This window comes from Syngnathoides biaculeatus, chromosome 7 (genome assembly GCF_019802595.1).
Source record: "Syngnathoides biaculeatus isolate LvHL_M chromosome 7, ASM1980259v1, whole genome shotgun sequence".
Lineage (NCBI taxonomy): Eukaryota > Metazoa > Chordata > Actinopteri > Syngnathiformes > Syngnathidae > Syngnathoides > Syngnathoides biaculeatus.
In genome coordinates this window covers 3,015,561-3,087,649 of record NC_084646.1, presented here as the reverse complement: position 1 = coordinate 3,087,649, position 72,089 = coordinate 3,015,561, and the positions used below count along the sequence as shown (strand labels likewise).

Genomic DNA, 72,089 nt, shown 5'->3' with positions numbered 1-72,089 from the left:
CATAGCACTGAAATCACTCATTTCGAGGATGAGACGTTAAAAATTGCAGCTCCTTGAATGCCGAATAGAAGTTGTAGATGTACAGACATTTGACGTCACGAAATAAAAGCATGTAGTGTCACATAAACACACTGATGTCCCTTGCGTAATTGCGGCTGTCGGGAACGATCCCGAATAAGCGCACGTCTGTTTTCTCGCTCGAAGAACTCCCATTAATCACAAACGCAGAGCGTCTGAGTCTTCTTCCATCTTTATTTGGGTCACTTACGACACACTCGCTATTGTATCTGAGGCATCCTCCAAGTATCTGCTTTTCCCTGGTGCCAAATACCGCGGATACCAGTTGTTCTTTTTCCATCTGGTGCGAGCAATCAAGAAATCGAACACTGTGGGAATTGAGCAACGGGAAGCTTTGCCCTATAAAACAAAAAAAAACAAAGGGAAAATAAACTGCAGAAGTCAATAAATGCGAGCGTCCAAAAATTGTTGTGTTTTACTATGTCGTCCGGCCGCAGTTGCAAACTCGGCTGTTTAATCAGATGAGGTCAGGACATATTAAATGTGCGTGGGTGTCAAAGCAGACGCTATAAATCAACAGTGGCTTTATAGACAGTCATAACGTGACGTTAGTCACATGAAAATACCGTACGGGTAACATTAATAAAAACTGACCAAAACCAATGTCCACTCAAATTAGTCTTTGCAAACATATTAATATTTAGGTTTGATTGCTGTGATCAAAGTTGAACACGATCTTATTAAAATAATCTTCTTCCTTTACCTTTATTGTCTTTTAAGATGTTCTAATTTCAATCCAGATTTTCCCCACATCCAATTTACACGTATGAATGAATGTTTTCCAGTCTTACAACCATGGAGGCACGGTGACTCTGCTGGAAAGCGTTGGCCTCACAGTTCTGAGGTCCCGGGTTTGATCCCGGGCCCGCCTGTGTGGACTTTGCATGTTCTCCCCGTGTCTGCACTCCGGTTTCCTCACACATCCCAAGAATATGCAACATTAATTGGACACTCTAAATTGCTCCCAGGTGTGATTGTGAGTGTGATTGGTTGTTTGTCTCTATGTGCCCTACGGTTGGCTGCCACCCAGTTCAGGGTGTCCCCCGCCTCCTGCCCGTTGACAGCTGCAATAGGCTCCAGCATGCTCTGCGACCCATGTGAGGATAGGCGGCAAAGAAAATGGATGGATGGATGTTACAACCATCAGGATTCCATTTCAAATCATTTGTGAATTTGAGATTGTTGTGGCACTTTCTGGTGTCACGGTGGGTCAGCTATTGGCTCACAGTTCTGAGGTTCAGGGTTCAATCCCGGCACTCCCTGTGTGGAGCTTGCCTGCGTGGTTTTCTCCGGGCACTCCGGTTTCCTCCCACATCCGAAAAACATGCAACAATAATTGGACACTCTAAATTGCCCCTAGGTGTGATTGTGAGTGCGGGTGTTTGTCTCCATGTGCAATGCGATTGGCTGGCAACTAGGTCAGGGTTTACTCCGCCTCCTGCCCATTGACAGCTGTGATAGGCTCTAGCACTCCCACAACCCTTGTGAGGATAAGTGGCTAAGAAAATGGATGGATGTGGCATTTTCTATATTATAATATCAAAAATTGTATAAAACCAAGATGCCTTTTTAATGTACATGCAAGTATTTATGTGTATTTATATGCAAGATTAAATCACGCAAGGATGCAAAATGCAGTTTCTAAGGTTCTCTGATTGAAATAGTAGCCCTCAAAGAAAGCTGTCAAGCGATCACAAATACAAATTATTTACAGATACCCAGAACAAGGTGTGCATAATAAAGATAAAGGTCCTGCACCGAGTCAAAAGATGTTTGTGTTTGTCATTAATTCCATGAAAGGAAAGGCAGAAATTGCATCCTGCAGATGCATGTAACAGGACAGAACGGGTGACCGATTAGTCAACTAGTTGACTTTATTACGGAAGTAAGTTTCCAGCTTGAAGTCAACTAATTGCTTCTATTGTCTTTAAAATGACCAATTTAAAGTTGACTTAGTCACTCTATACAGCCATATGTTCAATAATTTTCAGGGAGTGTTATTACTTTTTTTAATGTATTACAAATAGCTGGAAAGCGAAGCGTGGGGAGTCTCTGTCACTGAACTGGATGAGTGCAGTCAATGAATGGAGCGATCGTTGCCAACAGCCTCTCCAATATCTACGTTGTCTCCTTTATTTCTCATCAGTTTCCTTTTTGTAATATCATAATGTAGCTATAGCAGCCAGTGCAATCCTCTTCTACCTTGACCATCGCACCACGTCGTATTTCTTTTGCAGGCATTTGGAATGTGTGTGAGGGTCAATCGTCAGCTGTGTGGGAGTGAATATATTATACAGTATATAATATTTGTTCATCCACCTCAGATGCTCAGTGTGTGGCGGGCCGAACGACAGATGCTGTCCCTCTTGTGCTAAACATAAGCTAGTTCCTGATCCCAAACACACAATTGTTTACTGCTACCTGGGACACAGAGTAAAAATGAACTCGGTACAGTAGCCCACGCGTCGCTTCGCCATGACCAAAGACTAAAACGTTAATATCCGATCTCGCGTCGTACTCGGCCCTGTTAAATTTCCATTACAGAGATCATCCAAAATCTCATAAGTCTCGCTTTCGCAGAGCATTCAAAGCTGGAGGAAGATCACTTTGAAAAAATGTTGCGACTTGAGTGCTGAAAAAAAAAAAAAGCACACGCTGATCATTTTGACCTCAGCTGCATTCTCTATATATCTGTCTTTCATACACAGACAATAATTGTAGTGGACTGCTGCGGTTTCCAAGCAAAATCCTCCTTTGTTCAGTGACTTCCTGGGGACCGCGGTGAATATCCTTGGCAATTAGTTGAGCCATCCTTAAAAATCGTACATCTCCAATCTATTTGGAGGTTGTGATCCGGTTACGGACGGATTCAAACGGACCACCGTGCAAGTCTTGTTATTTCGACACTGTATTGTATTCCCTTCTTGAAATGTCTGCTGAAGAGCAGAATCTTCGGTCGCTCGTGTCCCGTTTCACACCAGAAAAAGGATTTTGTCAAGAAAAAAAAAAAAAAACTCTCCCCGATGTGTTATTATGGCAGTTTAAACGTGATACGCCCCCCCCCCCCCCCAAAAAAAAAAAAAAAAAAAAATCCCATGTCTAACGCGGATACACACACATATGTTTTTTGGATTGAGTGGGATAGAAAAACACCGGCGGAGCTAATTTATGTAGTTCAAGGCTCGAATTATTTGTCTAGCTCTGTTTCTTGAGGAAAGCATCCATTTTCTGAATACGATGCTCGCTCTCCAACAGAACATTTTCATTTCGTCGGCGGTGTGCGAGTTGACGAAAAAACAGAACTCTGTTTTATTGGAGAAAAGCATCCATCCATCCATTTTCTTAGCTGCTTATCCTCATGAGGGTCGCGGGGAGTGCTGGAGCCTATCCCAGCTGTCAGCGGGCAGGAGGTGGGGTACACCCTGAACTGGTTGCCAGCCAATCGTAGGGCACGTCGAGACAAACAGCCGCACTCCTGATCACACCTAGGGGCAATTTAGAGTGTCCAATTAATGTTGCATGTTTTGTTTGGGATGTGGGAGGAAACTGGTGTGCCCAGAGAAAACTCACGCAAGCACGGGGAGAACATGCAAACTCCACACAGGCGGGGCCGGGATCGAATCCGGGACCTCAGAACTGTGAGGCCAACACTTTCCAGCTGCTCCACTGTGCCGCCTGAAGGAATGCATCAGTTTTATTATTAAGATGCTCATCTGTCACCGTATTTAGTCAATAGTGTGGTGTACAATTGGCCTTAAAGCAATGATAAAGAATATTTTTTTTCAACCAGGCTAAACTTACGGAAATGTAATAGTACATGTGTAATAACATATCTACAGTAAAACAAGAAGTCCTTCATTTGTTGCTCAAGAAGGGAAAGGACACGGTCTCGGTCCCTTGCCAATGTATGCAATGCAAAATGTGTAGAAGTTCTAGAGGAAAATTTAAAACAAGAGCCCAAATTCTAGCTGGAATTGGTCTATGGCCTTACTTGGACCAGACATGTTTTATTGCAATCACAGGTGCACCTGAGAATGTGTTCACTCGGCGTACACAATTTCTGCAGGCACGGAGAGCCAGCGCGATTCCAGCGGCCTCATTTTTCCAGATGTGAAATTATGGCAAAGGGAACCTTTAAAAAAACAACAACAAAAAAAGAAAATTCAACAAGAAAGGAATGACTTTGTATTTGCAGCATTTTCAAGCGACGTTGCGGAAAATGGCGGTCAGCATCTAAACATGGTTTGTTTCAAACCTCCGGTTCTTGGCAACGATTATGATCCAGGTTTTGCTTTTTTTTTTTTTTTTTTACATGTGACCCGAAAAGAAAGCGCAGATGTGCGCTCGCGCCGTCTCCGCGAATTAAGTTGTCAGCTCTGAGTGCGTCACTTCTTGCGCCTGACCGCCAAAACCCGCGTTGGTCCAAGTCTCCTCGTCGGCGTCGAGATGGTAACAAAGATGCGAGTTTGTTGTGATCCGCGTCGCCGTGCAAATGTGGAAAATGTTTGACGGAATGAATGCCGCGGGCTCCCGGCCAAATCTGTTACATCAAATTCTTGAAAGCGGCTAAAACATATTGGGAAGATTAGCAGTGATTTGTATGATTTGATAGGAGACATGCAGCATTAAGACATTTTTTTTCAATCCAGGTATTTAGTTTCTATGGCGCATGTCACGGGGATTCTGTCCCAGCTCACTGGCAACGTACACTGTGGATATATAGTCGTGTTTTTGTAGAACTACTACAAATATTCATTGTACATATGTGTTATGATCTGTTTTTTATGTTGTGCATGCCCTCATTTGAACCAGGTGAGCTGGAGTCCATCCCAGTTGAGTCACGGGCGATTGGTGGGGTACACCTTGGACCGGAACCCAGCCCACAAAATTTCTAAATTTCAAAAATTTCTCATATTAATCAAGAATCGGTAAAGAAAATAATGCTAGTTTGAACTTTAGTTGGTGGCACGGTGGAGCAGCTGGTAAAGCGTTGGCCTCACAGTTCTGAGGTCCCAGGTTTGATCCCGGCCCCGCCTGTGTGGAGTTAACATGTTCTCCCCATGCCTCCGTAGGTTTTCTCTGGGCACTCCGGTTTCCTCCCACATCCCCCCCCCCAAAAAAAAAAAATCCAACATTAATTGTACTCTCTAAATTGCCCCAAGGTGTGATTGTGAGTGCGGCTGTTTGTCTCAATGTGCCCTGTGATTGGCTAGCAACTAGTTCAGGGTGTACCCCGCCTCCTGCCTGTTGACAGCTGGGATAGGCTCCAGCACTCCCTGTGACCATTGTGAGGATAAGCGGCTATGTAAATGGATGAATGGATGGATATAGTGTATATCATCAACCAAAAATTTGGAGAAAATGATCTTTTTTCCTTAGCAAGATAAAATTCTCAACATTTTTCTCCAACAAGTGAATCTTCTCAACACTTTTACAGTAATTGAAAAGAATATAAGTCGATATTTAATGTAGTCTACTATTTTGACGGCTTTTATGCTCAAATTTTTCCGAATAGCATCACTTATGTCACCCTCCATTTCATTTCTACTTGCATCTTCTACGACAGCAGTGCTACTGCAACTGAATCAGAATCTGAATCTGAATCCTCTTTAATGACCAACTGTGCAGAACACACAAGGAATTTTTCTCCAGCAGTCGGTGCTGCCCTGGTACGACATACAGAACAGAAAACAGAGAACAAGGAACAACATAGCAACAAGAACAAGACATTTCTTCAGCTGGCAAGAGCTGTTCTTGTTGTTGTTGTTGAGTCACTCGAGGTGCCTGAGGATGGTTCCACGGAAGAGCTAGACTAGCACGTGGGAGGCTCCGTAGTTCTCCGAAGAGAAGAAGAACAATAAAAGAAGATGACAAGAGAATGTAGGGAGCAAAGGATGACGGGATTATAGATATAGAGGTGGAGGGGGCGCTGTGACCAGCCTGGGCCACGGGGGCTAGAGCGGAGTGAACCTGAGCAGGAACTGCAAACGAAGCCTTGAAGTCCCTTTGAATATCGGGTCCGGCCAGAGCAGGTCCTGTAGAACCCCCGTCGGCAGATGCTAGAAGCAAAGTCACAGGGAAAAGGACGCCTCCGACGGCGCGAGTCCGAGTGAAGTGACCAGGCTTCATGAGGCTACAGTACCTGGTCTTTGTCCCGTTCTTGCTGTTGTCGATTATTAGTCACTGTGTCACTGTGAAAAAGGTTCAATCTTCTTGATAATTTTGAGGGAATTTTTTTTTTTTTTTTCCGACTGGCTTTTCCTCTCCACTGGGATAACTCTCCTGCATTTTCCTCACAACGCACCAACAACTTTTAGCTAATTGCTACCATCTTCCTGAATCAAGTCATTCAAAAATAATGAGTTGGAATAGTCCATTGCGTGAGAAGGGAAGGGGAAAGTACTTGAAATGGTCATGATACTATTATCTATCTATCAGTAAATAGTGTAATTCTAAGAACTTGGTCAACAATTCTAAGCACTTGGTGATGAAATAAATACCATTGAGACCAACTAAAACCAGGCAGTGTCAGCTACACGGTACCATGGCAGTACCTTCAAATGAGGTCAGGGGTCATTTAACATCAAGCGCAACTGCGATTTAGCCGTGGGTCACGTACGTTTATGTGTGCACGTGTGCTGCCCGCCCACTCGCTGTCTTCAGTCTGGGAAGCGTTCTCCAATTCTTCCAGAAGGCGATGACGTGTGGCCGTCACAGACGCTGAGCCACGGTCTCGGAATCCGGGCTCGCCGTGTCCTCTGTGTGAACAAAAAGCGCTTCTGTTTGGCAGGCCCGGGGGCCCCGGGGGCCCGCTCGGGACGCCCACTGAGTTGAAGTGCTAAGAAAGCGTTTGCATCGCATGCTATCCGTGATTGCCTGTGGAACAATTTGGTGTGTTTGCTGTTGTGTGTGGAGGGAGGGGTTAAAAGTACTTTATTTTACTCTTTTTAGATTGCGCATGTTATCCAACTCATTTGAATTTTCCTCGTCAATCAATCAAACAATAGCTAGGCATAATTTTTCAAATCAACAACATATTTGTTTAAGAATGAAGTAGAAATATTAGGATTCTAAACTTTCTTCAATATGAAAATAAATGTAATGGCAGTTGACTTGAAGAGTTTGCTCTATGGACCGTAATTCCCGGCCTACAGAGCGCACCTGATTATAAGCCTCACCCAGTACATTTGTAAAGGAAATACCATTTGGTACATAAATGCAATGCAGCTGTGTAAAAGCAGCAAGTGCCCACATTGAAACACGAGATATTTACAAAGAAAAACGGTACAGAGAGTTTAATGCTAGCGCCGCCACGCTAATGCTATTGCTAACGCTAACACGTTGCCAGTTTAAAAAAACATACTGTTATAAATCACCGAGACAAGGCAGAAACACGCTAGCGCAGCGCTAACAGGGCCAGACCGGTAAAAGTCACTTCCCCGGCACATATATTCCACCGGTCTCACGCTTACCTTTTCCGCTAGAGTGTCACCTTGCGACCGTTAGAAAAAACGCACAAATTAGCCGCATCACCGCATAAACCGCAGAGTTGAAGGCATGTGAAAAAAGTCATGGCTTTCAGGTCGCAAATTACGGTAATCGGTTAATCGTACGGATCCAGTCAGGCGGTTGAAATTCACCATCAAACTAAACATTCAACAAATGTTGACTATTACGAACCAAACCATAGCATGGTTTTGCTTTATGAACATCTGTTTAGTTTAATACGACCTAAAAAAATGCAAATCCAAGCTTGTGATAAGAACAGGCAACTTTGTCAGCAGACCTCAGTATCAAACTTCCTGTTCCCTGATCAAATCCACCAAAAATTGCGGTAGACCAGGGGTATAATTTGTGTCAAGATTTAGACGTGATCTTACCGGGTTTTAGTTTGGCCCGACTTTGGTCCACTCAATTGTCACTCTGACGGGCTTATTTCAAAGAACACACTCACTATTAGTGCATACTTGTCTTTGTTTAACCTATTCTGGAAGCCTTGCGCTTACGCAAAAATCGGAATCCGCCGGCATTTGTGACCCACCGCAAATATGCTGTCTGAAAATTGTTTGCCTTGGTTTTTTCCCGTATTTAATATTGAAAATATACACAAAAAGGTCAATAAAGTTGCAGTGTCATGTCATGCAGAACATTTTTCATTATTAGGATAGCAATTCCATAAATTTATGCGCAAAAACAAACACTACGGTTAAGATTGTAAATTAATTTGGCATCTGCAAAATATCAATACTTGTAAGATCATATTTTGTTCATTTATGCATCTCAATTACGTACACATTGTTCATAAATTTGTGTATTACCAAATGTGAAATTATAGCAATTTGTACTACTTTTTCTGATGTATTTAACCATTATTTATCCGGGGAAGGCAATAATGGTGAACAATTTCTCATTTGCAATACCACTGTGGATGAATATGAAAAATATCAGCAGAGTAAACCAAATAAAGTGCAAAATAAAACAAACAAAAAGACAACAGTGAAGACTCGGTTCTCAAACGTCCCCGTTCTCGAACAAATCAGTTTTCAAACGAAAATTTTGAGACTTTTTTTTGCTTCTGATTTCGAACAAAAATCAAGTACTCGAACTCCCCGTAAAAACCAGGAAATAACCTAACACACTATACAGTTTATTGTCAGGAAAAACTAAAAAAAAAATGCTTTAAAAAGCCCTTTTTTTAGCCTTGGAACGCATTAATTCTTTTCCCATTAATTTTAAAGGGAAATATTGATTCGGATTTCGAACAAATCACTTCTCGAACCGCCTTCTGGAACGGATTGTGGTCGAGAACCGTGTTTTGGTTGAACTATATAACACAAAACCTTTAATGTGTTTAACTTAGACACCACGCAGTCAAAACAGACATTAGAAATATCCATTTTAATTTGAGGCGGCGCGGTGGATAAACTGGTAAAGCGTTGGCCTCACAGTTCTGAGGTCCCGGGTTCAATCCCGGACCCGCCTGTGTGGAGTTCGCATGTTCTCCCCATGCCTGTGTGGGTTTTCTCCGGGCACTCCGGTTTCCTCCCACATTCCAAAAAGATGCAACATTAATTGGACACTCTAAATTGCCCCATGGTGTGATTGTGAGTGCGGCGGTTTGTCTCAATGTGCCCTGCGATTGGCTGGCAACCAGTTCAGGGTGTACCCCGCCTCCTGCCCGTTGACAGATGGGATAGGCTCCAGCACTCCCCACGATCCTCGTGAGGATAAGCGCAGAAGAAAATTGATGGATGGAATTTAAATGTAGGGCAACACATTACTGTAGTAGTGGGCATCTTAGGCTCACAGTTCCGAGGTTGAGAGTTTGAATCTCAGCTTCAGCCTTTCGGTGCGGTGCTTGCTTATTCCAAACTAGTGAAGACATCAAACTGTCTACAGGTGTGAATATGAGTATGAATGGTTGGATGGCTAAACAGGGCCTGTGATCCGGTTTCTACCACAATCCCGAAAAAAAACCCACAACGTATCCGGAATAGTAAAAAGAAGGACCGCCACGAAACAGCAAAGAGTAGAAAATGAATAAAAAAATGACAAATGTCCACATATTCACTTACGCCAGGGTGGCATTTCTGGCGAAGACCCCCATCCTACCGGGCTCGGTACAACTTCGCCTCGCCCTGTGATTCCCATCACTGCCCTGCACTCCAGGAGCTCACCTCCATTTGCACGCCCCCACCGACTCCTCATCCTCCTTTCCCCTTTCGACGCTTGCAAAGACAGAACCCCGACAAATTGAGCGCCACCTTCCAAAAAGATTCCGTAGTTCATTCGCGAGCAAAGCGGCGTTCGTATTTGTTTTACCGCAACTTAAGCAGCAAATCTTCACGATCAGGCTTCATTCCCTCATTTCTCACCCAAAAGTGTAGTTTTCCTCTATTTCTGCCAAAGTCAAGCCATGACCTGATGTTAATTACACGTGATTCATGTCATAAATACTAAGTACTCCTTAAAAAAAAGAACCTTTTTTAATATTTTAGTGTTACTTTACAAGGGCACACCTGATTCCACCAGTAGGTCAGCATTGAGCTCAAATGAAGCATCTTTACAACGTGATGAAGCCGCTTTTTGAGGAATATTGGATACAAAAAGGAAAAATGTCAATAAAAAAAGATATCAGTTTTATGGCTAATTAGTTAATTGTACAAACTCCACTTTGCGGCCCTTTTCCTGGTGGCGTGACGGAGTCCGAAGGCATCTTGAGAAGCGCGGCTGATCGAATGTGCGACGCAGCTGCTGATGGACTTCAACATGCCGCACCTGCAAGGACGCACAGATGCACACACGCGCATTGGGATGGAGATCAGTGTACTTGCACAGCAGACCTGACATCGGTTTACACCTACGGACAATTTGGAGTGCTTTCGGTCCTCTGAACTGTTAAAATATTTTTTTCACAGTACATTTAGACCGTAATCTCACTGGCCTGGAAACTACTCTGGAGTCTCTTGGAGACTCGCTTGGTCAAGCAGGAAATGGCGGGGAAATCGAACGATCGCATTAGAAACACTTGGGCGACTCGTCTGCACTGTAGCGAAAAAAAGCCTGACATAGATTAGATCACCCCCCCCCCCAAAAAAAAAAATAAATAAAATACTTGGACATATTTCTGTATGCCCACTTCGCCGTCTTAAAATACAGTGGTACCTGCACTTATGAAATTAATTTGTTCCGGAAGTCATTTCATATCGTGATTTTTTTTTTCCCAAGTAGAAGCGCTTTTTACATGTAAATAGTCTATTCCGTTCCAACCCCGCTCAAAAAACATGCATTCAAAGTACCGCAATTCTCAGCCTACAGAGTGCACCTGGTTATAGGCCTCACCCAGTACATTTAAGGAAATACCATTTGGCGCTAACAGAGCCGGTTAAAAACAAAACATACTGGTAAAAATCACTGAAACATGGCTAGCGCAGCACTAACAGGGCCGGGCCGGTAAAAGTGACTTCCTCGGCACACATATTCCACCGGTCTCACTTTTACCTTTTCTGCTCGAGTGCCCCCTTGTGGCCATAATGCACAAATTAGCCGCATCACCGCATAAACTGCAGGGTTGAAAGAGTGTGGAAAAAAGTTGTGGGTTATAGGTCAGAAATTACGGTATGTAATGTAAAGAATAATAATAATAATGTTCATTTACTTTTGGCGTTGGGGGACGATAGGAAGATGGAGATGAAAGATGAATAAACTCTCAAAAAACAAATGAAACACTCGCAAAAAACTTGGACTTTACCAATGTACGCTAGCATGTGAAAGCACTAGCATGTGATTCGGTGACGCCCAAGTTTAGAAGGGAAACGAAGAGCAACATGGGTAAAGACTGACACCCCTCCTAGCCAATGGAATGCGGGGAAAATGCCGGGCGATAGCCAATGGGAGAACAGCTCTATCGCGTCACTTTAAAACCAAGATACAGGATGTTTACGTTTGGTGGAATTTGGGGGGGGATCAGCTGGTAAACCTCAGTTCTGAGGACCCGGGTTCGATCCCGGACCCACCTGTGTGGAGTTTGCATCTTCTCCCCATGCCTGCGTGGGTTTCCTCCAGGCACTCTGGTTTCCTCCCACATCCCCAAAACATTCAACATTAATTGGACACTCTAAATTGACCCTTGGTGTGATTTTGAGTGCGGCTGTTTGTCTGGATGTGCCCTGCGATTGCCTGGCAACTGGTTTAGGGTGCACCCAGCCTCCTGCCCGTTGACAGCTGGGATAAGCTCCAGGACTCCCTGTGACCCTTGTGAGGATAAGCGGAAAAGAAAATGAATGGATGGATGGAATTTGGGGGCTGCGAATAGCAGTACCTGTTTTTGCTTTTCGTAACCTGAATTTTCCTTTGTAACAAGAGACAGTATCTTTCCGGAGGTGTTTTGTAACCTGAGTTTTTCATTACTAGAGACGTTTGTAAGTAGAGGTACCACTGCATCAGAAAGATTGGTCCAAATAGTTGGGATTTTATGGATGTTCAGCGTTCCCTTTTCATACACTCACAATATAAAAATAGGCTGAAAGTCATTTAGTGTCACAAAAATGTCATAAATTGTCACAAAATATATGTACTTCAAGCTCTGAAAGTTAATATTTTGGATGCTATGGACATGAAGCATTTCCGTGCTGACCGTGACCCAGGAAGTTAGTGCAGAGCTTTGGGAAAGGTTCGGGAAAGGACGACCACTGCGTTTGAGAGAAAAGTGGACTTAGTTCACGATTAACTTATTAGTGAAATCAGTATCCTTTATCAAGCCTGTCGAGCAAAGGTTTCAAATGAATATCACAATATTTTCACATTTGGCCTGACTTAACCTCAATAAATGGACCGCATTGGGGGGAAAAAACAAATCTTCACGGCGCATTGAGATTTTTATCTGCGTCCCCGTGACTTTGAGTCCTTGATGAAGTCGACATTCATGTTTTTGGATGACGTTTCTTTTGGCCCGAGGTTTAAAGCCAAAGAACCTCTCGGACGTCCCGAGTCCACCTTCGACTTTTGTTTGCTCTTCAAAACAGAAACAATCGTCGGGAACAAGGAATTAAACAATGACATGACCTGATGAACGCGGGGCAGCTGTTGTTTACGCTTCAGTTTCGGAGGGAATTCGAACAGAATTAGACATTAAATTGACTTAATTCTTCCACGGTTAAACGTCTACGTGGCGTGGAGAGTGCCTAAGCGTCGACTTATTTTAATTATGCGCTTTGAGTCTATTTATGAAGTCTACTTATAAATCTTTGGAGGACACGCAGATGCTGCATACATCAAAATTCTTTCTTTTATATGAAAGAAAAGTAAGTACTTTTCCCTGCCTCACATTTAAAAGGCCAGAACTTATTGTAAATACCTTCACGCCGTTTTTATTTCAGTTTTTACATTTCCCATTTTATTCAAACGTGCTCGCATATTCTTTAGGTTATATATTCACAATAAAAACATCAAACTATCTGCAAATGGTCCAAAAATAAATTCCAATGTTATGCATGATGAAGTGCATTTGTGCACGTGCCTGCATAATAAACATCTGCAAAAGTCATAACGGTGCTGCACTTCAAGATCCTTAACTGTGAGAAAAAGAAAAGCAAAATATGAAGAAAAAATATATTGAAAAATATATTCGCAGGTGGCGGCACGGTGACGCAGATGTAGAGCGTTGGCTTCGCAGTCCCGGTGGCCAGGGTTCAAATCCAAGCCCCGCCTGTGTGGCTTTTGCATGCTCTCTCCGTGCCTGCATGGGTTTTCTCCGGGCACTCCGGTTTCCTCCCCCCTCCCAAAAACATGCAACATTAATTGGACACTCGAAATTGCCCCCCAGGAGTGATTGGGAGTGTGACTGTCTGTCTCCATGTGCCCTGTGATTGGCTGGCAACCAGTTCAGTTTGTCGCCCGCTTCCTGCCCTTTGACAGCGGGGAGAGGCTCCAGCACTCCCCACGACCCTCGTGAGGATAAGCGGCAAAGAAAATGGATGGATGGATATATAGCTACAGTACAGTACCGAGTTCTAGTTTGCCAAATAAAATAATCAGTCACCACAAAGACGACACTGCCATCTAGTGGAAACAACTCATTAATGCTGAAAACTATTATATATTATTATTACTTAAATGTGATGATAGATAGATAGATAGATAGATAGATAGATAGATAGATAGATAGATAGATAGATAGATAGATAGATAGATAGATAGATAGATAGATAGAGCATATTTTTACTTAAACATTCATGTTAAAATAAACAATAATTTTACTGATTAATAATATATTAATTTTACTTTTCAGTTATTGGTCATTCATATTTTGTTTGTGTAGGGTTTTTTTTTTTTTTTTTTGGGAGTGGGGGTGGAAATCTGTTCATATTACGATGTTCGCATTAACCGCCAATCTAAAACAAGGTATAACCGCTCATGACATTTAACTCCAGCTCACCAATCAAACAGCACGAGGTGGTCACATGACCAAACAAACGTCTTCTATTGGGCTTCGCCTGCAAAGGTGCCAGCCCAGTAATCAATGTGCTTACGTAGCAATGGCGCGCCACTGTGTTTAAATTTCAGGCAAAAAGCAGCAGTTTTCATGCATTTTATTCCTCTCACATTCTTCCCAAACCTCGGACAAAACGCCGAACTTCTAAATTGAAAACCCCGCTGCCGGTAAGTTTCAAATGTTTTTTTGGGTGTTTTGGCTGCGCATGTTAGAATCTGAACAAAATGTAGAGTCTTCTTCGTTTAGAGCAGTTAAGAGGGTTTCAGTGTCCCAAATTAAGTGTTACAAAATGCCCATATTAGCTGTATTTTTATTGTCAGAAGTGGCTGTAAACTGGTTTGCCTTACGGTAAATCGTGCATCTTTTACGACATGTTCGAATCTCGCTCACACCCGCACATCCACTTTTCATTTAGTTGTACAGTACTTTCCTTTTATTTGACATTCATTCTCTGACATAGAAGTTACTCACATTACTTCCTCCTACTCAAGTATTATTTAAGAGGACTACCTTGTATTTTTACTGGAGTCGTAGTACTTTCAAGTAACAGTAGTCTTGAGTAATTTATTTGGCTGTGGTACCCAGTTTTATATGTGTATATGGCGGCATGGTGAATCAGCTGGAAAGCGCACAGTTCTGAGGTCCTGGGTTCAAATCCCGGCCCCGCCTGTGTGGCATTTTGCATGTTCTCACAGTGTCTGCGTGGGTTTCGTCTGGGCTCTCCAGTTTCATCCCACATCCCAAAAACAAGCGACATTGATTGGACACTCTAAATTGCCCCAAGGTGTGATTGTGACTGCGACTGGTTGTTTGTCTCGGTGTGTGCCCTGCAATTGGCTGCCAACCAGTTCAGGGTGTACCCCACCTCCCTCCCCTTGACAGCTGGGATAGGCCCCAGCACTCCCCGTGACCCTCGTGAGGATAAAAGGTAAAGAAAATGGATGGATATACACACACACTGGTTTCCTCCTACATCCCAACAACATTCATTAATTGGAGACTCTCTAAATTGCTCATAGGTGTGATTGGAAGGGCAATTGGTTGTTTGGCTCTATGTGCCCTGTGATTGGCTGGCAACCAGTTCAGGGTGTACCCCGCCTTCTCCCCGAAGATAGCTCTCCCGCGACCCTTGTGAGCATAAGGTGCTCAGAAAATGGATGGTTCTATATACAGAACACAGATGTGCATGTGTGTGTGTGTGTGTATACATTTATGGTAGCCTCTGCCACTTGTCTATATGAAGAAATATGTGCATTTTTGTCATGCGCACATTTGCACGATTTAGGATTGTTTTTGCCTTTGGTGGAGTTTTGCAAGAAGCTGTTACCCGAGCGAAGCGACCAGAGAGTTAAGACAAAGGGGGTTTGTTTTAAAAATAGAAGCCCTCACGTGTGAACTGGCCTTCTTTTCTCGACACTTGCGCCGCCCACGCGCCCCCAGCATTTCCTGCGCTGGCGTCGCGGTCGTTTCCATTGTGGTTCCTCGGCCCATTGAGCAGGTGAGAATCTGCACGTGATCCCCTCTCGAAACCATCCCATGTGACAGTATTGTGTCGCAAATGCATCTGCTACAATAACCACATAGGACATCGAACTCAAATCTTTTTGGTTTGGTTGTTTTTAATTCTTTTTTTTTTTTTTTTTTTTTTCCTCCGTTTTCTGCATTGCTGTGGATTGTTGGACACAAGAGGGCGCTGTAAGCAAACAAAGCTTTTACCAGGCAAAGTGGGCTTCTCAGTCAAGTTCATTGACCGCGTGTTTTGTGTGCGTGTGCAGTTGTGATTGTTATTCTGCAGTCGCAGTTTTGCAGAGCCTTGCTGTTGTCATGCACCCCATTGGTCAGAAATATGGACGTGTTATAACTATATGTATAGTAGTTTGATTTATATATGCATCACGTACAGTAAAATCCAATGGACCGATCGCAGTTGTACCATTTCCACAGCACATATAATGGAATGGTTCTTCAGTACTGCAATGCTGTTCTGCTCAAACCCGGCACAGTGTTAACGGAACTTCATGTTTCATCTTTTACTAAAATTATCTTTTTTTTTTTTTTATAAACACATTAAATTGCAGATGGGTGGCTTGGCTAGTAAAGCGTTGGCCTCACAGTTCTGAGGTCCCGCGTTCAATCCCGGCTCCGCCTGTGTGGAGTTTACATGTCCTCCCCGTGCCTACGTTGGTTTCCTCCGGGCACTCCGGTTTCCTCCCACATCCCAAAAACATGCAACATTAATTGGACACTCTAAATCGCCCTGAGGTGTGATTGGGAGTGCAACTGTTTGTGCCCAGCAATTGGCTGCTCGTTGACAGCTGGGATAGGCTCCAGCACTCCCTGTGACCCTTGTGAGGATAAGCGGTGAAGAAAATGGATGAATTGCAGACTTCAAACGTATCTATCTACAAACAGGTTCACACAACCTGTAGACTGGAAGGAGGAAAACCTTTGGTTCTCCTGTCTGCCAATATGACGGAAACATTTACATTCTTTATGAATATTTACATAAAAAAATATTTTAGACTTGATATTTTCAAAGAAAATTAACAAAAATTGTAGTTATTTGGAAGAGCAGAAAAGAAAATTCATTATGTAATGATATATTTACAAGAAAAATAAAATAGATAGGAAATATAACGTCGGGCAAGAGGCGGGGTACACACTAAACTGGTTGTCAGTCAATTGCAGGGACATGGAAACAGACAATAGTCGCACTAACAATCACACCTACAGGCAATTTCCATCCATCCATATTCTTTTTCCGCTTATCCTCACAAGGGTCGCGGGGAGTGCTGGAGCGTGTCTCAGCTGTCAACGGGCAGGAGGCGGGGTAAGTCCTGAACTGGTTGTCAGTTAATTGCAGGGCACATGGAAACAACCAGCCGCACTCCCAATCACACCTTGGGGCAATTTCGCATGTCCAATTAATGTTGCATGTTTTTGGGATGTGGGAGGAAACTGGAGTGCCTGGAAGAAACCCACGCAGGCACGGGGAGAACATGCAAACTCCACATAGGCGGAGCCGGGGGTTTGAACCCCGGTCCTAAGAACTGTGAGGCCGACGGTCTAACCAGTCGCATCACCGTGCCACCAAAATATTGAAATTAGTTTTTAAAATTTAGAGATTTGAACTTTAAAAATGTGTGTTAAATTTTGATGTAACTTCCATTTTATAATTATACACGTTAACCTTTTTAAAATATTTCAATAGGTTGAAGCTGCGGATGTTTATACGTACTTGATAAAAAGTATGTTTTGTAATGATGATGATGAGTTAGTAGCTGTTACCCAAATCTAATAGTAATATAACCATATCTAGAGTGTACAGTACATGCTGACCTACATAATCTGTATTGCTTACAATATTTATTAGTGATGGGGTGAACCATCACGTTACCTCAGGAATACACAGATACAATAAGTGTATTGAAATGTTATGAATGCTATATAAACCGTGCAAGGGTACGTCTTTAAGAGGACCACATTGTTATTCTGCCTTTGTCCACAAGCGGACTGTGGAGGTGGACAGATTGTGGTTGTGGGGGAGGGAGAAGGTGTGTGTGTGTGTGTGTTTGTAGGAGTCTCCAAAGGCGAGGATGGAAAAGAACGAGGCAGTACCGAGACCACATCGGGCGTCCTCTGCATCCCGCGTGTTTTAAGGCCCCGGCTCAAGGAGTCAGACATTGATCCATTTGGTCAGTGTTTCTCTGGGAATGTTGTGTTGTGGGGGCGCTCCACACTGGAGTGCTACTAAGCCGCCCATTAAGAAGCCAATAATGTGTGTCATTGTGTGAGGAGTGCAGCTGCCGGTGCGGATCCCTCTCGCGTATCAGGCCGATAGGGTGTTAGGCCTAGATCAGACTAGAGGATTTTAGCGCTGATATTGGCCCGATTTTTAATATCGCAGCCGATTTCCCAGATCAGGCCTGACTTATTTTGTTGGCAACGACAAAACCTCTTGGCCCTTATGATATCCCTGTGATGCAAAAATGAAAAGACTAAGTACTATTGGCTCTAGTACTGTAGTATCCGTTGTAGTACCTCTGACAGTGGCTGTGTATGGTGAACAACCTTCCGTTCTCGCCGTTGTCAACATACAACAACTTTAGAGACTGATTCAACCAAATTCCGGCACGTTTACGTAAAAAATGTTATGCTAGCATTAGCTTGCTAGGCTACGCTTTGTTGCCTACTTGTAAGCTGTATCATATTAAAAGTATGTGAACATACCTCACGTACCGTAATTTCCGGCCTACGGAGCACACCTGATTATAAGCCTCACTCAGTACATTTTTAAAGGATTTGGTACATACATAAGCTGCATCTGTGTAAAAGCCGCAGGTGCCCACATTGAAACACAAGATATTTAAACAGAGAGTTTTCAAATTTTAATACCCTAGCTTAGCTTCACATACCAACCACACGGTAGTACGAACAGGCCTGGTGGGGAAACATAAATGAAAATACCGTTTAAAAAAAAAAAAAAAAAAAAACTACCACGGCAGCTACACAGTAGCAACACGGTAGCACAGCACTAACAGGGCCAGTTAAAAAAAAAAACATTAAGTCACTGAGATGCGGCAGCAGCACGCTACGGCGGCTGCGCTAACTGGGCCGGGTTAAATAAATAAATAAACATACTAGTAAAAATCACTAAGACACAGCAGCAACACGCTAGCGCAGCAATAACAAGACCGGTTAAAAAAAGAAAAACATACCGGGGAAAAGTCCCTTCCTCGGCACATATCCTCCTTGGCACTGGTCTCACGCTTACCTTTTCTGCTCGAGTGCCCCCTTGCGGCCCTTTAGAAAAAAATCCACAAATTAGCCGAATCACCGCCGAAGCCGCAGGGTTGAAAGCGTGTGAAAAAAGTCGCACCATGTAGGCCAAAAATGACGGTAATCCTTAAATGAACTTCGTCTTCCGTGTGCTGGCGTTGACCACCACTCGTCTCTCCCTGTTTTGTTCTTTTTTTTTTTTTTTTTTTTTCTTCTCCACGCAATAAATTGCTGCGGCGCAATGTTGTCGTCTCCATGATAATGTGTGTCCAATAGTGTTGACCAGTGTCACCTTTTTCGGTTCCACCTCTCTCACTGTGATTGATTTTGACAAGTTAAAACCCAGCGATCGTAAAAGACGGGATTTGGTGTTATCGGAACGTGCGTCATGCAGAGTTGCCACTGTTTGCCCAAGATGTGGTAATATTTTATGGCAGTAGCCTGCGATACTGTAATCGCAAAGACTAAATTTGTCTTGTGGTCTGATCCATGTATGACTTAGCGTTGTCATGTTTTCTTTTTAACTGTGAAACACAGCAAATCAATCAATACAGTCAGTATTTTAAAAAATGCGGCGCTACAAACCTCGGTCACTCTATGGTTTTACATTTGGCTGCGATTGAAGCTACCGTAATTCCTGGCCTACGGAGCGCACCTGGTTACAAGCCTCACAGAGTACATCTGGAACGGAAATACCATTTGGTACATACATATGCCGCAGCTGTGTAAAAGGTACAAGTGCCCACATTGAAACATGCATTTGAAATACGAGATATTTACAAAGAGTTTAACACTAGCACGGCGCTAATGCTAACAGGGCCAGTTGAAATAAAACTTTCTGATAAATATCACTGAGACATGCTAGTAAAACACCAGCAACATGCTAGTGCAGCGCTAGCGGGGCCGGTTGAAATAAAATTTACCGGTAAATATCACTGAGACACGCCAGTAACACAGCAGCAACACGCTAGCACAGTGCTAACGTTAGAGCGGCGCTAGTGCTAACAGGGCTGGTTAAAATAAAACTTACTGGTAAATATCACTGAGACAAAGCAGCAACACACTAGCACAGTGCTAGCGCAGCGCGAACAGGATCAGTAAAAGTCACTACCTCGGCACATATATTCCACCGGTCTCATCTCCTTTCCCGCTCGAGTTCGCCCTTGCGGCCGTTGGGGGGGAAAAATGCACAAATTAGCCTCACCACCGCATAAACCACAAGGTTGAAAGCATGTGAAAAAAGTCACGGCTTGTGGGCCGGAAAATACCGTGATTGGGATGAATGAAATCCGTTTGCAGTGATGGAGGCAAGAAAAGATCGAACACCTCGAACCAGAGACTTGGTGAGTCATTCCCGATTGATATATCAATGGGCAGTACTGTATACCAATGTCCGTCCATCCATCCATCCTCCCCACTTTATTAATTATTTTTAATATTCATTTAGTTGCTGTTTTTTAAAAATAAAGATTGTAATGTGAATGCCCTAAGGGGGAAAACCACAATGAATATGCAACTCGTGTCTATGGTTTCTAGTTCCAGAATCTGGATCAATTATTAACAATCAGGTGAGGCGCACATCTGCGGGCGTACCTAATTCAGTGCGCCGCGTGGGTCATCATCCGTTTGAGCTCGGCCTCCCGGCGCAAATGCCACACGTGGATGAGAGGATACATTGCGTGCGACATTTAAAAGGAGTCATTACCACGTGTCCATTGTCGGCATCGCCCCGTGTCCTATAATGAGAAGGTGCGCACTCGGGACGTCGGAAATAGAATGTACCGCGCTTAAACGCGACACCTCTCGTCTGGTGCTATTTGGACCCCGTCAGTCACTGTGATTCACCGTGTGTGTGCGTGTTTTCTCTGTTCTTCTGCACAGATGAGCTGAATGACCGGAGGGCGGTGGGTGAGAGGGGGCAACGGCAACGGGAACATTGCTCATGGGCATGTGTGACTGTGTTGTGTGGTCTGCGCCACGTGTATTAAGTGGCAGATTGGGCTAAGAGAGGAAGCGTCGGAATACTGACTCACGAAGAAGTGCCACATTTGGCACCTCACTTTTCGAAATAGACATATCGGGCCGCTACTTGAAAGAGGAAGGCAGAAATATCACATGAATTGCGGCGGCCAACTGGAGGTTTACGTCGCACCGTGTCCGACCGTGCTTGTGCGCGCGGGTTTGTTCTTGTTCAAGTTTGATCGCAATTTTGAGAAGTGTTTTCCTCCACTAAAGATAAAGAGAGCGCAGAAATTCAGTTTAGCCGGTTTGCATCCAAATTGAGATTTTATACAAAGAAAAAAGTAAATGAATCCGTTCTCTGGAGGAAGAAATGCTATTTTCAAATGTAATTCCACAGAAATTTTTAAAAATATAACCGCAATTTTTTTTCCCACATTATTTCACGTTATATAACATTTAAATTTCAGTGAATAATTGAATTGGTATGGTTTAGATTCTTTTAATTTTTGGATAGCTTGGTAGATTTTTTTTTCATATCGTTTGACCTTTTTTATCACATTTCAAAGAATAATGTAACCACAGCCTTAGTGCGGTAGATGTTTTATGTAATTTTATTTTGCATTACATTACCATAGATAGCACCGAACGCATGAAGGGCTACGTGACCTGTTTGTGGCAGCCTTCCAAAATATACTTATACTTTACAAGTATATCAATACTTTATTTACAACATTTAAAAATTGTCATTAATGTAAGCAAGTCAGATTTAAAAGCACGAGTAATCATCATAACAATTTGTTACCTGTGCTGTCTTTACAACATGCCTCACGGACCTCTTAAGTGGTAACCTCGTACAACCATGCGCCCCCACAGCAGCGTGTTGGTAACCCCTGCCGTGGATAATGGAACCACTGAGTTATACTACATTGCATATTATATTTAAATGCAAAAAGTAACCACTGTTTATTAATTTACCGTCATTTCCTAACCTAGCAACAACACGGTAGCACGAACACGGCCGGTTTAAAAAAAAAAAAAAAAAAAAAAAAAAACATACCTAAATCACTGAGACGTGGCAGCAACACGGTAGCGCGGTGCTAACGCTAGTGCAGCGCTAACAGGACTGGTCAAAAGAAAAAAATACCGGTAAAAGTCACTTCCTCGGCACATATATTCCACCGGTCTCACTCACTCTTACCTTCTTCATTCAAGTGGCCCATTTGCGGCTCTTAGAAGAAAAATGCACAAATTAGCCGCATCACCGCATAAGCCGCAGGGTTGAAAGTGTGTGTGTGGGGGGGGGGAAACACGTGGCTTATAGGGTGGAAATTTTGATATTTTTGTGTAACTTTTCAATAAACATAATGTCCTCTTGGAAAAGTACCCTATTTTTGGCCATCTGTTTGTTCCAACTATATCAAGGATCGACGATAAAATGCTACTTTACCATACAATCTACTATAAAGAGAGATTTTGTTAATACATTTTGTGAAATACAATACAAGACATTTTTTTATTAGAAAATTTTGATAATACTTGACTTTCCCTATTCCTGCTCCACAATAAAAGAAAAATGTTTTTTTTCTTTTAATGAAAAAAAAGCATCCTATCATAGTCATGCAGTAAGCAATGTCATTGTATATTTGAGTACAACGCTATCGCTGCCACACAACTATACCATCCTATGGCTTTCTTTCATCCATCCATCCATTTTCTTTTGCTGCTTATCCTCACGAGGGTCGTGGGGAGTGCTGGAGCCTATCCCAGCTGTCACCAGGCAGGAGCCAGGGTACACCCTGAATCGGTTGCCAACCAATCGCAGGCCACATAGAGACAGTCACTCTCACAATCACACCTAGGGGCAATTTAGAGTGTCCAATAAATGTTGCATGTTTTTGGGATGTGGGAGGAAATCGGAGTGCCTGGAGAAAACCCACGCAGGCTCGGGGGGAGAACATGCAAACGCCACACAGGCGGGGCCGGGATCGTACCCCGGTCCTCAGAACTGTGAGGCCAACGCTTTACCACCTGACCCACCGTGCCTTTCTTTCATTGTATTCAAATTTTGGAAATAATTTTACATTCTTGTGGTGTCCATTTTGATTTGTCACCAAATATGTTTTAATTATGAAATAAAGATCCACATGGTAACAGTTGAATGCATGCAAATGAGCCCCCTCCCCCACACACACACAGTAATTGTGTGACACAACACTTACAGTACATTGAGGTCACGGGTCAAATGTGCTCTTTTGCAGTTGTTGGGTCTCTTTGCAAGTTAATACCGCCCGCTGCCTTTTTGTTTAGCAAGGCAATACTTCATTTAAAGTGGTAGTCCTGCAATTCCAAGCGAGTTTTTGCCATCTCCCGGTGACCCCGTGGGTGTGTGGTGGGTAGTTTTGAGCCGCATTAGTAGCCAGAAGGCATTCAGGGAGAGACGTACAGGAAGGGGAAACGCACTTTACTGGTCGCCCACCACTTCCTGCGTCCATCCCACACTTGCAAGTCCACAGATCCCAGTTAAAAAAAAACAAAACAAAAAAAAAAAAAACGTGCGTGCTTACTCGCAACAAAACAATAACAAAAAAAAAAAAGTTAAACCAGAGCAAATGTTTCAAAGAGCGTTGGCAGTGTGACATTGTTGGTGCTGCCCACGTGCTGATTTTCTACTTCCCAAGTATGCAGTTACATGTCACAAGTCTTCAATGTGAACAACAACAAACAATACAGATCTCAAATCATCACATTCACGATGAGTCAAAAAATGAAATGAAACTATCCACTAATATAGTGTAACTAGCGAGTCATATAGCACCTGTGTGGCTCGCACGAGATGCGAACTTTGCAGTGTCAGTCCGTGGTGCTGACTAGTGACTTGCCATAATGAAAATTCTGATCAAAGTCCACAGTTCCAGAAGTTAAAAATATAAAATATGACGCACATGGACTTTTTAATCACTTGTATACAAATGATTGTGTGACTCGGGAGTGGCATTGATTTAGTGAAATTAAAAATTGTTTTGTTTGCTGATGTAGCTATGAAGGGGTGCCGGTGTCCGCACTTGCCGAGAGATCGTCAGCGGAGCGACATGGGAGAGGAGACAGACAAAAGCTGAGTGGAAGGAGCCCACTCACTGGTGGGATCCGGCTCACTGTTGCACAAACAACAAAATCCATCCAGCTGTTACGTTTACACTTACTGGTGAGCTGACAAAAGGTAACGCTGAAGGTGAGATGGGAACACTCATCAGTGAGATAGAGTTAATTGTCGTATACTGGCTTGTTGGCAAGATGACAATAGCCATCCCAATGAGGACATTTGCCGCAATGACTGCATACACTTGCTGGCAAGATGACTAGTGAAAATGTTGTGCTGTATAGTGCAAAATATGATATGATGTCCATCTATTTGTCTAAAAGGTGTACATTTACTGGCAATATCCAGGCCGCTGTTACGCACTCACCCACTCCAGTCAGGTATACACTCGCTGGTGAGATAACTAGACCCCTTAAATGAATAATGCGGGAGCTGTGAAATGCAAGTCAGGATGCGCACGTTTGCCTCCAAGTTCCAGGCCACTATTAGGCAATATGAATACAGCCTGGCTAATATCAACCGGGGTTCAATCCGGGCCCCGCCTGTTTGGAGTTTGCACGTTCTCCCCCCGAGCCTGCGTGGGTTTTCTCCGGGTACTCGGGTGTGACGGTCTGAGCGCTCCCCCCGTGCTGAAAAGTCTCCCTGTGATGAATGCGTATGCGTTACTAACAGGGGAACTCTGGACATGTAGGACGGACGCTTGCTGGGAAATGTTCCGGTCTCAATACACGCAAAGAGACCGTCACACCGGGTTTCCTCCCGCATCCTAAAAACATGCAACATTAATTGAATGCTCTAAATTGCCCCGAGGTGTGATTTGTGAGTGCTGCTGTTTGTCTCCATGTGCTCTGTGATTGACTGGCAATCAATTCAGGGTGTACCCTGCCTCCTGCCCGTTGGCAGGTGGGATAGGCTCCAGCGCTCCCAGTGACCCTCGTGAGGATAAGCGGCTAAGAAAATGGATGGATGGATGTAAATAATACCTTCTTGAAGGTTTATGGTTGAGGTTTTACTTGCAAGCTTAGGGAAAGATAGCAAGAATGCCGAAGCAGGATGCAGCCAGCAGAGGTCCTTCTCTCACCAAATGTGGCTTCCACATGCAGCCCTCATTGAAGTGGGAAACCTTTTCAGCTGAGGGGGGGAAACTATGCTTAACAAAACAATAGTAGTGGGGGTCGGGGGGGGGTGTAGCAGTCTTTCAACTCTTTAATATTTTGGTCACATTTGAATGCAACGTCGCAGCTATGCAGGGAGAGACTGACTCATAAGAGGGCCCCTTGATTTTCACACATAGTCTTGGTCTTGGAAGAGGTAACCGCCGCCCCCGCCCCCATCCCACCCCCTGCCCTTCAGGGTTTCCCACATCCCCACTGCACTTTCCACCCACTCACAGAGGAATGCACAAAGAGGGAAGAGTGTGGGAGGAGCAGGGGGGTCTGCGAGAGGCAGTGATGGGGGCACTAATGGAGAGGAGAGATGTCAAACACAGGGGTGTTACTGTTTTTTTTTTTTTTTTTTTTCTTTTTGGGAGGTGATCTTTTTAAAGTACATAGAAGTAGTCGACGTGGAATATTGTTATTAATGTCAATCACTTGTTAATGAGAACTCACTCTCTTGCCAAAAGTTTTAATTTTTTAAACACACTTCGGTCTCTCTCTTTTCGTGACTAGCGCAAATCTAGCACGGCTCTTGATGTGACGAGGAGGCGAGCCAGACCAGGTTTTGGTAATTTCGCGGCCCTCAACAGGCCCAGCTTGTCGCAAACCCCCCAAAATGGAGTCCATAATGTGACAAAATGTAAAAGGACGTCACGGGTTGTCATGTAACGCCGGCGTGGGGCGGTTGTGGGAGGGCACGCCGGCAGACTGCTGATGACAGATGCGCGTTGTGTGCTTTTAATCGAATGACGAAGGTGTGACCGTGTCTGACGTGATCGACTGCGTTCGTGCACGCGTGGCTGCGCCTCGTGTCAACACTGAAAAATTAACACCTGTTTGTGACGTTGCAAAAACTCACAACACCTTTTTGCACCTTTTTAAAATTTCCTTAAGGACTGAATGTGGGATTTTTCAATGCAACATTCCTGATAAATATTGAGACTCTTTCCGACAGAGGAGAAAAAAGTTCCACTTATGTTTTAAACATCTTGGGCCTTCATGCACTTATGGTAAAAGTTTGTTGAATTCTGGTTTTCTGTGGGCTATTTGGATGAAAACACAATTTATGCATTTGCATGTTGTAGCACACCTTTCATCACACATAATGTATTACTTGTAATAAAGCTATTTACCGTAATTTCCGGTCTATAAGCAGCGACTTTTTTTTTTTTTTTTTTTTTTCCACACGCTTTCAACCCAGGAACTTATGCAATGATGCGGTTAATTTGTGCATTTTTTTTCGGCTGCAAGGGGGCACTTGAGCGGAAAAGGCAAGAGTGAGACTGGTGGAATATATATGCCAAGGAAGTGACTTTTACCAGTAATTTTATTTATTTATTTTTGTCTGTTTTAACCGGCCCAAGTAGCGCTGCGCTAGCATGTCGCTGGTGTTACTGCCGTGTCTCAATGATTTTTACCGGTATGTTTTTTTTTTTTTTTTTTTTTTTTTTTTAACCGGCCCATTTAGCGCTGCGCTAGCGTGTTGCTGGTGTTACTGCCGCGTCTCAGTGATTTATTTTTTTTTTTCTTTTTTTAAAATATATAATGTATCTGTGTGTGTGTGTGTGTGTGTGTGTGTATATATATACACAGTATATTTATTATTATTTTTTTTTTTTTAACCAGCCCTGTTAGTGCTGTGCTGCCGCGGATGCTTTTTCCCAGCCCTGTTCGTGCTACCGTGTTGCTGCTATATTAAGCTATTAAAACTTTGAAAATTCTTTCTGTGTACCGTCTTTCTTTGAAAATATCTTGTGTTCCAATGTGGGCACTTGCGGCTTTTACACAGGGGCAGCTTATGTATGTACCAAACGGTATTTTCTTTACAAATGAACTCGGTGAGGGTTGTAATCAGGTGCGCTCTGTAGGTCGGAAATTACAGTATGTACTTGCACTATCTGTCCGTTCAGATACACACATAATGTAAACATAAACCTGTTCAACCCATGCATGATTTAAGTCAACAACCTTCATGTACTGTGTAGACTCTACTATAATATAGACACTGTATATATTCTGTCAGCACGGCACAAACACCTGCTTACATCATGTGACATTGGAAAAACCCAGAAGACCTTGTTGCAGTTTCGACATTTTTTTTTTTTAGGTTGCTTAGAGGATCGACTGTTGAATTCCGCAGCTAGTAGCGGAGTTTCTTATAGAATGTGAGCCCGTTTCCAATTTTCAATACAAATCCCCTGCCTGCCTTGTGACTGTATTTATTAAAAAAAAAAAAAAAAAAAGTGGGTGACATTTTGCTCGTATCATGTGTATATGGAAAAGTATCTGCGGCCAAATGCCACAGTGATCAAAGCCAAACATTGGAGGCTGCTGCACAGAAGCCCAGCCTAGACTCCCTTTTGTTCCCTTTATCTTCCCGGAAACCTTACTTACCTAGCCAGGCCTCATCAAAAGCTATTTTGGGCACCCGTGCTGATCACTGAATACCTTCCTGCTCTTTAAATATAAACCTTTTACAGGTCTTCGCGTTTGGGAATTAGACTGGCTGCTTGAATTTGAGTGTGTTCAAGGGCACAGTGCGGCATTGGAAGCTCTGTGGGTGGAACGCGAAGAAGAGATTTCATAAGAGGAGGCAGGTGGCAGTGACACGAGATATTAAAGCTGACGCTCGCTCCCGCCTTTTGGTGACTCCACATTTGGGACGGTGACCCATTGGGTAGCGCTGTGCTCCCATTCTTTCTTGTATGTCATTTATATTTCATGCAGAGCAGGGATTCAATTGTTAAATCTCGTATTACTTTAGTTCAGATTTTCAAATGGAGCATCGATCCAATCGTGAAACGTATGCATTGCATAGGAATTAATGCACGTTTTAAAATAATAGTCATTGTTCTCTTTTCTGGAGTAATTTCACAGCCTTGGGGGCAAGAGTGGCTTTGAACCCACTAGGTGGCATTGCGTTGCCCTTGTTTCCAATATACACTACAGCCTCTGTTCTCGACCACAATCCGTTCCAGAAGGCGGTTCGCCAAGTGATTTGTTCGAAAATTTGCCATTACAATAAATGGAAAAAGAAATGTGTTCCAAGTCTAAAAAATGTGGCTTTTTAAACCATTTTTTAAATCTTTTCCTGATAATAAACTGCATAGTAGAAATACATATATAGCTTAAATGCTTTATATCAGGGGTCACCAACGCAGTGCCCGTGGGCGGATGGTAGCCCGCGAGGACCTTATAAGGCGCCTGCAAGGTATGTTCTAAAAATTTCATGGGCCACAAATTGTTACTATTATTTGTGCTTTTAATTCTGAATCTGACTTGCTTATGTGAATTAAAAATTTAAAATACCTCTAATGTCATTTACTACAATAAATTAAAACAAAAATATTTTATGTACGTGTAATGAACTGAGTCTGAAATTTGCCGCAAACAGGTCATGTAGCCCTTCATATGATCGGTGCTCACGAAGTAGCCCTCAGCCTCAAAAAGGTTGGTGAGCCCTGCTTTATATAATAACATTATTTCAGAAAAATATTCATTTTTTTACTTGTAATGTATGCTTTAGTAGTCGAGTAGGCTTGGCTGGGAGTGCATTGCTGTATCTGTAGCAACTTGGCCCCAGCCTTGCACACTTTTTTTTTTTTTTTTTTTAAATTAACAAAAGTGTAGAATAACTTTAAAGAAGCAATAATGAGGGGGGGTTAAAAGCAAACTATACATAATATATACACATAATTTACATTCATTGCAGTGCAGCAATCCAGCCACATTCCTATTTATGTTGTTTTTACTTCATCTACTGAAATGATTTGGGTTTTTTTTATGGTGGGGGGAAACGTTTTAAATGGTTTATATCACAAAAACCTGGCACTGGAATAGAAGTGTAGATTTTTTTTAAACATACGCTAAATAGTTTATACAGCACCGATTTATTTGTGAAATGTATGCATATTTTCCATGTATCTAGGCTATCGTGCTGTTTTTTCCTCTTTGTTAGATGAATTTTAGTTTATTTATAGTGTGCTAATATTTCCATTACCCTATAAGGGGCCCAAATGATCATATGCTCCAAGAACTCTGCCTAGCAACAAGTGGCCTGGCAAACTCTGTTTATGGCTGACTCCATTAGGTTGACAGACATTTTTAAAATGTGATGTAAACTGAATGAAAAATGTCTTGAATGAATTATGAAGGATTTTCAGTAACTGACTCTTTTAAAATAAATGTAATTTGATCAAATATATAAATACATAACGTTCAATTCCAGTAGGATTTTGTAAAATAATGGAAAAGCTATAAAAATCATTGACCAATATTATGCATTTATTAATCTTAGTTTCATTTAATTTGCTGCGTCACCATTATTCCACAAGAATGACACTGCAATAGTAAGAAAAACAAGAACAAAACAGGGTGATGGGAGCGTTCGACCTTTATTTTCAAGACCCTCCGCGCAGGTCAGCCCCGCCGTCCTGATGCCTTTCAAGCCCGCAAAAGGCCACGAAAGGAAGGCCAAAGGTTCATCCGTGTGAGAGGTTATCACAGCAACACGACGTCCAAAGGTAAACTCCGCCGGCCGAGCAGGCAGAGCAAGCGGGGAGGGCAAACAGAAATGGAGTATTTGCCTTTTCACCAGCAAATCAATGGGCCCAGATGGCAGCTTGTTTCCTTGCTATTTACCCGGTGGCTCCATGACAAACGTCCCGGCGGCCTCGCCACGCCGGGCCCCTCCCTCGCTCGCAACTAGAGTGATAGTTTTGACCCACGTCGTGGAATTTGCGTGATTTACGTAGCAAAATTCTGTCCTTTGTGTCATACTCGTCGGCTCTCCAATAAACCAAATCGGGTGATTTCCACAGCTCATTTGAAACCATTTCCTGTCCTTGAAGAGCCGTTTGGAATTTGCTTGTGACATGTTTTATTTAGCCGTTTGCTTGAGTGAGTTATGTTATGAAATGGGAGGCGGCCAGAAAACACCTCTTCGTAATTAAAATGCTCAATAAGGGCTTGTCTTGAATTGCTGAGTTCGATCTGAGCGATGACGTGACAAAATCATGACATTTAGAACAATTCCAACTGTGTAAGTATTGGAACATGTACCCACGCTCTCTTTCAGTCTCTAATGTAAAACCATCTGCAACTATATGAATCATTCAAAACAACAACCGTGCGAGTCACGCGTGCAACATTGCCGCTAAACTTCAAGCAAGTGGGCCAAAAATATTTAATATGGCCATAATAATGGGCTACCTTTTGACCAGTTAATGTCAATAATGATCGAAATAAGTTGGGGCCTAGTCCCTCCATATTTGGGCCATAAAAGAAGAAATAAATTGTAGATTTCCAACTTTAAAACTGATTACTTTTTAATGAAAAGAAATTATTTATACTATTTCAAAATATAAAGTCTTTAGCCAGTATAGCGGCACAGTGCCTCAGCTGGAAAGCGTCAGCCTCACAGTTCTGAGGTCCCGAGTTCGATCCTGGACCTGCATGTGTGGAGTTTGCATGTTTTCTCCGGACACTCCGGTTTCCTCCCACATCCCCCCAAAAAACCATGCAACATTAATTGGACACGCTAAATTGCTCCTAGGTGTGATTGTGAGTGTGGCTGTTTGTCTCGATGTGCCCCGCGATTGGCTGGCATCCAGTTCAGGGTGTGCCCTGCCTCCTGCCCGTTGACAGCTGGGATAGGCTCCAGCACTCCCCATGACCCTTGTGAGGATAAGTGGCTAGGAAAATGGATGCATGGTCAAATGCAATACAACAGTTATTACTTAATCAAACAATTAGGGGGTAGGCTAGACTTGAAAATCTTGATTCTTGTTGTCACGATACATTTCGCCAACTTTCTGCGAAACTTTAGCACAGCACTTCTGCCTCGCAGTTCCGGGGTACGAGTCTCGGCACTGCCCCCCCATGCTTGCCTGCCTTTTCTCCGGATGCTCCGGCCTCCTCCCGCACGCAATGACCTGCGTGCATGCTAATAGTTTTGAGAAACTCAAAATTGTCTTGAGGTGTAAAATGTGAATTGCTGTTTGACTGTGTAAGATGCAGCGCGTGATTGGCTGCCGTCCAGTCCGGGGTGTACCCCGCCCCTCGCACAAAGTTATCTGAGAGAGGTTCTAGCTCACCAATATTGAGGGCAAACACTTAAAAAAATACAAGTACAGTACAAGCTGGCAGAAGGTACCAAAACCTATGCATCCGTATTTTGCGGCATATTTCTTTGGTGTTGTGCTGTGAGATTGTGAGAAGTACAGCATGTGCCTTGGCTCAATCCAGTTCTGGAAACGCTGTGGAAGAATGTACGTTTCCTTACAACCTCTGAATTTTCTCTCATGGTCATGTGCTATACAGGTGTCCTAATATAGTATATTTCCGTACAGTGTGTTCTGTCTTACTTGCGTGCTCATCTGCGACTGAAAAGTAGTCATTTTTTTTCCCCCATGAACAAAACTATAAAATGAGACAATGTGTGAGTATTTTTACAATCGAGGAGATTCCAGCTTGTTAGGGGAGTCTGGCGTGGAACCCTACTTCCCTATACTGCAGGCATACAATAGAAAGATTTTTTTTTATTTTTTGGCTCAGACAGTGGCACTTCCTCTCAAGTGAACTGAGAAAGAAGTCTTCATTTTTTTTTTCCTAGTTTTGCTACTGCTTCCCCCATTATCGGAAGGCTGTATAAGCCCAGTCGGGGGTGGGCCTGGAAAGTCGGCTTTGGAGCGAGCAGAAGGTCGAACAGGCGTGGAGCGTGCACGGTTCGGAGGTGTGGGTGGTTATTTTGCGGCGGCGGGATTGCTGTGGGCGTCGCAGGGCGGGGAGCAAAGAGCAGTTCCTGATTCCTCAACCTTGAGCTCACCACTTTTTTTTTTTTTTCTTTTTTCTGTCAACACTCCTACTGCTTCACCCCCCCCCCTTTTTTTCAACGCTTATTAAATACAGATCTTAACTACTGGCTAAGCCATCCCTTCTTTCTCCTCCCTCCACTATGTCAATCCAGCTGTGAACTCCTTGCTGGGAGGAGTCATCGGCACTGGGAAGAGGTGGGAGCGCGGCCACGGGATCTTTACTGGAAGTGAGGGCGCGTTTTTTTTTGCAAGAAAAGTGATTCACCGCGCATGCCACGGCGCTTCATTCCAGGAGCTGGCATGACAAGTGAACGCATCACTGGATCAATCTTACGGCGCCGCCCCCTCCCCATCCTGTGCGTGAGCTCCATTAAGTACTGAATATTAGCTTTATGTGCGCGCGGAACAATAGAAGATTACTGCTATCAAGCCAACTATTAATGTGTCATCCCATTTTTAATATGAAAGGCCAGTCAACAATGGTGCACACATTAATAAAGGCATTAAGGCGAGGAGAAAAGGGTGACACACAAACACACGCACGCACGGTGCGTGACAATGGAAACAATAACTTCCTGTAATAACAAGCCTTTATGGTGTTATTCTTTAACTGTGGCCTTGAGAGTTTAATGATTGATAAATTAATTAAGGGCACTGCACAACACAATACCCTGAAAAGTAGTACCACAAGGATGCAAGGCAACCATCTGCTCGACAACATAAGAATCGTTAATAAAATGGAATTTACCAACTGGTTCGCACATCCGCCTTAATGTTCAGATTGTGGTTGGTTAATATTCTACTTTCCTGCGTGGAGTTTACGTTTGCCGCGTGCTTGCTCGGGTTTTCCTCAAGTTACTCCGACCTCCTACAGACGTGATCAAAAACTGGCACGTTAGCTTATTTGAAGACTGAAGTCTGTGTTTTGTATAAATGTGAGCGATTGTTTGTATGTGGCAAATGTTTTCAGTACAATTTTAAACAGAATTATGTTTTTGTCATATTATACATTGCAGTGTTCCCACTAAGCTGAGCACCTGCTCACTTGCGCACATGAAAACTGATCCAGCGCAGTGAACCACAGCCTGACATTTTAAACATGGCAGCATGTGGTCTCGAACAAGCTTCTGCTAGGCCACACCATGCCACTCACTCGACTTCCTAGTTTACCTGACACCCCCCCACCCCGCTCTTAAAGGGGTACACTCATAATTACAAACACCTTCTACCACCAGTGGTTTAGTTAGCAAGACAGTCTGGGCAACGTAGAGCAAAGACGAGTTAGACATGCCGCTTATGTTTACTCTCGATAATAATGGGAAAAAGAAATGCTGTCGCTTTAATGAATGTCGGAGTATGTGAATAATTGAAGAAAAGGTGGTGAAACTGGATGAGATTTTCCTCTTTTTTGAGTGAGAAAGGTCTGGTCTGAAGCCAAAGTAGAAAGTACAGGATGAGATGGTATGGAATGTTAAAATTACACCTTGGCACAGCCTGATCGAGCATGAAAGCACAGACAATACAGTGCACAAAAAGCTAATTCTGTATTTTAACTATAGGAGGCAACTTAACATTAACCTTAAAACTGTTTGGGAGCATCATTCAGTTTTCAGCATCCATGGCTGAAGATATTCTGCAAGCAATAATTCAGTTTTACACCAAGAAAAACAAACGGGGATGTCATTGTGGGTTAAAAATGAATAAATGAAACAAAGTTGGATGCGACCTTTCAAATTTATAGTTCATAGTTGGCTTCGTTTGGTTAGCAATGTATTTTTTTGTTTGTTGACATTTTCTTTGTAAGTTTACAAAAACACAAAAGTGGTCTTAAAAATGTTCGGATAGGAATAGAATGCTGTAATCTGAATCTTTTAATGAGGCATTAAATGAGGGTATAATCCTCACTTTATTGTACACGTCATATTTAGTGTCTGTCAACAACTCGAGGTGGAGCTGATTAGCGAACTCGTTGAGGTATTTTGGGCATCTCATCTCAAATCTGCCATTTTACAGATGATGACCCACCCGTCCGCTGCCGTTGCCAGACTCAAAATGTCTGTCCAGTCAATCTCGAGTTTATCCCCAAATGATCACATCCAATAACAACAAATATGAACTTTATTCATACTTCAACACACCCAGCCAACATCCACAACACGTGTCCAAACCGTCGTGACACTTGTCTGAGTACGGCTAGTGGCGGCATTCATAGCAGTTGTGGGTTGACTCATCGTCCTTTTACAACGTCAATGTATATGTGAGGCGCTAATAATGCCAAGGTCGTAGGTTTGACCCCTCAACTCGTCATCAGTTGTGCAGACTTCCCGATTTTTGAGCTAATGAAGATTCTCCTAGCCTGCTGTACCAGATAGATATTTATGAAAATAATCTACTGCAAATGAGGTGAATAGCAATGTCACTTGCAAAATATGCATGTCTTTCACATATGCACAAGAGAAATAGAGACGTGCTTGATATGTTTTAGCCTGCAGCAATCTCATAATTACAACAATGTTCAACGTAATGGTGCGCTATAATTCTTATTTTTTTTTTTTGTCTGTTTGTTTGTATGATGGTCTGTTGGATACATGTCGTCACGTGAAAGCAGTCTCTCCCAAAAGAAGGCCAGGGATCGCTGTACTGAGGTGAAAAATGACCAATGACCTCATCAATTGACTTTAACTTGACTTTCATCACTTTATTTTCTACCACTATTTCTACCACAAAATATCATATCCCCCCAAGAAATATTTTAACCCTAACAGTCGGCCATTTGCACTTTATTCATATGACCCAGTTATAAAACATTATCCATCCTTACTTCCATTTTCTGAGCCTCTTTTTCACACTTTTTATTATGTTTTTATTTTTTAAATGAAAAAGGATGCGGTTTGCCTTTTGCCCATATGTGGGCACGAGGTATAATAACCATGTACAAAATAAATGGTATTGAACAGGGGTGTTAAACCCATTTTTGTCGTATTTTTTTAAAATTAATTTGTATTGTATTATTTTATTTATATATATAAAACAGGGGTGTTAAAACCATTTTTGTTGTGGGCCACGTGGTAGTCATATTTTTTTATTATTTTGCATTGTATTATTTATATATATATATATATATATATATATATATATATAGTATTTTTTTTTTACTTTGAACCCGTATAAATGTTGCTTCGCATCATATTATTACATATAAACACAAATTGATAGAAACCAATGATAAGAGTTTGTTCAAGTTATTGGTTGAAGATTTTTCGGAACCAAAATACTTCCAATATTTTAAGGGTTTTTTTTTACAAGTAACTTTCAATTATAGTTCAGATTTTAACAAAAATAATAGAAGTTCATATAGATGATTTGCTTCGGTGGGTCACATATATCGGCGTGCGGGGCCAAATCTGTCCCCCCAAGCCACTAGTTTGACATCTGTGGTACCGAAAACGTACGGAGTGATACGAAGTATACTGTGTATCACTTACAAACAGTATTATCTTTTGTCTGTGTATCTTTTTCTCATGAATTTTTAAAAGGGTTAGGGTTAGTTAAACACATAATTCAATCAATCTTGTTGACTCATCTGGATGGCGTGGGAGAGCGTTACACAACGCTGTACCTGCGCAGGACTGGGTTGGGCTCAGCAGGTAGATGCAATCACTTGCCACACTGCGTGACACAATGATGTGTGTGTGTGTGTGTGTGTGTGTGTGTGCGCGTGCGCGCCCAGCGGGACGTTTCACAATGCAAGCAGCAGACGCTGGTATTTGAATGCGTCGAGTGTCCTTTGGCGAAGCCACGCGCAGGTTGCGCGTGCGTGCGCCCTGGAAAGAGATGACCTTATGATAGAACAACTGACTGAAACACTCGACAGGTCGCTCACCAGACACATAAACACAAACGTGCTCTCTGCTTGTCCTTCTGGTATGATTGTGTCTTTGAGGCAAGTGTGGGGTGGGGTGGGGGGGGACCTTTTTCATATCAGGTGCCCACACGTCCTCAGAGGGTCACACTAAAGGAAGGGCTGGGGGGGGGAGGGGGGATATATAATGCAGCAAACCTGGTTACAATTTACCAATGTTTTGCCATGGTTTCTTTTCAAATCTAATATTTGTGTTCCTTTTTAATTTTTTATGTTTCAGTTTCATTTGATTTACTTTGACTTTCATACAAGCAGTTGTTAGGTTCTCTTTTAGCTTGTGAGTGAGTGAAGTATTAACTTGTGGAGCCTTATATTGCAATATATAATTGAATTTGATCCAATTCAGAATCCCCACTGAAGGATTGCTATCAGTATACTATCCATCCATCCATTTTCTTTGCCACCTATCCTCATGAGGTTTTCGGGTAGTGCTGGAGCCTATCCCAGCTGTCAACGGGCAGGAGGCGGCGTACGCCCTGAACTGGTTGCCAGTCAATCGCAGGGCACGTCGAAACGAACAACCGCACTCGCAATCAAACACCTAGAGTCTAATTTAGAGTGTTCAATTAAGGTCGCATGTTTTTGTGGCGTGGGAGGAAAGCAGAGTGCCCGTTAAAATCCACGCAGGCACGGGGAGAACATGCAAACTCCACACAGGCAGGGCCACGATCAAACCCTGGTCCTCAGAACTGTGAGGCCAAGCTTTACCAGCTGATCCACTGTGCCGCCATCACTATACTAATTTAAAACAAACAAAAAGTAAAGGGAAATTCAATTACATTTTATACATTCATTTATCAAAGTATTTTCTTGATAAAGTCTTCTGAAGTGCAATTGGCATGTAAATACATCTATTTATATTTAAAACGATGTTCATGTTTTCTGTTTAGTCGAGGGCAATAGAGACTTCACACCCAAATTCAAGCGCTCCTCCAACCTTGACATTTTAGAAATCACATTTTCATCCATCCATTTTCTTGCTGCTTATCCTCACAAGGGTCATGAGGAGTGCTGGAGCTTATCCCAGCTTTCAATTGGCAGAAGGCGGGGTAGACCCTGAACTGGTTGCCAGCCAATCGCAGGGCACGTCGAGACAAACAGCCGCACTCACAATCACACCTTGGGGCAATTTAGAGTGTTCAATTAATGTTTCATGTTTTTGGGATGTGGGAGGATAGCGGAATGTCCGGAGAAAACCCACACAGGCACGGGGAGATCATGCAAACTCCACACAGGTGGCTCCAGGATCGAACCCAGGACCTCAGAACTGTGAGGCCAACGCTTTCCAGCTGGATCTACCGTGCCGCCCACTACATTTTCATTCGTTGAATATTGTACTTCCCAAGCGACTGGTGCCATGAGGTTTTCATTCCTGCAACTAAATTTCTGTTAATTGCTTTCTGTTTCTGTTTTTTTAAGTGATTCAGCGGCAGCGGAGGGAAAAGAGTTAATGAACTTGCCTTGCGTGTTGTGGATGTATTTTTGCGCTCCTGGGTTTTGTGGTACAGAGGATGTCGAATGTAAACATATCCAGTCAGCGCTGGGGAATGTCTGAGGCAAGCAGGGAAAAAAAAAAAGCCTGGGGACAAAGTCCAAAAGGAGGGAGGAGCCAAGTGGGGAGGAATATGGAACACGAGAGTGGGCAGAAAGAAAAATCAGGTGAAGCGGAAAATGATGTGAGGGGGAAAAAAAGGCGACATCAGGAGTGGGAACAGACTGTAATGCAGTACTGACTGAATTGGGGTGATCACAGAAAAAATGGAATGCAAAATATGACTCAAAAATAATAACTGAACTACTAACCGTAGAGGATTGCATACTTTAGTACAGCTGAGGTAAGATTGTGTTGAACTCAAAGCCTCGTTTACAATTGCAGCGTGAATCACTTGTGAGCATTTCAGGGTGGAGCCTGTGTGGGCGCAATTTTGAATGAAAATGCCATTGGGAAAGTTGTGGGATAAATTCTCACTAAATGTCTCATTCACGAGCTACCTTTTTTTCCCACCCTGTTCAGGGTATCGTTTGAGTGATGTCTGATAATAAGTGTCGCTGCAGTTACCTTTAAAAAGTAACTGATACTGATTACTTGAGCTTAAAAGTACTCCAATAGTTATTTGATTTAAAGTGTAATAAAGTTAGAAAAATTCCCGGCCTACAGAGCGCACCTGGTTATAAGCCTCATTCACGACATTTGTAAAGGAAATACCGTTTGGTACATACATAGGCCGCAGCCGTGTAAAACCCGCAAGTGCCCACATTGAAACCGACATTGAAACACGAGCTATTTACAAAGACAGATGGTACAGATGCTAACGCCCCCGTGCTATCGCTAACTCTAGCGCCGCCTCACTAACAGGGCCGGTAAAGAAAAAAAAGCGTACTGGTAAAAATCTCTGAGACACAGCAATAACATGCCAAAGCAGCGCTAACAGGGCGGGATCGGTAAAAGTCACTTCCTCGGCACATGCGTTCCACCAGTCTCACTCTTACCTTTTCCGCTCGAGTGCCCCCTTGCGGCCGTTAGTAAAAAAAAAAAATGCACGAATTAGTCTCATCACCACATAAACCGCGGGGTTGAAAGCATGTGGAAAAAAATGTCACGGCTTATAGGCTGCAAATTACGGTACTTTCAGCAGCTGGAATATCACTTCTCCAAAGTACCAAAAAAGGCATTAGCTTAACTGGACCCATTACTTCATTATGTACACCACATAAGTTCTAGAATGATGTCATCAACATGAACCAATAATTTTTTGATACCTGATACATGAGTCACATTAAGTCAGCAACTTAGTGCAGACTTGACGTGCTAACGTTGAAACAGGCAAGCAACTAAAGGTAAAGAAGCACATTGCTTGCAGTACACTTTTCTCAAGAATTTAATTGGTAGATGGCAACTGTGTGTGTGTGTGTGTGTGTGTGTGTGTGTGTGTGTGTGTGTGTGTGTGTGTGCGTGCGTGCGTGCGTGCGTGTGTGCGTGTGTCCGCGCGGGCACAAACGTCAGGGGTGCAAGCGCGTTCAATCAACTCACAGTCCGGACTACAGATGAAGTTTAAAGGTCTCACTTTTCATTGTGAATATGAATTAAGATGAGTATTTCATGTCTTTCAATTAGTCAGTCCTAATCCTACATAACCGCACACGTCTGTATGAATCATTAATCCGTAGTGTGTTTAACAAACCAATTAAATGGCATTCTTCATGTTCAAATAAAAAAATAACAACAATCAAATGCATTTTTTATGATGGAAAATAACTGAAATAGTGGCACAGTGAAAACAAGCATTTCTTTGTACTTTTATGGTACCACACAGTCACTGTGCATTGTGTAATAAACAACCGCTGGGCAATTTCTTTCATCTACTTCCTGTAAAAACAAAACAAAAAACAGTCTTGGGTACTTAATGCTATTGCACAGCTCCACTGCTCTTTGTAGTAGTACTTTGTGAGTCATAGTGATGATGATGCAAAAGTAGCTGTTGTTGGTTAGAAGAAGTAACTGTAGTCTGATTACATGGTTTGACTTAAAGTATAACCACTTTACTGTATGGTGTGTCGTAAATAACTGCAGAATTTACTGCATTGTCTAAGTGTAATGTACTGTAATATGTTCCGAGTATCCATTGTGATATTCCTGGAGCCACAGTGTTTGCGCATTTCGGTTTAAATAACAAGATACATATTACAAGGGAAACGTGCAAGAAAAAATTACAATAGAAGGAAGAGTGATCCTAAAAATCTATTGTGTAAACATTTAAACGCTAACAATGTGTCCGAAATGAATGAATGAATGAAGATGGGTGAGAAGCTTGGTCATCTGGGAAGGGCCCAGTGTCGAGCCGCTGCTCCTCCGCATTGAGAGGAGCCAGATGGAGGTGCCTGGGGTGTCTGATTCCGATGCCTCCCGGACGCCTCCCTGGTGAGATGTTCCGGGCATGTCCCACCGGAAAGGGACCCCGAGGACGACCCAGGACACGCTAGAAGAGACTGTCTCTCGGCTGGCTTGGGAACGCCTCGGGATCCCTCCGGAAGAGGTGGAAGAAGTGGCTGGGGAAAGGGAAGTCACCTCGTACGAATGCTACTGACTTGTAAAGCAAGGGGGGCATGGTGGCTGACTGGTTAAAGGTGTGTTCAAATCCTGGCCCCGCCTGTGTGGAGTTTGGATGTTCTCCCCGTGGCTGCGTGGGTTTTCTCCGGGCACTCCAGTTTCCTCCCACACCACAAAAAACATGCAGTAATTGAAAACACTAAATTGCCCGTAGGTGTGATTCAGAGTGTGAATGGTTGTTTTGCGTGCCCTGCGATTGGCTGGCAACCAGTTCAGGGTGTACTCTGCCTCCTGCCCGAAGCAAGCCGGGATGGACTCAGGCACTCCTGGGACCGCTGTGAGGATAAGCGGCTCAGAAAACGGATGGATGGATATACGGCAGTCTGAGCATGCTCCTGCGGCAGCCACGTTATGAAATCATTGCTTCAAGTTACACCGTCAGCGGGGATGTCCTGGGAGAGAGTAATTGTGCAACAGGAAAGGAACATTGACCAAAAAGATGAGTTTGTTCAGCAGCGTTCAAGCGAAAGGTGATTGCGGCGTCGGCAACAGAGGAGCTGGTTGGAAATTTGGCGTGAATGAGGCAGACGTTCACACAAAAGAAAAGCGGAGATGCTGAAAAACAATTCTTAATAAGCTTTTAACTATTATAGGGCGTGTACAGTAGCTCATATAATGAGCGTGATGACAAGTTGAACCATTTTTGTCATTATAGATACACCTAATTATAGTTCCAAGAGATGTGAAAATGCCCCCCCCCCCCAAAAAAAAAAAACCTCATTGAGTAAAAAAAAAAAAAATCTTATTTTGACTGATACAGTAAGTTTTGGTTTTGGACAAAATTGACGTGATTGTTTTTCAGGCCAAAAATGTTAACTTATGAAACATGTGCAATAATTGAGAAAATTTGGTTGCAGTACACAATTTTTTACTCGGTGAGAGAAAGATGGTAGGAGAGGAAGTTTAGACGGGGAGCAACAAAATCCAGAGGGGGTGGGGGTCTTCACCCTGGAGTGAGGGAAAGAGGAAGGAGGAGAAGTTTGAAGGGGGTGAGAGGATGAACGGAGGGAGGGCGACAGTCCATCACTCATTGCGAGTCGGCTGGCGTTTGGGAAGGAAAACCCGCGGGCGACTTCAAAGGCCTCGGCGGAGCGAGGGGGTGAGGGTTCTGTAATCCAAGCAGAGGTTAGGGGTCCGCAACTATGATCCCCGCTGCTGCTGAAACCAATTTAGCCAACGGGCCCCGCGGAACCCGTGTGAGGCCCACTTGTAACTGGAGCAGCTGCGAGTGACAAAATGCAGGCGGAGACGCACGGCAGGACACGGACGTCGCTTCCGCACTGCAAGGTGCTGGACTTGGGTTTTGCCCACTGCAAATGTTTGGGTCTTGAGGGGGTGCTGATCAGGGGCGTCAAATGTTTTATCAGTGAGCCAACTTTTGCAATCAAAATATTGTCATCTTATGTTCAGCTGTTCCTCTCCATTGTGGAACTACTACTGGCGTCTGCCTTCCGAAAAGTGGCATTGCAAATATTCATCATCCATTTTCTTGGCCGCTTATCCTCATGAGGGTCGTGGGAATGCTGGGGCCTTTCCCAGCTGTCAATGGGCAGGAGGCGGGGTACACCCTGAACTGGTTGCCAGCCAATTGCAGGGCACATAGAGACAAACAGCCACACTCACAATCACACCTAGGGACAATTTAGAGTGTCCACTTAATATTGGATGTTTTTGGGATGCGAGAAGAAACCGGAGTGCCCGGAGAAAACCCACGTAGGCACGGGGAGAACATGCAAACGCCACACTGGTGGGGACGGGATCAAACCCGGGAACTCAGAACTGTGAGGCCAATGCTATCCAGCTACTCCACCGTAAATGTAACCGTAAACTCCACTGTAAATTAATTGAACACCCACAATATGATTTATAAGACTGGAGACCAGTTAGAATGGCTGATTTTGTGTCTTTTTAAAAGGCAGAAGAAGCAAATCTGCATAGGCAAAGGTGCCAAAATTGGAGCCGGTGGGGAGAACTTGTTGAACTTCCCCTTGCTTAAACATTTTTGAAATTCCAGAAATGAAAATTCGTCCAACATATCTGTTTAGCAATACATTATGGGAGCTTCTGATTGATCTAAATGCCAACTTGGAGGCAGTCACAAGAAGAAGTCATGCCGTATTCCAAAATTGATTTTGACTCTTGTTTCCCTTGCATGTGGTTCATTTAATTTCAGAGCATGGTGGGAATGGACCTTTCCGATGGCGAACTTAAGCTCCGCCCCCTTAACCATGTCCCACAAGATTCCAAAATGGCGATTGAATAGAACATGTTTGAAGTCGATTCTCTATCGGGTATTCCAGATAATATAGGATATGTTTTTTGTGAAATGTGTCAGACTTGTCCAAAAGAGTTCTGCAAAGAGGTCTCAACTATTTCACGCAAGGATATGCACACGGAATTAACATTTTGGACGGAGCAGGACGCAATGTCAGAGTTACAGCGAAATGTTGGCGATCGATGCAAAAAAAAAAAAAATAATAAATAAAAAAATAAAATTTTACGCCTCGCAAACTTCATATTGAAATCCAACGGGATAAAATAGTGGAATCGTACTGCGCATGTAAAGCAAGGTGAGTACTTTTTACTTGGAAAGATCATGAGTAGTAATATTGTAGTCTTTATAAGTGAGTGGGTGATACAAATAGGCAAATAGACATTTCTCTTGCATGACACCGCGCATTTACGTATCACGAACCCGACTCTTCGTCATAAAACATGACACACTTTCATTCAGCAGGTCAGTGATACACTAACAAAGTAAAAGTTGTTCTCCTGCAATGTAAAAAGCACTGATAATAATTCCATCAAACTCAGAGAAGATACTTCTCCCTCACTTACCTTCTTACATACAGCCTTGTGTTTGTTGATATTGTCTACATTTAGTTGTACGTGCGGTCTTCCGCAAGCCTTAATCCATCGTTGACACTTCCTCAACTGTGTTTTAGGCTTTGGAAAATGAATCAACTGTGCCCCTTGTAACTTATCAGGATATCTTTCATCAGAATTGCACGTTCCCCAAGCGCATCTGAGGACCATTTTCTTCATAACATTTACTTTTCCAAGCGCACACTATTGACAACTAGCATTGCTTGTGGGACAATACGGCGACAGGGGCGTGTCAAGCCATGGGTTAAGACAATGCGGCTATCTGATTGGCTATTATTGTACGAGTGATTGACAGGTCGGAAAGGTCCATTGGTGCTGGCGTCTCACAAAGCAGTTTTTCACATGTGCTTTTTTTAAGCTTTCAACAGAATATTATGCCGTAAGGGAGGATACATGTAATTCACGATCACCAGGAGGGCTTTGACAAAACATGGCATCCCAAAAATGAAAGGACCAAAAGATTTATTTTCCGTAACTAGACATTGTTTATTCACCTCCTCCACTAAGACTTTAATTTTCAGTTTTCCATGGGGAAAACGATTAGCGCTACTTAAAGCCCCAAACCGTTTTTTTTAATTACGACAATGTCCACTATGTTGCAATTGAGCGCTTGCAATATTTTAACATGAGTGAATATGCAATTTATTCCATTTCAGATCTCCGTAAACTCGATCTACTAACTGCAAAAAAAAAAGGGAAAAAAAAGAAAAAATTTTCTCATTATTCCTAAAAGTCATAATTGTCTAATTCCAGGATCGCAAATGTTCCTTAGTTCTCTCGGAAAGAGGATAAGTTGAGTTTTTGTGCAAAGCGGTGAATGCACATTCTGAGCACAGTTTGTTTCTTCTATTAAAATACTCTAGCTAGCAAGCATGTTAACCTACTGTAGGAATCCTACGGTATATCCATAATTATACTTTTTGTGACACTTTTCTTTGACGTTGTGGTATGCGTGCGCCGTCAACTCCACCCACGGTGCTGATAACCGAGTGTTGGACTTGAGGTCCGACAACAGTCAGACTTGGTAACTCGACACTGATGATCATGACCCCCCCAACTTCTACTTTCAGCAAGTGAGTTTACAGCTTTCACAACAAACTTTGAAGCCTAGGCAGGTGTCCTGTCACCGAAAAACGTTCATATACTGGGCCTGTAAAAACTAGTTCAAACCCTGATTCAGAACTTTGCTTGATGAATAAAATCACATTTACCCTGAGATTGACAGGATACCTGGCAACCGCTCGAGGGTGTAATCGCTGTGTGACTGCAATTTTCTAATGGAGAAAAAGCCACTGACCTCTTCACAATTGCCCCGTGGTTGACTGGCAACCGGTCCAGAGTGCATCCTGTGCATGGGTGATGATGATGATGATTATTATTATTAAATCAAAAAAGGCCACTTACATTGTAGTGGTTCTCGTAGTTGCCTTTGGCCGAGCTGCTTCGGGATCCTGGCGATCAATCCAGGGTGTAGCCCAAGGGGGGCTCAATGCGTCGATCGCGATCGACCGATCGATCACAAGGCAGTTTTGGTCGATCACGATCGACCGATCGATCACATGGCAGTTTTGGTCGATCGCGGGACGGCGTGCCCCAAAAAAAAAAAAAAAAAGACGTCAGCCAATGTTCTCTCTAAACTGCACGCGTGCGCACTTCTGCACCGCTGATGCAGACTCTTCGCAGATATTCTGCATTGCGTGTAAAAAAAATAATAATAATGAAAAATCCAATACAAATTGAAAATATAACATACAGCTATTCAGTTTGTGGCATTTTGCAATGTGATTCGATGAGTGAGGGAGGACTGGTTGTTGCATCCAATGGCATAATTCACATACGTACTGTAAAAAATGAAAAGCCGCCGCCACTGGTTACCTTTAGGCAGCACACAGCACTTTCTCTAACAACGACCACTGCTCCGCCACACTCTCTTAACCCCCCAACCCGCTCTTAAAGACGTACACTCGTAATTACAAATGTTACAGTACTTACGCAGCCCATCAATGTGTTTTATAATGACAGCATCCATCACCGCTGCTTTACCTAGCAACACAGTCTGGGCAATGTAGAGCAAAGGCGAGCTAGACATGCTGCTTATGTTTACTTTTGATATTAATGGAGAAAGTTAAAAAAGAAATGCTGTTGTTTTAAGATGCAATGACTTCTGGAGTATGTGGATAATCGAAGAAAAAATGGTTAAACTGGAGGAGATTTTCTCTTTTCCGAGTGGGAATGGTCTGGTCTCAAGCCTAAGTAGAAAGTTAGAAAGTTCAGGATGAAATGGTGTGTCATTTTAAAATTCCACCTTGGCACAGCCTGATCCAGGATGAAAGCACAGACAATACAGTGCACAAAAAGCTAATTCTGTATTTTAAATATCGGAGGCAACATAACATTAACCTGAAAAACAGTTTGTGAGCATCATCATCATCATACCCCTCCCCCTTCATCGGTAGCTCACGAGACGCTGGCTACTTGAAAAGTAGATCTTGGGGTAAAAAAAAATCCGGGCACCCCTGGTGTAGCCTGTGTCTGTGTCTGCAATTTTCTAATGAAAAAAAAAAAAGCCATTAACATTGTTGTGGTTGATTTCCATGCAGCGGCCACGGGATAAATTCATACTAACTTTTCCAGTCACAATTCAAAAAGCTATCATCGGTGCAGGTGTTTTCAATATGATATGATAATAATAATGTTTTTAGTCTTGGTTCAATAGCCACCCTTGCTGTTCCAGTTAATTGTTTGTGATCATTAGTTGCCTCTTCTTAGCGTATCTTATCTGATTTTATCTAGTCGTAGAATACCTTTGTAATTATTTTATGTGGATTTGTTTCGCGCAATCTTGCAAAGAATAAACCGAAAAGAGGACTCTTAGCATTTCTCATTGTTTGTTTCAGTAATGTAGACCAGAACCTCTGCTGTAATGTGGCATCTCTGTGTGAAAGAAGCAATACGATTGAAGTTGACCTCTGTACAGAGTGGCTGGAAAGACCAAAAACATATGCTTTTCTACTATAAGTTCTTCGACTCAAAGCCTGGGAGTCTGGGGGGGCACAAGTATAGAGCATGCAGTAACTGTATTTACTTTCTCAAAAAAGTCAATGTTTAAATAATTATGCCTTTATGATCACCCGCATCAAATTCTTTCTCTCGCCGACTGGTGCCAAGTGACGGCACCGCCTCGGAAGCGTCCCAAAAGTGACGGAAGCCTGTAAAATACGGGACGGCCCCGCGAAAGCAGACCGAGCCCGCGTCGAAAGGAGTGTAACGTCAAACGTCGACATATTAAATGCACAAAAGGCATTTGACTTTTGCCTGGGACTCCACGCGCGTTCTGAGAATAAATGCAGATACGCGAGCGATGCGCACGAGTGATGTGAGGCCACGACGTGTGAATCATCTTGCATTGATCATGCGAGAAAATGCTTGGATCTCACTCGCGTCTTTGTCTGTCTGCCTGTATTAAGATGGCCCTATAGACTGCGTTTGATGCCAAAAAAAAAAATCAAACGAGCCGACGAGTGGGCTCGCCGTGCGGAGACGATAAAACCACAGTAAAAGTAACGAGTTGACTTATGAGCCAAGTTGTGGCATAGACTATATACATGTAGATTAATGGTGAGGGATCACGATAAAAGCGGGCTCTGTAGTAGATGTTGTCTGTAGTTTTGAGGACTCAGCAACTTTAAGTTAAAGAGCATGTGAAGTTTATTTTTGAACTACTCCAGATAGTATAAGTTAAGAACGAGACAGAAGCAGACCTGGACCCGGAGTCACCTTTGTGGGTTCCCGACCTGGCTGACTGAACATTTATCCATTTTCTTTGCCGCTTATCCTCACAAGGGTCACAGGGAGTGCCGGCGCCTATCCCAGCAGTCGTCGGGCAGGAGGCGGGGGACACCCTGAACTGGTTGCTAACCAATCGCAGGGCACGTTGAGACAAACAGCTGCAGTCACAATCACACCTAGGGGCAATTTCGAGTGTCCGATTCATGTTGCGTGGTTTTGGGACGTGGGAGGAAACCGGAGTTGCCGGAGAAAATCCACGCAGGCACGGGGAGAACTTGCAAACTCCACACAGGCGGGTCCAGGATCGAACCCGGGACCTCAGAACTGTGAGGGCGACTCTTTCCAGCGGATCCACCGTGCCGCCCCTGAAAATTCACACAAATATATACATACACAAATGTACACATTTCTGCCATGCCGAGTAAATGACACGTTAATATCGTACTTTATAAAAACATACAGTAACATATAAAAAGACTGAATTAAATGTTTTGGATTGTTTTATGGACAGCACGGAGGTGGATCAGCTGGTGAAGCGTTGGCCTCACATTTCTGAGCACCCGGGTTCAATCCCGGCCCCGCCTGTGTGGAGTGTGCATGTTCTCCCCGTGGCCTGTGTGGGTTTTCTCCTGGCAGTCCGGTTTTCTCCCTCATCCCAAAAAACATGCAACATGAATTGGACACTCTAAATTGCCCCTAGGTGAGATTGTGAGAGTGCGATTGTTCTCCATCTCCATGTGCCCGTTGACAGCTGAGATAGGCTCCAGCACTCCCCACGACCCTTGTGAGGATCAGCGGCAAAGAAAATGGATGGATGGATGGCTGAATTGCAGACGTCAACCATATTTCTTATCTACAAACAACTTCACACAACCTGTTGACTCTGCAACAGAGGGGAGGAAAACCTTTGGTTCTCCTGTTTGCTAATATTATGGAAATATTTACATTATGAATATTTACATTTAAAAAACAATTTAAAATGTTCAACGATATTTTCAAAGCAAATTAACAAAAAAAGAAAAAAAAAGTCATGATGCAACAATCTATTTACAAGAAAAACTTTTTTTTTTGCATCGATTCAATGAACATCGTGCTCTCCTTCTGTTTTTGTGCCCTGGCCACCCTGGTGCAGTTTAACACCACCCTAGGTCGTGGAACGCCACAACACCGATACTTTTCGTTTGTCTATTAGCATTATTTGTTAGCATTAAGCAAAAAAGACTTTCGACGGGAAAGGGATGCGGTGGTTTTGAATTTACAACATTAGAGAGGAAGATGCACGAGATAGGCTTAGGTGGGAAAAAGATGACACGCTGTGGCGATCCCTAATCGGGACAAGCCGAAAGGAAAAGAAGATGATGATTAAGTACCGGGTAGTTCTCTTTCTTTCGTGTTTGGTTTGACAGCAGACTTCAGAGGAACGTGTCAGTAAAGAGGGTGAAGCCTCTTTTTTTTTTTTTTTTTTTTTTTTTTTTTTTTTTAAAGACGTTTTAACTATCTGGCAAACTCTTGCTGGTTTTGAATCAAGCTGAGGTCACCGCCGCGCTACAGCGCTTTTAGCTCCCATTTTTTTCTTACAAGTGCAAAAAAAAATTGTCAAACTTCACTCATATCTCAAGGCACTGCTGTAAGTAGAAAAATGTCTTGGGGAAAGATGCGATGAGGCGAACGAAGACCTTATCTCGACTACTGCACAGGGATCACCCTTTAATTCATCCAATCGATAACGTAACGGGCCTCGGTTGGTGCTGCTGTTTTGATTAGCAACTGAGATCTAAAAAATGAGAATTTCTTCAAGCCCTTTTAGGTGGAAGCATCTGATTGCAGGGAGACATTAATCTGGTTCAGTTCCAGAGATGATATCGGATGAGCGGTACAGAAAATGGATGGATGGATGTTTGACTAAATTGTCGGCAGATGAAAAGCAGAGCTAATGGAGTCGCAAGTCTAAAGACTCAACCTTAAAAAATTAAAAACAGTCTATGAAAGACCTGAATGTCTCACAGGTCACGATCTGTCCTAAAGATTAACTCAAGAGCATCTGGAGTCTAGATTCTTGAAGACCTCTGATCCAATGGGGGCTTCATCAGTGCTGACAGACTTTGCGGGGAGTAGGAGACACAGATATTTAACCTTTTGCTATAGGACTTATCCAACCACCCGCCCCCCTCACCCCCACAATCCCCCAGGGGCTTTGGGGTCACATGTGGTTCTTCAGTAGTTTGACGGTGGACTTCTGAGTTGTTGGGAATCACTAGACAGAGGCTTTCGTGAAGGTCTAATGCACCTTACAGATCTTTAAGAACGGGTCTTATTGGTATGACAATGATCCTTTCATTTTGATATTGGTTCAATCGCTGTTAATTAGTTGGTGAGTCAGCAGGAGATACATTTTTCCTGGAACTCAGTTGATAGGTGACATCGCAAGAACTCGCAAGAACTCATGACATTGTGGTTTACATTGGAATAATCTCAAACAATGTTCTCATTCACTCAAGTCACATTTAAACTCCAGGACACTTTATCAACCTGTGTGGGACTCTGAGGAGAAAGGGAGATTTTGTTATTGCATTGTGACTATTAGAAACCCGGGTTTCGGGAACTTGTTAATGCTGGTGAATATATTGGTATTTATTGGGATGCCAAACATCCTCCCCAAAAAACTGACTCAGTAGTGTTGGCTGGAGAGCTAGAAAAATGAAATTGCCCCAGGCATTGGTTTCACCGACATACATGTAATTAGGTGGTCATAACAGACCGCATGAAAAAAATGCCCCATGGCTGAAATTGAACAGAAAGTGGGTCAGTTTTGGTTTTAAGCAGACCTTTTGGGGGTGGTACAAACTAAAGGTTCAAGAATTTGCCGAAATTAGCCTCAATAAGGAGCAGGATCCGAGCTCTGGATAGATGGGCGATTCTAAAAGTTTTGGAGGTGATTTTCAGGACCATGAAGGGGATGCGAAGACTCTCATTCCTTTTTGTTTCCTTTTTAAAGGAGAAATCCAGTGCTTTGCATGAACAGTGTATCCAATAGGTCATGTAATATGTACCCTATTTTGACAATGTGATGCTAAATCCTCTCTCATTTAATAGTGTTTTGAGAAGATTTTTGTCGACAATTGCGAATTTTCAAGGGCGCTGCCATTTTTGCAAGTCACATGACCTACGTGCAGGGATGTGACATGTTACGTGCCGCAACAAAGACTCGATTACATGGGACACCATTCATGCTCAGCGCTGATTTCTCGGATTTATCCTCATCTGATGAAGAAATAGCAGTATCGGTTGATCGGGAAGACCGAGGAATATTTTCATACAGATTTGAACCTGTGGCTGTAATTAATGTTTAATGTTCGAATGGTTCTTCGGGCGGAATGACTCGGAGTCTGACTACTCGGAGGCCTACGCGCGACATAAGTGCGTAAACAAAGGCCCCCGGGAGCTCCGGGCCAGCAGCCGCGGATGAATCTTCGGAGGGGAATGACGCGGAGTACGACGAGTGAGCTCCGGCGGCGGGCTGCGAGGCCAGCTTTCAAATCCAAGAAATCAGCGCTGGGCATAATGGTGTCCCATGGAAACCAGGGTTTGGAACGGCACAGTACACGTCACATATGCGCACGTAGATCATGTGACTCGCAAAAATGACAGCGCCCCTGAAAATTTGTAATTGTTGATTAAAAAATCTTCTCAAAACTATTAAATGAGAGAGGATTTAACATCACATTGTCAAAATAGGCTACATATTGCATGACCTATTGGATACACTGGTAATGCAAGCACTGGATTTCCCCTTTAAGGTAGAAGGAATCTTTTGAACAACTTTCCAACATGTTTACTATAATTACTATTAAAGTAAAGGTGACTATAATTCGGATGAGACCGACTCGTGTGACTTTCCAACAGTCGAGGAGAGTTTGGTGAAAGTGTACCATGCGTTTTCAAAGAAGCGCTTCTTTGTAAGAAATCAATGGGGACACGTCGACCTCGTTTTCACGCTGCGCACGTTGCAAATAAAAGTGTTGGCCGGGGTGAGCGTTAAGTGTTTACCTTGGGAAATGCAAAGGCTTGAAAAAAAAAAAGATCATAGTGTTGGGATAGAGCATAATGAGCATCCCCTTGGTGACGATTAACGTGGACGCCAATGAGCCCAAATGCTGCCGTAATGGAGGAAAGTGGCTCCCCGTCTTTGAAAATTGCAGGGGCTCGTTGAGACACCCGAAGGTGCTGCGTGACCTAGTTAATACGTCCTCGTGGCGGGTGTTAATGGTTACTCTGACAGGCTCGGCTATGTGTTTTTTGTGTTATTTTTTTAGCTACTTCACTTCCTGTCTAACTGGTCGACCTTAAACACTCTTACATACTTTATCTGTCCACTTACTATTTATTTACATTTACATCCTTTGCTTCCCGTGTACTGCTTTTACCACTCAATGTTCATTCATCAGCACAAAAGTTTGCACTTCATTCGAATACTGTACGAGTATATGCTCTCATTTCATTCGTGTGTTCATATTCTAACGTATGCAGATTTTAAGCACCTCTATGATTTAAAAAGGATGCAATTTAAGGGTCAAGTGTCATCGATATAAACATTCTAAAATAGATATAACGTTATTCACTTCAATGTCTATACAAAAACTAAATATGAGCGGAGAGGGCGTCATCCATGGGCAAAGTTGCGGAAGTGTCATTCCGCACACCAAGTGGTCGCCATATTGGCTGCATTTACTGTCCGTGACGTCACCCCGGACATTCGCCATTGAAAACGCGCTGTGGCCCCTACTGTGGGAGACGAACACGCCCCTTCAGACACGGAAGCTCTTTTCGAAAAAGAGAACGTCTCACAATTGAGTCAAGTGTCCGGGAAAATATTATCCTGTCATTTTGAGCCATATTTAGATTATATTTGGATCACTTCGAACTAACAACAGACTCCCCGACAGCATGACAGTATGGAGCGTATTCAGCCACGAGCGATCACGACGAGCCAATCACAGCTTCAGCCGAGGTGGCACCAAGGTGGCTCATCGCAACGTCGAGCCGGGCTGTTTTATGGTGTTGTCGTCGCTCGTGGCTGAGTGCGCCATAAACAATTGTTTATCGCTGCCGCCATCGGCGGTGTTGTTCACCGCGGACGACGTCGGCGGCTATGAAGAACCCTGCCGGCAATGGCGCACTCAGCCGCGTGCGATGACAACACTGTAAAGCGGCCCGGCTCGGCACCTTGATAAGCCACCTCAGCGCCGAAGATGAGCCACCCCAGCCGAAGCCGTGACCAGCGGACGTGGCACCGAAGCTGTGACCGGCGGACCACGTAATCTGTCTCTCATAATGTAACAAAAGATCCGCGTATGTATGACAGGGGTGCTAAATGCATCGATGTGCGGGTCGGACGGCTTCCGCGTCAGGCTCGCCCGCGAAGGCTGCTGTGTTCGCTCGCCCGCAAAGGCTGCCGCGTCGTGCCTCGCAGACGAGCACGGCTTCGGCCAGGCTGGTTCATATATACTGCCACGGCGGCAACAGTCTCCCAGAGAGTGTGTATGAGCCAGCCAAGCCGAAGTCGTGCTCGTCCACGAAGCACGATGCGGTAGCCTTCGCTGGCAAGCCGACGCGGAAGTCGTCCGACCCGCACATCGACACAATTAGCACCCCTGTCATACATACGCGGATCTTTTGTTACATTATGAGAAACAGATTATGTAGTCTGCCTAAAATTATTATTAATTTTTTAGTAGCTGTATACACACCTACGTGTCATTTGGAACCCACAAAGCCCTCCTCCTTTGCACCCGTGCAATCCATTTTTCACGACGAACCGGGTGCAAATGTAAGAAGGGTTAAATCCATCCTCCCGAGTGTTCAAGCAAAGTCCAGCAATGCACCGAGCCGGCATTTTGGCTAACACGAAGGAACAACGAGCTTCCTTCCCGGAGGTAAAACTAATAGAAACAAAGGTGTCCACTTGAGGGCGGTCCTGCCATGTACATCACTTCCTTCTTCTCGAAAACAAATCCCTCGAGAGGATTTTCATGGCGGGAGTTACAAAAAGCTGTATAAGTCAAAATCATGTTTTGTGTTGGGGGAAAAAAAACAACAACCCACGGCTCCATGTCAGCTGCTGTTTTTTCATTAATAACATACTAAAAATCATGCATTTCATGACAGTGGCCCTTTAAGGAAAGGATGGAAATAGAACGAATCCATTTCAGAGTCAAAATATCGGTATCATTAAAGTGGCAGTATTTTCTATATTACTGTACATTGCGAACCACCAAGAGATGTGACATTTATTGCATGTACTGCTGCCTTTTACAATCACTGTGCTTTATCTTGCCATATCAAACACTGTTAGGGAAGTGAAACTGCAAAATGTGTCACTGGTCAAGCTGTGTTACCATGGCCACAACAACAACGCTGCATGTCAATCTCGTGTGTGCGCGTGTGTAATCATGTACTTTTAATATGAAACTGCTCACAAGCAGGCAAAAATAAAACATGTAGCCTATTAAGCTATCGCTAGCACGAGCAGTTTTACATAAACATGACGGCGTTGTGTCAAATCCTGATCTAAAATTTCAGTAAACATTGCTTTGTTCGCGTTAAATGTTGAAATGTTGGCGTGCAAATATGTTGACAACAGCAAGCACGGGAAGCAACGCGGCAGTCGTATTGCACCATCCTGTTGGGCGACGTCGAGGTCCGCTGTTCAAGAGTTGTTGTTGATACAGTGAAGAAAAAAAGTATTTGAACACCCTGCTACGTATATTGCAAGTTCTCACACTTAGAAATCATGGAGTGGGGTCTGAAATTGTCATCATAGGTGCATGTCCTCTGTGAGAGCAATAATCTAAAAAGAAAAATCCAGAAATCACAAAGTATGATTTTTTTAACGATTTATTTGTGGGATACAGCTGCAAATAAGCATTTGCACACCTGAGAAAACCAATGTTAATATTTGGTACAGTAGCCTTTGTTTGCAATTACAGAGGTCAAACGTTTCTTGTAGTTGTTCACCAGGTTTGCGCACACTGCAGGAGGGATTTTGGCCCACTCCTCCACACAGATCTTCTCTAGATCAGATGTAGTATGGGGTGGACAGGTGTCTTTATGCTGAGCTAACGACCTCACACAGCTGCGTGTATATATGGAGTGAAGGTGGACTTTTAAAGGTGGACTAACAGGTCTTTGTGGGTCAGAATTGTAGCTGATAGACAGGTGTTCAAATACTTATTTGGAGCCGTATCACACAAATCATTGAAAAAAATCATACATTGTGATTTCTGGATTTTTCTTTTTAGATCTCTCTCACAATGGACATGCACCCACGATGAAAATTTCAGACTCCTCCGTGATTTCTAAGTGGGAGAACTTGCAATATAGCAGGGTGTTCAAATACTTATTTTCTTCACGGTATGTCACACTCCATGGACAATATCCCCCAAATTTTTGGCGTCCTAGGGCAATCGTTGGTCGCGGATTATGTCACGCTACAAGAAATTTTGTCGTTCCCGACAAGCTGTGTCAGATCCGATCTGGGGAAAGGGCCTGCGATAGCTAACCGGACCAATACCGGGGCTAAAATCCCGGAGTCGATCTGGGGATTATCCGAAAAGTTGCACTGAATTCATATGATTTGGTTCGCTGCGGCCGGCGTGCCTGGCACGTGTTAACGCATGTGCGAGTGTATCGGTGTCATTCGCAGCTGACTTCTGATGAAGGCGATTCTCAGAACGCCGCATTGAGGTCACGACAGCGGGCGCGGTTGCACGTACGGCGTGTGTGTGACATTCAGCCCGCCGGCCTAAATGTCACATTTGGGAGGGCCGTCGCCATACAAGACGCGGCGCTTCGTGCCAAATGTTTGTTTGCTTGCTTGCTTTTCACTTTTTCTTTTCGTCACTGATGAACGGCACTTGCCATGACTTCACGACCGCCTTCCTTTCATCTACTCGTCTTTCCTCTTTATTGCCTCCCTTTCTTCCTCTTTCTTACATCAAGTTCATTTTTCTTCCTTTCCTTTTTTGTTTCTTCTTTGCCTGTCCCCCTACCATTCTTACGTTCATTTTCGTTCCTGTCCTTCGTTTTCCTTTATTGAATCATTCTTTTATTCCACGTCTTCTTCTATTGCACCATCTATTCATTCCGTTTCTTCACTCCTTCCTTCAGTCTCCCTTCCTTCCAACTCCTTTCTCCTACTGCCTTCCTTTTTGTTCCTTCCTTGTTTCATAGATTCATTTTCTTCCTCCTGCCATCTCCTTTCTCTTGGTCTTTCATTTCTTTCCCATTTCTTTCTTTTTTCACTTTCTTTTTTCAGTCTGTTTGTGCTTTGTCCTTCCTGCCTTTTTTTTGCTAAATATCTTCCCCCTTTTTTCTTTCTCTCCCACCTTTCTTTTATTCTTTCTTTCAATGTTTCACCCCCCTTGCTTCCTTTGTTCTCCAGCTTTTCCTCTTTCCTTCCTGCCATCCCTCTCCTTTTTTCACCCTCATTTGCTTCATTCCCTTTCTTTCGGACCTTTTAATTTTTACACGCTCCCTTGCTTTTACTTTCATCCTCACCTCCTTTCTTCTAGCCAATTCTTTCATTTACCTTCATCTTCTCTGTTCTTCATTACTTCTTTCTTTTTCTTTCTTTGCCTTCCACACTTTTGTCGTCTTCTTTTCTTCTTCCATTCCTTCAATCTTTCTCCCCCGTTCTTTTTTTCTTCCTCACATCACTAATTCCATCAACCCATCTACAATTTTCTTTTCTGTTCTTTCAGTCCTTCAAAATTTCTCACTTTTCTTCTGTCCTTTTGTCTTTACATTTTCCTTCTTTTTATGCGCCCCTCCCTTGATCCCTTTGTCCTCTCCTCTTTCCTTCTTTTTCATTTCTTTTTGCCTTCCGAAATCCACAGGCCCCCTTCTTTCGTTCACCTTTCACTTCTTTTCCACCTGCCTTCATTCTTGCCATTCTCTACCTTCCTTGATTTTCCCGTTCTTTTTTCCCTATACCTTCCTCTTTTTCCATTACTTCTCTCTTTGCCTTCCACACTTTTAATGCCCTGTCTTCTTTTCTTCTTTCATTCCTTCTATCTTTCTCCCCTGTTCTTTTTTTCTTCCTCACATCATTTATTCCATCAACCCATCTACAGTTATTTTCTGTTCTTTCAGTCCTTCAATATTTGTCACTTTTCCTCTGTCCTTTTTTACATTTTCCTTCTTTTTTTGGACCCTTCCCTTGACCTCTTTGTCCTCCCCTCTTTTCTTTTTGCCTTCTGAAATCCACAGACCCCCTTCTTTCATTCACCTTTCACTTCTTTTCCACCCGCCTTCATTCTTGCCATTCTCTACCTTCCTTGTTTTTTTCCCCTTTTCCTTCCTCTTTTTCCAGTATTCTTTCTTCTTTACCTTCTTGCTCTCCTCTTTTCTCCCATCTCCCTATGCCGCGCTCCCACGCAAGTTGATTTTTAATAATGGCTCCGAGGTTAATGACTACAAAGATTTTAGGCGCAAACACCATTTTGGCTTTACCCGTAAAGTGCAGTCACTTCATAGCTATATTATAAATACATATCCGTACATTGGTGCACGTGGCGAAACATGCACGAGAGGCAAGATATAAGAAGTGCAGATCAGAAGGTGCGAGTGGGAAGAGGTAGCTGTCAACTGTGGGATGTGATGAATGACAGATCGAGGGGGCGGGGGTTGCAACGGGGGGCTTCGTCCCAGAGCTCGTCGTGACTCCCGTTCTGACCCGTCCAATGACCAGGAATGTGGGAGGATGAGTAGAGAGGCTGATAAACACAGACACGGTCTGATGTGGAGGAAGCTAAAGAGGGACAAGGGAAAAAGAGAAAAAGAGAGAGAGAGAGAGAGAGAAAACAAACGTGGGCCGAACCGTTCGAATTTTTTTTCTCGGCAGTGAAACGGAGGACACGGCAGGAGGGGTAGGTGGGTGTCAGAGTGGGAATGGAGCATCATCTATTTGTCATCTGTCTTTCTCGTTCCCAACCAGGCACCCCCCCCCCATGCATTTTCCCTCTTTCCACGCCTCTGTCCTGCTGTTTGCAGCTCGTCGTGGGAGTGTGGCGCAGGCAAATAAACAGAGATTGTTTCATTCAGCCGATGGCGACTAACGGTACATTATTAACCTCGTGTCACCTTGTTTTGGGTTAGCTCAGCCCGTTAATTTGTGACGAAGAACATTGTGCCACGAAGCTTCCTCCTCCTCCTTGGCTAAAATTGGTTCAGCACAGACGCATGCAATGATCTAGTTGTTTTTTTTTTTTTGTTTTTTTTTTCACGCAATGATGATGTCCAGGAAAAGGTACTGCGCTGTCTATGTAAAACGGCACACATGATTTGACGTTTGGTGATAACCAGATTTTCAGTCTCTCAAAACTGATTCAGGTTCTCAGAAACCACAATAATAACTTCCCATCTGCATTTAAAGCAGTTATTCCCAAACAGGTACATTAGTGCGCCGTGAGCGCTCTTCAGGTGTGCCGTGGGAAGTTATCCAATTTTATGTAATTGCTAAAATATAAAAAAAAACCATTTATTCCAAGAAATAATGTATCTTTACTCATCTATTTATGCCAGTGAGGCACAATAACAGACAGAACCAAAAAAAAAATCCTCTTCTATTAGATAGCAGTACATACAGTAATTAATCGATCCATTTTTGGTGGCATTTACTTTTGTTGGTGTGCTGCGGGATTTTTCAATTGTAAAATATGTGCCTTGGCTCTATAAAGGTTGGAAATCACTGATTTAAAGGACCCAAAGCATCCAGATGGCCAGAAATGTTATATGTATGACTAAAGTTTGACATTGATTAGTCATCATTTGTTTTATTGGTGACTGCCAAATTTGTTGATCAGATTGAAAGCATACCAATGTGCACACACACACACACACACATACACACACACACACACACACACACACACACACACACACCTTGACATAATTGGCTTTTATTTGCGGTTACCAGAGTTCTGGTCCCTACAAAACTACATTTGGTCTCCTCAGAGTGATTATTATTACCAGGAAGCATGTGTGCAAACAACATGTGCAGCCATGCCCATAGACACACACACACACACACACACACACACACACGCGTTATTAGCTTCCAGTTTGCCAGATGTGCCACCCACACACAAACACGTGAGGCCTGGTTGTTTGTGCTTGACAATCACAGGAAGTTTGTGTGCGTTTACTTGTCATCTCCCAAAGGACGGCATGTTGCGACAAAATGCTGGCAATCTTTTATGGTCTACATGAATAAAATTAAGCTACTTAAGTCAGCACCTGTTCTTTGGATGTGTGGGATTTTGCCAAATCTACAAAATTACAATAAAGATGAAATATTTAACAAAGTATTATACATGGGTGCACGTGCGCGATTTAACGAGATCGAATACAAACACTGTCAAAACAGAATAGAATACAATGGAATGGAATACAGTAGAATAGAACAGAATAGACTTACATGCCATTCTAGCGCACATCAAATACAATTGCTACTGTGTTCCAAAAAAGCGAATGGCAGACACAAACGAGTGTCGCGTGCAAATGCATTTATTTAGCCGTATGATTATGATCATCGCTGCGGTTTGCGGCAAGGCGGAACACCCGTTGTGGCATCGCCGACCTTTGGCCCAGTATACTAATGACATCCTTTTCAAACGTTGTTTTTACTTGACGTGATAACACAAACACGCGCGCATGAATGCGTTGGGTGTGTACCTGTCACCTCCCTTCCTCCCATGCAGACAGTTCCATACAGAGGTGATAATTACCTCTGGCTGGATGTTGTTTGACTCAACATATGCACAAAAGATGACACAAAAGGAACAACAGCCTGTTTGTCTTCCAGGAAGCCTTTTGTCAGCCATGTGCGTGTGTGCCCACGTCGGTGTGTGTGCACGCATGTGTGTGTGTGTGTGTGTGTGTGCGCCTCATTCCACTCTCCGTCCTCTAGAGCCCCGCTGAGATTCGCACCTCCCTCCCCGTACGGTCTCTTTGCCTCTGACCCAGTCTGGAGGTGGCGAGGCTGCAGCCATCTCTCCTTCCTCCGGGGAGATTGGACTGAGTAACAGCACAGGGTGGCGGGCACGAAGCTGCCGTCCCGCTTGCTACAACAGCGGCTCCCGCACGCCGGGGCTGCACAACAAAAGAGCCTTACGAGTCGCATTGGCTCGTTCTCTACATACGCGGGTGAATCTCGAGCGCCGTGCACTTGAGAGATCATCAGGGAAATGATCCAATTTCACCTAATTGGTCCGGAAATTATTTACTGCAAATATTGTATCTTTTGTCATCTGTTGATGCCGGTGATGTATCATGACAAGCGGAAGAAATAAATGCTATCCTACTAGTCGCGGGGCACATTGTAGTTACGGTTTCCCTCAGAGGGTCGTCAGGACTGTGAAACCTTGGAAATCTTTCCCTCATCATATTTACACGTGGAATAAATAAGTAGTTCTGGAATCAAAAATCAAAGTTAATTAGTTTTTCAACGATTGTTCATGATTGGTGAAACTTAAAATGCTTGGAATATCTCAACGTTATCGTTTATAATGGGACAATTTGAATTTTTGTTTCAGATTTGAACAAGAATGATAGAAGTTAGCACATGATTTGCTTTTGCGGGCCACATGAAATCACGTGGCTCGCCGGATCTGGCCCCCGGGCCTTGCGTTTGACACCGGTGCACTTGAGGTACACAGGGCACATAATTATTATTTACTGTATTGTATTGTTTTTATTTGGTTTTGTGTCGTGAGCTTTTTCTGTAAAGTAATACAGTATACGTGCCTAGTATACATCGTCTTCATTGACCCAAACATATTTTTGGGAATATAAGAGGAAGCTGGAAAAAAAAAATGATGTAAGATGTAAGCACAGATCTTCCAACAATTATGCCACCGTCCTGCCTACATATTCCATTCATAAATTCATTTCATCAAGCAGATGCCAACATACACAACACAGCAGGACGTTGGTTTCATCAATACTCATAAAATGCCATTTGCAGACCATTTGCAAGCACTTTCCTGTCCCCTTTTCCTTTGCATGTCAATCAGCCATTTAACGTGAGTAGTTTTATTTTTTTTACAGTACTCCTCGTCGTATGTGCAGGAAGTGAAAGTAAGTTAAAATGTCGCGTTAAAAAAAGCCCATACAGTTGATAAAGGTTTTATAATGGGCACAGCGTGACCCTGCAATGTGCCATTTACATTCCTTCTGGGAATCCATTTTTCACTGTAGTTCGTAGTGCACCGCATCATCATAATGAGCCGTTTTAACAAACATTACTACTTCTGGTAAACCAAATGATTAGAAACGGCATAATGTGGCGGACTTGCAGCCACTTGAATAGCAATGTCAGTCATATTGTCTTCGAAAAGGCAGTTTTGGGTGGTAGATGAAGTAGAAGCGTGAGTGCATTGATTTGTGTGTGTCTGTGTGAGATCTACTAAGAGAAAAAATGCATTCCAGAAGAAATCTGAATTATTGATGCCTTTATTCAAGTTTGATGCCTCTTCTTTTGTTGGAGAGGTTCCTGAGCGGTGGCCTGCGTGTCAGATCTCCTGTGCCACATCCACACATCTGTCCATCTGTCTCCCACCTCCATCAGCCCATCTTCTGGCCTGCGTAGGACCCCTGGCAAATTGGATGGGAAGAGCGCTAAGAGAGGAGAGAATTAGATCATGTAATGGGAGCTGCTGGCAGTGTGACTAAATTGGCTAACTATAGCTAACAACATTACACACTGTCCATCTGGGGCCTGGCTTGTACTCCCTCTGCTCCCCTTTGTACAATCATCTATGTGAAGGACTCCCTTATCTACCAAATGGGGGGGGGGGAAGAGAGAGATTCTTCTTGAGAGTAACGTAGAGCCAGCTGTGAATCCAATGAAATCTGGGAATGTGATCTCAAAAATTTCATTAGAAATCAGATGAGAAATAAAGATCGATATTACATGCCTTTTCACGGGATTATTTCCGCAAATGGAAGGATTACGTTCGGTGATGCAGGAACGATGCGGTGCGATTCCATGGTTGGCTTCCAAGTCATTGTAAAACAACGGAGTGCACGAAATGATCTTGAACGTTTGCAATTTCTCCCCGGAAACACGATTGTTAGGCCTGCCGTCGTGACCTGAGAGTAATACTTACAATGTATCAATCATTTGCTGTGCTCTTGTGACCTCTCACCTTCCAGTGTGGCGTTTGTAGGATCTCCACATGCTTGAATGGATTTTAAAGCTTTAAACTGTCCATAGGTGTAAATGTGAGCGTAAAAGTTTGGTCAACCTTTCAGCGTGGAGACCTGCATTTTCCCACTGTTGCAAGTTCGTGAGCCACTTTTACGGAAATTAGGAACAGGGCAGTTTTTTTCCTTTAAAGGTCAAATGTCATCCCTATAAACATTCTAAAATAGATATTGTAATGACAAATACATAGAACATTATTCACTTCAATGTCTATACGAAAAAATAAATATGAGCGGAGAGCGCGTCATCCGTGGGCAAAGTTGTGGAAGTGTGATTTGACGACATCCAAGTGGTCGCCATATTGGCTGCATCTCCTGTCCGTGACGTCACCCCGGACATTCGCCGTTGAAAACACGCTGTGGACCCTACTGTAGGAGACGAACACGCCCCTTCTGACACGGAAGCTCTTTTCGAAGAAGAGAACATCACACAACCAAGTGAAGTTACCGGGGCAATATTACCCTCTTGTTTCGAGCCATATTCAGATAATATGCGGTCACGGCCAAACCACCTCCATGCCGATCCACTTCCGCGGCGGAGATGAGCCATCGCGGCCTGACGCCGCGACGAGCCACCCCAGCCGACGAGGCCGGCGGCCGGCTCGCCCTCAGCCTTGTCGGGAAGGCAATTGTCATTGCTTGCGGCTGAGTGGGCCACAAACAATTTTTTATTGCTGCCGCCATCGGCAGTATTGTACATCGCAGACGACAGCGGCGGCTATGAACAACCCTGTCGGCAATGGCGCACTCAGCCGCGTGGGATGACAAAACCGTAAAGCGGCCCGGCTCGGCGCCGAGGATGAGCCACCCCAGCCGAAGCCGTGCTGGTCAGTGTACTCTAAGTGTGGAAGTCATGGTTGTCTTTCATCCAGCCAGCACAACCAGGCCTGGCTCATACATACTGCCACGGCGGCGACAGACTCCCAGAGAATATATATGAGCCAGCGAGGCTGAAGCCGTGCTCGTCCGCGAGGCACGATACAGCAGCCTTCGCTGGCAATTTGTCATGGCAGACTTCGCGGGCGAGTTCCCAACGTGCACATCAACACATTTAGCACCCCGTCATACATACGCGGATCTTTTGCTACGTTATGAGAGAGACCGATTACGTGGTCCGCCCCAAACTATTTTTTTTTTTTAGTAGCTGTATACAAACCGACCTGTCATTTGGAACCCACAAAGCTCTCGTCCTTTGCACCTGTGCAATCCATTTTTCACGACAAACCGGGTCTCTTGTAAACTTATAAAGGGTAAATCCATCCTCCCGAGTGTTGGAGCAATATCCAGCAATGCAACGAGCCGGCATTTTGGCTAACACGAAGGAACAACAAGCTACCTTCCCAGAGGTAAAACTAATAGAAACAAACGAGTCCACTTGAGGGCGGTCCTGCCACGTACGTCACTTCCTGCTTCTTGTCGAAAACAAATCCCTCGAGAGGATTTTAATGGCGGGAGTTACAAAAAGCTGTATATGTCAAAATCATGTTTTGTGGTGGGGAAAAAAAAAAAAACAAAAACGCAGGGGTCCTTGTCGGCTGCCATTTTTACATTAATAACATACTAAAAATCATTTTTAAAAATCCTATTTCATGACAGTTTATGTTTTTGTATACTCTTTTAACTTAGTTCACAAAACTATATTGCTCGCCGTGACATCCTCCAGCCAGAGGCTGAGCTGCAGTGCATTTGTTTGTAGAGTAAACTAGCGGCTCGAGTGCACGGAAGCCACATTTCTGGTCAGTTTCCGACTATTTCCCATGTTGGAACTTGGTATGCCTCAGTACTGTATTGGAAAAAATCAGAATATGAACAGAGTGACATTTAATTTTTTCTTAGTTGTCCCCGAGCCACCCAAAATGGGTCCGTGATCTACTTTTAGATCCGACCCACCAGCTGAGAATCACTGATCTGCTGTTTACAGTATTTGTCCTTCCACTGACTGAATACCAGGCAAGGGTGTTCACCACCATTTGCCCAAAGACAACTCGGATAGCCTCCAGCTCACCAATGACCCGAATGAGAAATACAGTAGAAAAAAAATTAGTTGGATTTTCAAATATCCCCATATTTGCTCAAGTAAATGTGTAGTCAAATAGCTATCCTTGTTCTTTGTGTTCTTTCTTGACATGTTCTAAGTTCTGCAAAGGTGCGATGGAAAAGTGTGTTAGATCCTCGCCGGTCCCTGACTGCGTCGAGAGCTGGCCGCGAGCCCGGGTTTGAGGCCAGGCAAGCTGTTCTGCCCCGTAAAAAACCGTATAGGCGCCCGCACGGGCAGATGCTGGGAAGGATGCCACGCAGGCGTCCGTCGACACAGGCGGACGTCAGTGGCTCTCCAGAGGTGCTTTGAAGCCAAGTTCATCATGCACGGCTACCGGATTAGAAGCTTAGAGCGGGTCTGGTTTTCTAGTGGGGGTTATTTTTGTATGTACAGATAAAACGAGCAGATGGAGGGAGAAAGGGGATGGGGAACGTTATCCTCCAAAAACAGTGAGTGGGGGGGAATTTTGAAGACCGACTGATGGATGGGCTCAACGCAAGCACGGAGGCACGGTGCAGGTGTGGTGGGGAGAGGGGGAAAAAACGGAGAGGAGAAAGAATGAACAAGAAAGGGATAATAGCCACGGAGTAATAGCACGAGGCAGAGATGAAATATTTGCAATTCCGTTGGGTCTCTGGGCTGCAGACTCTCACCCCATTTGTATGGAAATGAGTTTGTCTTTCTTTGCTTCCACACTGAGGAGGCCGTCGAAGCAGGAGTAGGAAACGGAGGGAAGGTGCGCAAGCTGTCAACGATATTGTGATTCCTGCCAATGCTTTTGCAACTCAGGGCACCTCCGTTTTTTTTTCTGGGCTGTACATATGGATAAAATAAATCCATGCTACAATGACAGCGATCAATGCGGCTGTTGCCCAGGGAGTGAAGCCCCCCCCCCCCCCCCCGTCTGTTATTGAAACTTGCGCTCGCCTCTTTCTTGCTCGCGCTTTGTCCCGGCGTCAGTGCCCCACGACGCCCGTGCACACGAGACCCACAGCCGGGACTACTTCCACCCATGATCCAGCTGCAGTTTTACTTCCAAGACAGCGATCAGATGCGACGGACGGCTTTCTCTTCGGCTATTTTTAGGAGTGGCGGCAGCAGTGTCGAGGTGCACTGCCACTCGTGTATTCATGGCCAGCTGCTCATCTCTCCTGGCCAGGCTGAGAGTGGGGCAAGGTGGGGGCTAGAGGTGGGACAACGTCTCTTCTCGGGCATCTTTTACTAGCCTCAGCACCCTCTCTTTACTCCTTCCTTCCCTCCCTCCCTTCCTTTCTCTCTGAGTCACAGCCTCTTGCCACGAGTCTGAGTCACGCCGCAACTCTTGTGAGATGTCCTCGGATGCAGTGACATATCAAAAGAATGGAAAACGAGAACAAGCGTTATATGAGGTTGCGTTCTTGGACTAGACAAGGAACATTCAGAGGTGAACAATCCAGACAACGAACTTGTGTAATCGTGCGTTTTTCCTCATTGTAATGTACAAGACTGTCCTCGTGTGAACACGAGCGAAAGACAACTTCAACTTCTTATGCTACAAAGTGTGAAACCCAAACATGATAACGCGTTGGTGTACGATGTTAGCACAAAAGGTAGCTTGTTTCCCTGTTCAAGTAATATCACATAATGGACGAATGATATCCTTACAATATTTCATGGGACTGACCATTTTTTCCTCTGTCTTCAAGTTTTGCTCGGTTTTCTCAAACTCTATCATGGTTTCCACCATGGGCTCTGAGGGGAAGAAGACTGAGGAGTCCAGTAGGTTGAAAGTCGTACTGCGGTTTGGATGCCATTTTGTTGCCTTTTGACCCATCATGTTCTGATGGGGTCAATATTTGTCACGTTCTGATCAAGGTCGGACACATTTTGCATCTTCAGTTAAAGCTTTCTACAGAAAAAAATGTGGACGCCAAACACCTTTGAAACATGTTTATTCTTCCGTGTTTTTGGAATAATGGTGGAAGCCATTTATTTTTGATGGGTATTTAGCTTCCAAGTATCTCTCGCCTACCAATCCAATTTCTGGAGGAAGTTCTTCCCGGAGCGTTTCTTATCATGGCAGTTCACAGCAAAAAACATTTAAATAAGAGCGGAGTTCCTGCATCTTAACTATCTTTGGAACAAAGTTTCTGGACCAGATTTATGGAATCCAAGAGAAAGCCGATGAATCCGGTGAAGTGAAAACGAAAACAAATCCCGCACAGGAGGCTGGAGGCAAGATTACATAGGTTAAACCAGTGCTTCTCAATTGTTTTCTGTTACAACCCCATGCCCCAGGAAGAATGAAAAAAAATATGGGACAAACCACCCCACCCCACCTGCAGACCCTTGCGAGTCCACCTCTGTATCAAATTGAATATGAAGGGTAATTGAAGGAATTACAAAAGAAAGAGGAACAGATTAATTTAAAATAAGAAAAAAAGAATACATCCATTTAAGTTTCTTTCAGTCTGTAACGGAAAATAATTGGCATCAATTTATCTGAAACTTGATGCAAATCCTGTTCTTCATGGTCTGACCCCCCCCAAAACGAATCCCAACACAACACCCTCGGGGGTTGAGCTCCACTATTTGAGAAGCACTGGGTTAAGCACTGCACCATTGTGTGGCCTAATTTAATAAAAGGTCCCTAACCCATATTTTGCCAAACGATTTTTTTTTCTCGTCATGTAATATTGGTGGATACGAAACTGGGTCAAACATAAGTAGCTGTCAGCGGGGCATTTTTTGGACACTTGTATGATGTAACCAATGTGTTTGTTGAAATGGAATTTACATTTTTATGCTAAATCTATGTTGGAAAGTCACTCTATGGAGGTCTAAATAGCCAAAATAGCCAAAAGAGATAACACTCCCATTATATCTTCGGAATTCAAACTCATGCAAGTTTCAAATATTTCTAACACACTCATTTTATGGAAAATACTAATTTCAAATGTATCCAATTTTGTTTTGTATATCTCCTATACTTGTGTCTGTCCTATCATTTACTGCATTAGAACAACAAAGGTTGTGGTAGCAAGGAGAATTCAGTACATGGATATGTACTGTACACCCAGACATTGTTTCAACCTGTTGCCCCAGATCACATCCATTTAAAAACAAATCCTGATCGTCCTTATCAGGCAGATCTGGACCTGATCTGCAGCATCAGATCCCGGTGCCAGCCCATAGCCCACTTCTAGTCCCCCTTCGATATTCCGACCTCACCCTCATTGAGGGCCCCCCGAGGCCACAGTCAAGAGTTATGGATCCCCGGAGGTGAGAGATCACGTGGGGCCAGCTTCGCCACGGGTGAAGGGTCAAAGCGGAGCGGGTCAAGAGAGATTGAATGTGCCGGCCTCGTTGCCAGGAGCCACGCGGGTCAGCTGGAGCCAGTTCATTCCGTGACCCCCTCCTGGTCAATATCGCCGCGCCCCCGCCCCTGTCCATCATTGAACTGGAATTCGGAATTAGATTTTTTTCTTTTTTTTTTTTTTAATTTGTCGCCGGCGTGCATAATTCCCTTGAAGAAAGGAGAACGCTTGCATACCTCCAATCGATCGGCGATCATTTTGACCCGCGGGCGAAAAGGGGCCTCGCCTGGGATGGTTTCTTGTCGATGGCGGACAATGCCGGCTAATTTGCCGCTGCTCCCGGGCGTGTAATGCGGAGCTCATCAGCCGGGTCAGGAGGCCGATTGGCGGTTTGCATGGGTAGACATTTTTCTCGTCACATCTTTTAGCAACGTGATGATCGCATGTGAATGAAACTCTACAACTGGGCTTGTTTACCGACCTGCAATATGTAAAAATCTGTACATTAATGTTTAGCCCTCCCGTATGCTTTTTAAATGTAAACTATTCCTGAGTTTCTGTCCTCATTTTCTCACATGCACAATTGTCCGAATCCGAAAAGCAAAGCAAGTTGCTTCAAGCTGTTATTTTGTTACGCCCAGTTGAAGTTTACTGAAAAATTACGTGTAAGGAGAATTAAAGGGGAATTCCAGTGGTTTGCATTAACAATGTATCCAATAGGTCATGTAATATGTACTCTATTTTGACAATGTGATGTTAAATCCTCTCTCATTTAATAGTGTTTTGAGAAGATCTTTATTGACAATTGAGAATTTCCAGGGGCGCTGCCATTTTTTCCAGTCACATGAAGTACGTGGGCGTATGTGATGTGGTACATGCCGTTCCAAACGTTCGATTACATGGTACACCGTTATGCCCAGCGCTGATTTCTCGGATTTATCCTCATCTGATGAAGAAATAGCAGTGTCGGGAAGACAGAGGAATACTTCCATACAGATTTGAACCTGTGGCTGTAAATGTTGAATATTCGGATGGTTCTTGACGCGGAGTCTGACTACTCGGAAGCCTACGCGCGGCACATAAGTGCGTAAACAAAGGCCCCCGGAGCTCCAGGCCGCCAGCCTCGGATGGTTCTTCGGACGGATTTATCCTCATCTGATGAAGAAATAGCGGTATCGGTTGATCGGGAAGAGGAATACTTCCATACAGATTTGAACCTCTGGCTGTAAATAATGCCACCGAGCGGTGGAGCCGTGAGCTGAGCTCTGCCGAGCGCCGGAGCCGTGAGCTCTCCCCCCCGCGAGCAAGCTCCGCTGCTCGGCTGTAAATAATGTTGAATATTCAGATGGTTCTTCGGGTGGAATGACCCGGAGTCTGACGAGCTCTCTCCGCCGAGCAGCAGAGCCGTGAGCTCGCGCCCCGGCCAAGCTCCGCCTTTCTGTATGGAAGTATTTCTCCGTCTTCCCGATCAACTTATGCTGCTATTTCTTCATCGGATGAGGATAAATCCAAGAAATCAGCGCTGGGCATAACAGTGTTCCATGTAATCGAGCGTTTGGAACGGCACGTAGCACGTCACATACGCCCACGTCGGTCATGTGACTCGCGAAAATGGCAGCGCCCCTGAAAATTTGTAATTGTTGATTAAAAATCTTCTCAAAATGCTATTAAATGAGAGAGGATTTAACATCACATTGTCAAAATAGATATAGTAAAATAGACATATTACCTGACCTATTGGATATATTGTTAATGAAAAACAGTTGATTTCCCCTTTAAGTACTGTACAGTAAATAGTGGCAATATTTGGTGTATTGCCTTTTTTATGTGTTATACTATTTACTGTGATGCCCAAATGAGAAAATGAGCCACAGTCGCCAAATGCATTTTTCCCTTTTTTTTTTTTTTTTTTTTTTTTTGCATGTGCTTAGAGCATGTGGGTGTGGTAAAACTATTTAGATTTTTTTTTATGGCCTCTTTATAGCACAGATTTTTGCCGTCTGTGGCAGGGTCTGGAATGTATTCCCCGCGATAAACGGAGGTTTTTACTGTACTCCTGTTTCCCGTCAGAGGTGCATTTTGGCATCGTTTCTGCAGGACCTGGCGCTCCCCGGGAGGAAGCCAGTCATCAACGGAAAGTCTCCGACTGTGCTGCGCATCCACCCAAACACACACCCACAGATTCACATTCAGGAACCCACACACACACAGCAGTGAGGGATGCTCGTTCACTACATGCAAGGTTGCTGGCCTTGGCACAGGACTGGGAAGCGAGACCGGAAGCGAGAGGAGGGAATGTGGGAGGTGAAATTTGCACACAGAAGAGGCTTCTGTGTGAGTATTATTAGGCGAGTGTTACTGCTACTGTTCATCAACAACAACAAAAAATGAATAGAATGGAATCAAATGGCTCAGCGCGCTGGTCTGCATTTCGGCTCCGGCCCGTCGGTTAGTTTTCATGTTTTGCCCATCCTTGCAACCTTGGGTTCCTCTGGATATTCTAGCTTCTTTGCGATTATTTTGTGATGCCGTCAACGCGGGATTCAGATTTTGAATTGCAGACCGTCGGCCACTCATTAAAACGAGTCGGGGAATTCGTTTGCGACTGATCGTTTCAGTACAGTTCAGTTGAAGCAAAAACGCCTCTCATGTGGGCCCGATCCATCATTTCAACCCAAATCCTCTCAACTGTGCGGCAGATGTTAACAACTGCTATATCAGGCAGCCATCTTTTTTTTCTTTTTTTTTTTTTTTTTTTGTTCACATGCATTTACAATATTAACAACTGAAATTCATTACTAGCGTCGAAGATTCCTGAGAGAAGTTCATTCTCTAGTTTATGTGATCGTTAATTCTCACAGCAAAAAATTGTCTTGAATAAAAGACAAAGTGAACTATTACTTTTCTGAACACAGTTATTGTTGGGAGAAATATGCTTGAATGCTCTCAGGGGAGTCAGATTTCTGCACCGGGACTGCTCCTCTCAGTATTCAAGTGTCATTTCTTAGCATATCCTAGTTTTTGCGTCTTGTTTCAATCATGTGTAAGCAAGGATTGTTGTCTAATTAAAACCCATTCGTGGGCAGCGTCCCATTTTTGGGACATCATGGTTTTCACGCATTATATCCTTCAGTATATCAGAATATTGAAGTGTTTTAATCGGAAGCCATAATTTGGTATCAGGAGAGGATAACTCATCGGTCAAAGTTAGCACGGAGTTATTTCCCTAATAATAATAATATTATGGATATTATACAGTTTTTTCAATGTAGAATTCAAATCTGAATTCCGTTATGATGGAAGTATTTTTAATTTCCGATTATTGGCAAAAAATTATCGCACGTTGCTGGATTCGCTCAAAAAAAGACAAAAACAAAGCGGAAACAGCCGAGTTTCATAGCTGGTGTCAGCAACGGCACGCTATTGGAATACGTTGTAAGAATGACGATGAATTTTCCGATATTTGGAGCAACGAAGACTAATCTGAAGGGTCCCACGAAGGCGGTTAAGAATGCGGGCTTTATAAAGGCGTTATTAAGGTTATCAATTTGAGCCAGTTAGACAGCACACAGGTTCAAATGCAGATGAAATGGCTGCCTACAAAGAAAGTGCCAAGCATGGAGCAAGATATGCCTCGTGTTGGAAACAAAGACCGGCAAGCATTTTGTAAGTTCTCGTTTGGTTTAGTTAGTCATAAAATGACAAATCGGCTTTGATATCCCGGTTGTATATCCGAAATTTTCGGTCTTGTTTTAGAACTATGCAAATGCTGTGTATTTAGCAAACAGGTATGCGACACGCTCGGCCGTTCATTGTACGGCGCGATGGATCCGCCCGTGCTTGTATGAGAAACTATCTGCAGTACGAGGCCCGTTTATTACCGCACCGAAACAAGCTGAAGAGGGTAACGTAGTTGGTATATTGTCACAAATAAGGGTTTCGACGAACGAAATGCTGCCACGTCAATTTGAGAGGAATAGCTGATTCGCTGTGAATATAATTTCACGTGGTAAACTGATGCCATAGCCAGACAGTACCAGGTCCACCTGTAGCGACGTATGAGGCTCCGCCCCTGAAATGAGTCGTTTTTCCAGACATGGGAAACTAGGTCAAAGTTCACAGACTTTAATTCATCAACTCTTTTTTTCGGGGGGGGGGGGTAAAAATATTGAAAAGGTTATGCATTTTATGGTACAGTTGAACATTCTTCTTCGAGATAAGATCGTTTGCTTTTGAAATTAGACATTACAAACATTTAAACATTTAGAGTCAATTTCCTGACGACGTGCGTTCACGATGTTCCCCCCCCCCTCGTCAATTCACTGCAGAGTCACCCGAAACTGTAAATAAATGGCGCGTTTTGGTTTTAATGTTTCTGAGGGAAGTGCGGTTAGTAATTGAAGTGAGGCCACAATAAAAGCAACCCCCATCTTTCCTCCTGAAATCGTCTGTTCGCCGTCTTCCGTGCTACTCGTCACTGTGAGGTGTGTGTAGGCAGCATTGTGATAGGAATAGATGCCCCCCCCCCCCCCCCCCCTGCTCAGCAAGAACTACGGGAGCCATTTAAAGAGCAAAGAAAATCAGTTTAATGGGGAACAGCGGGTACCGGTGCGCATTTGTGTACTTTATATCCTATTCAGTTCATCTTCAACTTCTTTCTCCAGCCATCTAGTTTACCTGTCTTTCTCTCTTTTGCTCTTTATCTCTCTCTCTCTCGCTCTCTGTCCATCTCTCGCACTCACCGTCCCCCTCTCTCTTTGCTCTGCTTTTCTTCCACTTCTTCTTTTCTTTTATCTGGGCACGCATTCCTCTCCTCCCACACTCGAGATTCTCACTAAATGATTCCAAGTGTCTGGGCCCTGTGCCTCCGCGAGCCATGCACACGCACGCAGACACGCACACCTAAAAACACACGCGCGGAAACACAGTTACACCCACAGAAAGCTGTACGTAAGCGTCACACTGGCTGCTGGAGCGAGGGGATAACAAAGTAAACAAAAGAGAGAGGAGATGAGGAGAGAGAGAGAGAGAGAGACAGAGAGAGAGACAGACAGAGAGCGGGACTGGAGGTCTCTTTATTCCATTCTGCAAAAAAGAATCACAGGCTAAACATCATCCATCCTTCTATCAAGTCGTCTATTCAGCCAACAAAAATACCCTTTTATGCTCCGTTGCTAGGTCTCAATGCCATATACCGCGGAATCTCTCCAAGCCGGAGTGCAGCGCGTTCACGCCGAAGACGGGATGCAATTAAACCGCGTAGCCAAAAATGAGAGAATATAAACGTACTTGTTTGTTTGCGTGTCTGTGTGTGTTCCGGAGGGGTGCTGTGGACATACGCTGCAATCCACAGAGAGGAGCTGCTAAAGTATATAAAGAGAACATATGGACGGCAGCCGGACAACTCCAGCTAAAATAAAAACACACACAAATGCATCTTTTGTTATGTTACTTCATCGGAGCAGTAGCATTCATATTATGGTACTGTACATCGCTGTGGGGTTTTAGGTAGAATAAAATTGCTGATGTAGCACTTTAGCGTGCTAAATATAGAGCTCGTGCACATATGTCATCAAATCACGTCACTGGCCGGAAGTGCCGGTCAAACAAACCGTTCTTCAATGCTAAGTCGGTTTGGAGACGACGCGTAAGTACATCTTATAGCACGACGCCACGACGAGTTTTGTCCGATGACGTTAAACATTTAGAAGGCGGTAATAAACGAAGGTACGTGGGAAAATGAGGGACACCATATTTAATGCCGAAGTCGATGTTTTCGCCGATCAGAAATTGGACTGTTAACCCGCTTCCGCTTGTCTTGGACAACTGGATCTACACATGGATCTGGTGAGTAAGTCGTCGAGATTTACACGGAAGAGTTTGAAAGCATAGAAAAGTCTGGAT

The 72,089-nt window shown here is 43.7% G+C and overlaps 1 long non-coding RNA gene across 2 annotated transcripts; it reads left to right on the top strand.

Annotated features, from left to right (window-relative positions):
* The first annotated feature begins 14,097 nt into the window (after positions 1–14,097).
* On the top strand, positions 14,098–60,463 carry LOC133503508 (uncharacterized). Of its 2 annotated transcripts, none has more exons than XR_009795751.1 (3): positions 14,098–14,238; positions 23,849–24,029; positions 60,135–60,463. It is a non-coding gene; the product is annotated as an uncharacterized LOC133503508 (long non-coding RNA). The 2 variants fall into 2 exon arrangements; XR_009795750.1 differs by lacking the exons at positions 23,849–24,029; positions 60,135–60,463 and adding exons at positions 20,387–20,599; positions 20,732–22,063 and having other exon boundaries at positions 14,110–14,238.
* Positions 60,464–72,089: the final 11,626 nt, after the last annotated feature.